Source organism: Canis lupus, chromosome 24 (assembly GCF_003254725.2).
Source record: "Canis lupus dingo isolate Sandy chromosome 24, ASM325472v2, whole genome shotgun sequence".
In the NCBI taxonomy this organism is placed as follows: Eukaryota; Metazoa; Chordata; class Mammalia; order Carnivora; family Canidae; genus Canis; species Canis lupus.
The window spans coordinates 17,001,233-17,073,321 of record NC_064266.1 but is presented as its reverse complement, the minus strand read 5'-3'; the positions used below and the strand labels follow the sequence as shown (position 1 = coordinate 17,073,321).

Sequence of the window (72,089 nt, the reverse complement as noted above, 5' to 3'; positions counted from 1 at the left end):
CTCATCAGAAACTATGGAGTCCAGAAGTGGTGGCACATCTCTCCAGTGCTGAAAGAAAGACCTGTCAACCACAAATCCTATATATGGTGAAACTATTCTTTAGAAATAAAGGGGGGATAAAGACATTCTCAGGCCAAGAGAGAGAGAATCAGTTGCTAACAGACCTACTCTTAAAGAATGGCTAATGGAAGTTCTTAAAGCAGAAAAAAAGTTGTAATAGAAAGCTAGGACTTCCCAAGAGAAGAAAGAAGAGCAGAATGGATAAAGGTAGAAGTAAACATAACAGACTATCCTCATTTCATGAATTTCTTTAATCATATTTTAAAGTTGAAGCAACAGTAAGCAAAAGTTATAACACAATCTGATGTATACACAAAGGAAACATTTCAGATGATTAAAATTTTTAAGTGTGATGGGTAAAAGGATTAAAAGGAAATAAGGTTGGGGCGCCTGAGTGGCTCAGTGGTTGAGCATCTGTCTTTGGCTTAGGTCATGATCCTGGGGTCCTAAGATCGAGTCCCTCAGAAGGCTCCCTGTGGGAGCCTATGCCTATGTCTCTGTGTCTCTGCCTTTGTCTCTGTGTCTCTCATGAATAAACAAATACAAAATCTTTAAAAAAAAAAAGGTAATAAAATTTCTACATGTCACATGAAACCATAAAACGCTGACACCGGTTGGCAGTGATGACTTACTTATGTCAGTGTCAGTAATAGTTACAGCAACGACTAAGAAAATTATATACTAAAATATATATGTAACTTATATATTATATATTATTTTTATAATTTTATATAAAAATTATATAATTTTATAACTTATAATTATTATATATAAATATATATTTATATACCAAATATATATATATAAATATATATATTGCAAAATCAAAGTGGAACTCTAAAAATGTTCAAATAATCCACAAGAAGGCAGGAGAAAGAAAATAGTGTAACAATAAATGGAAACAAGAAATAAACAAGTTAAACCCTAATGTCAATACTTAGCTTAATGTATCTGGCCTAAATACACCAACTAAAAAACAAATGGGGAGAGTGGATTAAAAAAAAAATAGAGACACAAATCTATGCTGTCTAAAAAAAAAAAAATTCCCTTCAAACCTAATGATATAAGTAAGATAAAAGTAAAAGGATAGAAAAAAGATATGTTATGTAAGAATTAATTTTTTAAAAAGAGTTATGGCTATAATCACATCAAAGAAGAGTTCAGAGCAAAGAAAATTACCAGGGAGAGAGAGAGACACTACAGTATGATAAAGGATCAATTACACAAACAAGAGATAGTAATCCTAAGTGTGTAACACACACATATAGATATTCAAAATACATGAAGCCAAATCTGATAGAGCTAAAAGGAGAAATTGACAAATCTACTAATATTGTTGGAGACATCAACTCTCATCTCTCAGTGATAGAACTACTAGAGAGAAAAGACCTGAATAACACCCTCAACCAACAAGATCAAATTGACATGTGTAGAACATTCTACTCCCAAAATAGCAGACTACATATGCTTTTCAAGTGCCTATAGTACATTCAGCAAAACAGGCCACATCCTGGGTTATAAACTAACAAGTGCAAAAGAAATAAAATCAGACAGAGTATGTCTGATAAACTTTTTTTAAAAAGATAATATGATAAAACTAGAAATCAACAGTAGAAAGCCAAAATGAAAATTTCCAAATACCTGGGTATAAGCAACACATAAGTAATCCATGAGTCAGAAAGGAAATCTTAATGAAAAGATAAAATCTTCTCAAAGACTATATCTTTGGGATGCCTGGTTGGCTCATCGGTTGGGCGTCTGCCTTTGGCTCAGGTCGTGATCCTGGGGTCCTGGGATTGAGCCTCACATCGGGCTCCCTGCATGGAGCCTGCTTTTCCCTCTGCTTATGTCTTTGCCTCTCTCCCTGTGTCTCTCATGAATAAATAAATAAAATCTTTAAAAAAAAAAAGACTATATCTTTAAAAAATCTTCAAGAAAAAAATGAGATTGTCTTTAATGAATACAAACTCACAACATACCAAAATGTGTGAGGTGCAGCTACAGTGCAGAGAGGGAAATTTACAGCACAAAATGCTTACATAAGAAAAAAGTAAAGATCTTAAATCAGTAATTGAAATATTTATCTCAAGACAATTAGAAAAAGAAGAGCAAAATAAGCAAGTGGGAGGAAGAAAAAATAAAGAACAGAAATTGATGCAACTGAAAACAAGAATAGAGAAAACAAATGGGGAAGGGAGGAGCTGACTCTTTGAAAAGATAAATCACTGATAATCATTAATGTCAGGAATGATACAAGGAATATCATAACAAAAAAAAGGAATATCATAACAGATTCTATAACCAGAATAGTATGAACAACTCTACACTCATAAATTTGACAACTTAAAAGGAATAGATCAAAATTCCCCACAAACCACACATTACCAAAGCTAGCCAAGATGAAACACTAGCCTTATAAGCTGACTAGCCTTATAACAATCAAAGAAGCTGAAACTATAATTTTTAATCTCTGAAAAAAGAAATCCCTAGGCCAAGATGGTTTCACTGGAGGGTTTTACCAAACATTCAGAGAAGAATTAATTCCATTTTTTACACAATATCTTCTGGAAAATAGAAGAAGATACTTCCCAATCCATTTGATGAGGCCATTGTTACCTTGATACCAAAACTTAACCAAACACAATAAAAAAAGAAATAAAACTAGAAAACCAATAAAAGGAAAAATTGACACACTGGCTTAGAAAATTAAAAACTTCTGTTCTGCAAAAGACCCTAGGACATAGATAAGCAGAGAGAAAAATATTTGTAAACTACATAGCTGACAAAGAACTAGTATCTGGAATATTTTTTTTTAACTCTCAAAAATCAACAGTAAAAAAAGCAAACAATCAAATTAGAAAACAGGCAAATGACATGAACAAACATTTCACTTAAGAAGATATACAGCAAGTACATGACAAGATGTTCAACAGCATAAGGCATTAGAGAAATACAAATTAAAACCACAGTATGATATCACTATATATGTCCGTACCACCATATACTACATTAGATCGGCTAAAATGAAAAATAGTGATAACACCAAGCATGTAGAAAAAATGAATCAGGGCAGCCCGGGTGGCTCAGCGGTCTAGCGCCGCCCTCAGCCCAGGGCGATCCTGGAGACCCGGGTTCGAGTCCCACTTCAGGCTCCCTGCGTGGAGGCTGCTTCTCCCTCTATCTGTGTCTCTGCCTCTCTCTCTGTCTCTGTGTCTTTCATGAATAAATACATAAAATCTTAAAAAATAAAAATTTAAAAAAAAAGAAAAAACAAATCACTGAAACATTGCTGGTAAGACTATAAAAAGGACAGTCCCTCTGGAAAATAGTTTGAAACTTCCTTTTAAAACTGAAAAAAAGATTACCATAGGACCAGCAACTGTACTCTTAGACATATGTCCCAAAGAAATTAAAAAATTTATTTTCACACAGAAACTTGCATACAAATGTCTGTAGCAGTTTTATTCATAATATCCCCAAACTGGAAACTACTCAGATATTCTTCAAAGGATGAACGGTGTAATAAACGTTGGTACATTCATACCATGGAATACTACTCAGCAAGAAAAAAGAATGAACTATTGATATACACAAGATCTTGGATGAACCTCAAGGAAATTTTGCTGAACAAAGAAAGTATTAAAAGGATATATACTATGTGGTTCCATGTATATAGTATTTAAGAAATAATTGTAAAAGTGGAGAACAGATTAGAGATTGTGGCGGGATTCGAAATGAGGATTAGGAAAATGGCTACAGAGGGGTACCACGAAGGAGTCTCGTGGTGATGACACAGTTGAGTATCTTGAGTCTACATGTGATCAAATTGCATAGACCTATACACATACACACTCAAATGAGTGCACTGGTGAAGTCTGAATAAATTCTTTGGTTTGTACCAATGCCAATTTCCTAGTTTTGATATTTTACCATAATTATGTAAGCTGCTAATATTGGGGGAGGCTGGCAAAGAGTGCATGGGATCTCCCTGTAAGTTTCTTTGAACCTTAAATCTATAATTGTTTCAAAATAAAAAGGTTTTAAAAAAAAACTATATCATCAAATAGGACTTCTAGATCTAGCTCTTGAACAAACTGAAACAATTCTTATCAAAGTAAAAAACTCAGTAATTAAGGAAAATCTCATTGCATTTGGCTTTTCAGAAACTTAGATCTTAAAGACTCAATATACTGTTTCAGTGGTCCTCAAAATGTGCCTTTTAGGTACATCAGCATCACCTAGGAACTTAATAGAAATGCAAATTCTCATTCCCTACTGGATCTGAAACTCAACATTGGGGCTCAGCCATCCTAGTTCTTTTTTTTTTCATCCCAGTTTTTAAAGCCCTCTAGGGCATGCTAATGCATACGCAGGTTTGAAAATCACCCCATATCACTGGGTACTTCACAGATGCTGGCGACAGACTTTGTATCTGAATTACCTTTCTTGGAGGAGACTCTCTGGCAGGACCACAGCCCAGGCTAACTCCTCACTATCCTCTATTCCAGGCTGCTTGTGACTCCCCCACCGCCCCATACATTCTTCATATATAAACCTTCAGGAGGGGAGAGTGACGGAAATCTGTCAAAAACCATCCTAAGTCACTCAAGTACACAAGCTTCTACTAAAGACATAATTTCCCATAAAAGCCAAGCTGCAAAAGAGATACACGTTCCCATCGGGCCCGGCTTAATGAGCACTCTAACTGGGAGAAAGGTGATGATTTCCAGAATTGCCTAAAGCCTTTCTCCTCTGCCCAGAAGTGATGCTATGAGAAAGGAAATTACATATAAATTAAACACTTTACAAAAGAGGCACCAAATGTAAGTTACCCTAAGTATAAATAATAACATAATAACATAAATAATAACATCTCACTCATCTTGTCTTTATCTCTGGGCCTGGGAGTATCAAAGGCATCTGATAAATACAGCTTCAAAAGCCTCTCCAGCCCCAGGTCTGGGAATGGGTGTGGTCCAACAGGCCTCCCATCCTCTGTTCCCACATTTCGAAGCCCTTAGAGGCTCCAAATCACCTTCTGCTGGTTGTTAAAGCCTTTCTGCCTAAGATACCTCTTTTATAAAACTAATGGTACCAATTCCAATAGTGGCTTCAGCAGGGGAAAAAGAGAAAAACCCCAGCACAGTGCAATGTGTCTCATTGTTGTGTGGTTTCCCTCTATCCCTAGAAATGCCCTAATGGAACACTTTTATAAACATAATTGACTTCCAACAAATTTTGCTTTGAGTATCTTCTACATACCAAGACAACACTAGAAATAATTGGAGGCTATGAGAGAGATCGTAAGGCAAGGATTGGGAATCAGGGAGCTGGTGGGAAAGCCGAGTTGGTAGCCCCATCTCAGGATTTGGTGGTACCTGTTATGCAATGACAGGAGTGGGGAGAGTCTGCGGTCTGAGGGCAGGGTCCTTCTCGTGGACTAGATAGGCTCTGGAGTCGCAGACCAGGACAGGGGCCAGACAACTGCAAGAGTGGTTTGGCAGGCAGGCCAGAGGTGAGATGCACCCCTGAGGGAGCATCTGGCTAAGTCGAAGTCTGGGCCACTGTGCGTCAACATCACGAGGGTTGGTCCAGCTGCTCAGGGAGAGGACTCTTGGCCCAAGAGGAAGGCAGGAAAAGTTAGATGCCCGCCCCCCCCCCCCCCGCCCCGGCTCTAAGTTTAGGCAGCAGGGAGGGAGTGAAAAGCAGAGTCCAAGAGGTACTGCAACCCAAAGAGGAAATGGTGAGGCAGGGTTCAGGGTCTCCACCCTCCAACCCTCTATCGAGATGGGACATCATGCTCAAGAAAAGCTCAAGGAAAGCTTTAGTACCTTGTCCCAGTCCAGACAGATGGAAAGAGATTCACAGATGAACCCTTCTGGAAAGAAGGAGGAGTGAAGGATGATTGAGGGATACACAAAGATGGTTTAGGAACTTCCTACTTCCACAGATAGTTCTAGAACCTGGAATGGGGCAACCAGAGGGCTCAATTTGGAACAAAGAGACAGTAGCAAAGAAATTAAGACATGGAATAATGTTCACACTGATGTGGTTTGTGGTGGGGGTGGGGTTTGCTACCGACAGGCAAGAAAGAATTCTTGAGAGGTCTTTGGTGCAAAAAGATGGTTTTGTTAAAGGACCTGTGGGCAGAAAGAGCTGCCCTGGGGTTGTGAGGACTGACTGATCCTATAGAATTTCCCATCCTATGGAGGGGAGGGTGATGTTAGGGCTCCAGAAAATTGAGTCTATAGGTTTCTGGAGAGTGCTTTCTTCTTAAAAATCATTAAGACAGTTGCAAACTGATGGAGACCCCTGTCCTGCAAGACTGTGCTATCAAGTTAACCATTTGGGTTTTTTCCTCTTTCCTTTGCTCTAGGGCAGCCAGGAGGGCCCGAGGAATGTCACATACATCCCAACTGGGAAAGGCGGAGGGTTGCTAGTGTTAGTTCTGCTTCCACCCCAAGCTGGACCTTGCCCTCTCCTCCCTCATCACACACCATTAAAAAGCACCGCATCCTACCATTTTAGATCCAGCTGCACACCAGAACCACCTTTGGAACATTTAAAATTCCCGGTGCCCAGGCCTCACACTGCACAATTACTTCAGAATCTCTAGAGCTGGGGCTGAGGCATCCGTCATTTTTAAAACTCTCCTGGTGATTCTGTTGTGGAGCTACTGGTCTGTTCTAGACCCTTGCCACTTAAAGTGTGACCCCCCAGACCCCACAGCACTCCCTCCTACCCCCAGAACTTGATAGAAATACAGAACCCCAGGCCCTACCCCGGACCTGCTTAAGAGAATCTGCATTTGGATGAGATCCCTTACACACTTTCCAGTTGGAGAAGCCCTGATCTTAGAGCAGTGGTGCGAACCCCTGGGCACTCACTGGAACTGCCTGGGGAAGCTCGCTGATCTTTTCAAAGAACCTGCTTTGGCTTCATTGATTTTTTCTCTGTGGATTGCTTGCTCCTAATGTATTGATTTCTGCCCTACTTATTTCTTTTCTCCCTTCTTCTGCTTACCTTCAATTTCATTAGCAATCCTTTTTTTTTTTGTTTCATAAGGTGAAAACTTAGGTTATTGATTTCGGATCTTTCTTTTCTCATATACACATCCAAGGCTACAAATTTCCTTCGAAGCACTGCTTTTGCTGCATTCCAAAAATTTGGTTTTGCATTTTCTTTTTCATTTCAAAATATTTTAAAATGTATTGAGATTTATTCTTTGACCCATGTGTTGTTCAGAAGTGTGTGGGTTTTTTGTTTTTGTTTTTTTCTTTTTTTAGAGAGAGAGAGAGAAAGAGCTTGAGAGAGGAGCGGAGGGAGAGAGTAGACTCTGCCCCCAGGACCAAGTGACTCGGGGCACCATCTCATGATCCTGGGATCATGACCAGAACCAAAATCAAAAGTCAGATGCCTAACCAACTGAGCCACCCAGCTGCCCCCACCCGGAAGTGTGTTGTTTAGTTTCCATGTACTTGGGGATTTTCCAGTTATCTTTCTGTTATTGATTTCTAGTTTAATTTTATTGTGGGTCTGAGAGCAGACACTGCATGATTTCTATTCTTTTTAACAATTTGTTATGGTGCATATTATGGCCCAAGATGTAGCATATCTGAAAGAAGTTTCACATGAGCTTGGGGGAAAAAGGTGTATTCTGCTGCTGTTCGATGAAGTCGTCTATAGGTGTTCATCAAATCCTGTGTGGTTGAGTTCAGCCATGTCCTTCCTGGCTTTCTGTCTGCTGAATCTGTCCATTTCTGAGAGCGGGGGGTCACAACCACATCAGGATGTGATGCCCTTCTTCGTCCCAGGTGACTTTCCTTACTTTGAAGTCAGCGCTACCTGAAATTAATATAGCTCCCCCCACTGTCTTTGTCTAGTGTTAACACGGTATGTTTTTCTCCATCCACTTACTTTTAAATCTGTATGTGTCTTTATCTTTAAAGTGGTCCTAGGGAGCTTTAAAAGACACTGATGCCTGGGTCCTGGTCTGATGCAGTTGATCTGGGGCATGGCTTTGGCACTGGGCATTGGACATTGTAAATGCCCCCCAGGTGAGACAGTGTGTAGTCAAGACCAAGAAGTATCAGTTTACGGGCAGGCTACCAACTCCAGCCCTCAGTGCAGGCAGCTGTGATGGGGGTGGGGGGAGGCTCAGGGCACTGGAGGGGGGGCACTCTGAGAGCCTCACCCTGCTAAACCGTAACCTAAGTAGGAGCAGGAAGGGGAGGAGAAGATAGTCCAGCCCTGACAGCCAGGCTGAGGTGGGGAGAGAGATCACCTGAGGACCAGGTCACCTGGGCAACCAACCTCTTGCCTTAAGTGGAGCAGGGCTGGAGGATGGCAGAGGCCTGCAGAAAGTGCATGAAGGACATAAGGAGGAGGTACATATTGATAGTCACCCTGCAAACCACCCTGCAAAGCTCACAGCTGACTTGGAAGCTGGACCTTTCCAACAAACCCTAAGGAGATGCCTCTGCTCCTCAGACTCATACAGTGAAGGAAAGACTAAGCAAATCACAGGGAGCAGCCCCACGCCCCTGAGAGGCTGCCAGTGGAGAAATAGATTTCCTAACATCTAGCACAATTTTGCTGTCTCAGTGATGGGGAAGGCATAGATTAATGATGGATTTTCCCTGAGCCCAGTGCTCCTGGGAAAGAGCAATGGTTAAGAAGTCCTCCTCCTGTTTTGTGCTCCTGAAAAGGGCTTACTGCAAAGAACCACGTTTCCCCACTAGATGCAGACAAGACTCACAGATGCCCCTGCTCCTTGATTACCTAAGGGCCAGGCACAGACCCTCCAGATCCCCATTCTTTGCTTCACCAATGATTGGTTGAACTGTTGTCTCCACTGATCAATAGGAACAAAATGCTTGTTAAGCACACTTTGGTTCAGCTTCTCTCCCTCGCCCACATCCCTGAACTTTGGGCCACCCTCAGCCTGAGCCAGCACACAGCCCAGCTTCAACAGTCCTCTCCTGAAATTGGGCTGGCCCCAGGGTACGATATTCTCTGATCTACTGTCCAATCAAGCCACACCCCTCCATCCTGTGTTCCCACACCCCGTTCTTTGTAGCATACTCTCTATAAAAGATAAACTCTTCTCCTAACTCTTGCAACACACAGACTTTATGAGCAGAGCACTTTCCTTGTTGCCAGAATCCCATCTGCCCCACCCCACTTCCCTGGTAATAGCAACTTCCTCTTCCTTTAATAACCATTGCAAGTGAAATCTTTCCTTACAGAGTGCAAATTTGTTTATTTTGATTGGAGAAAGGGAGAAGTTAGCAGGGAGCCATTTTGGAAAAATCATCCTGAGGGCAGCATGAAGAAACTGTGTCTGGGAGAGAGGGTACAGAATGGGAGGAGGCGGTCCTGAGGACCAGCTGGGATGACGACCTTTTATCAAGGTCAGCAGGAGAAAGAGGATCCAGGAGGATGTGAAAGGCAAGGTCTCTGACCCACACTCAGGCCCGGACGCTCTGTTAAATGTTCGCACCCCTTCCTCCCTGCTCTTCACACCCCTAGAGTGGGACCCTGACGCCGATGGCCCCATGCTGGCCAAATAATGGAGACTATGGCCTGCCTCCTATCTGCTCCTACCTCTGGTGACTTCCTCTAGCAGTTAACACCTCTCTTCCCCACACCCTCAACCTCTCCAGAAACCAGCTCCTTACCCACATTCAAAAACATGTCCCTCCACTCCTTGATTCCCAGTCCAGAGACTACCTTTTCTTTCCACAAGCTTAGAACCAAGGTTATTCAGATGAGTGGCCTGCATCACTGCATCCCTTCATCTCCCAGCGGGCTTCACCCCTGGAGAGCTGCCCTTGGCCCTCAGCACCCCCCCCCCCCAGTGCTCCCTGTGGCTGCATCCTCAGGCCTGTCTGATGGTCACCTGACAGCCTCCCCCCAGCCCAACCACTCTCCTCCCTTGAAGCAATTCTAGGGTTCATGGCTACCACCATTTTGTGCTACTCCTCCCTCTCTGGTTTCTCCTTCAGAATCTGCTGGTTGCTACTCCTCTACCTGGGCCTTGACCCTGGTCTCATTCTTCTCTTCCTCCCTAGCTATACCTTCTCCTTGGGTTATCAGTATCACCTGCATGCTGATCACCACAAGACTTAACTTTCCCACATAGCCCAATCCCTAGCTCTAAACACACCCTCCCAGCTGCCTGCCCCACATCTGCCCCTCAGAAAATATCACCTCAGTCCACATGGGAAGGGGAGCTTCAGACCTGTTTTCCCTTCACCAGCACCCACCCACCTACACACACACACACACACACACACACACATCCAATTGCCACCAAGACTCATGGCTAATCTGAAACCTACTGCTCTGATGCTTCTCCATGTCCACTGCCACCCTCTAGTTCAGGCCATGGGCATCTCTCCCCAGACTTCCTTACAAGCCTCCGAGCTGCCATTCCTGCCTACTTGCTCAGCAAGTAGAGCCTGAACCCAGCAGAAGAGAAAAGGGGCACCTGGGTAGCTCAGTGGTTGAGTGCCTGTCTTTGGCTCAGGTTGTGATCCCAGGGTCCTCCTTCAGACCGCTCATCAACCCTCAGCCACCATAAGGATCACAGCCCTTCCCTGTTTGATTGAGCTTTGTGGATTTCCACTGAGCTTCTGTGATAATCCTCAGTCCCAATCATGACCTAGGAGACCCAGCACCCTATGCTGTGTCCCCTTCTCCCTGTGGTTCACTGTACTCTGGCCACACTGACCTTCTTTCCATTCCCCAAACCCACAGAGCTCGTTTCTACCTCTGCTTGGAGCACCTGCCCTCCATGTTTTGCTCAATAGCGCTGAATCAGCTCTGGCCATAAATACCTGTCCTCCACCTGGCATGAATCTGGCTTTCCACTGAGATGTCACACCTGAGCTTCTCCTCACACTTCTCACATTTAGATTCCTGTTGTCCATTTATATGAGTAGTTGTTTAGTATCTATTTCCTCCCCCAAAGTGCAAACTGAGGGGAGCAATCTGGTCTGTGTTTCCATCACAACTCTACCCTCTTAGCTCTTAGAATAGCCCTAGATAGAGAGTAGAGGTTCAGTAAATGTTGTCTGAATGAGCACTGATCATTTTGCAATAGTAACTATACACACATATGGACATATCAAATACATTAGATATCAAATACATCATATCAAATACATACATACACACATATCAAATACATCAGAGTAGTGGTCTCTTGGAGCTGTTAGCATCCCATCCAGCTCTTCCACCTTCCCAGGATCCCCAGCCCCTGAACTAGTATGAGTATTAGCTGCTATGTTGCACAGCTGCCTCATTTCTTCGGAGATCTCCCCTCAGCTAAGGAGAGCCACCTCCGGGGCAACCCTCAACCCAGCAGACTGCTAGCCTGCTCCCTTGCCTCAAAGTAAGGAAAGCAGAAGGACAAGAGGAGAGCCACATTTTGTGCCGCCATTCCTACTCTAGAGCTCCCGTGGGATCCAGCTGAAGCTAGCTAGCCATCACTGGAACCCTTGTCTTTCCTTTTCCCTGCCCTGCTCATCTAGTCACTATTTCCTAAGAGCTCCCAGGTGATAAATCACTGAACAAGAATTTCTGTCTTCGGTTCTGCTTCTCGGAAACCCAATCTAATGCATCTATAATGGGAAGAGAAATGGGTGTGGAGTGAGGGATAAGAGAGAAAAATAAAACCAAAGAGAGGCCTTGAATGGACTTGTGCATGTCCCCAGGCATTGAGGTGGATGAGTCAATTCTCTGCATCTTTGGTCCCTCCCCAAAGGGTCAAATGAATGAATGGAAGGGGTGTGTAGGGGAGCAGCAGGGAGGAGAGGAGAATCCTGCTTGTTCCCCCAGTTCTGCCTTATATTCACTCATCTCAGCCTCCCTGTCTTTCCACCCTGACACCACGTATGCCCCCCACTATGCTGGAGATGCAAGTACACACTCTCCAATTCCCTTGGGTTTCTCTTTTGGTGCCCCTGGGAGGTTATAAAATGTCCTCTGAATCTGGACGGGATCTGCTGGTCCTCAATTCTTTAATGAATCTCAGTCCCTTGTAAAGGATGAGAAATGGACATTAGGTCCCTGAGCCTTCTTTGCCCTGGAAACAACCAGCCTGCCCTGTGTGTTCTACAACATAATCCTTTGTTAATCACTAGCTAGGGCACTAGGTAAAGCAGTTTTTCAAATCCTGCCCCCTAGGCTCATAGCACTTAAGAGACATAAATATGTTGCCATGGTGACACAGTGACAGATTAATTTACAAATCCTCCTGGAGCAAAGCTGCTTTAAGAGGGGGACGAGGGGGAAAGTCCATATCTCTCTCGGGACAAAATTGGAACCAGTAGATCCAAGAGGTGTTGGGGAGTTAGAGCAGCCACCACTCCTGTCTCAGGCTGACATCTTCTGGGGCTCGGGCTTCCTGAGTCATTCCTGCCTCTAGAAAAGCGATGTCTAATCCCAAGGCTGATCTGAAAGATACCTTGTATCATTTTCTTATCAGGGGCATCGCCACTTATCATGCAGCCTGCAGCTGTCTGCATAATTAATGAGCTAATCCTCACAGCCACACCTCCACCCCAAGAAGCACTACCACCAAACTGTTAGCGGGAAAGATCCTCCAAAGCCACAGGTTAGCAGCACTCTGCCCCCAAAAGATTTACGGTGATTAACATGTGATTCCTCAAAGAGAGAGAGTAGGAACATACTTAGGACAAATGCTACTGATGCAAATCCAAGCAAGGAACCTGAAATGGCATCTAGCTCTGAGTTTTAAGTAGACAAGATTGGAAGGCTATCTGGTTCTCACCAATAAGCCTGTCCCTTCTAATCCAGAGCAGACTTGTACAAATCCAAGTGGGCTCTCCCGATTAACCTTGGTGGCTGTCACTTCTCCCAGATGATTATGGCCAATCAGCTGAGATGAAGGCACATTTAAGAAATCCAGAGGGGCTGGGTGTGTTGTCCTGCAGGCAACCCCTGGTGACCTGTGTCCTCACTGCTCAAAGTATGGCCCACAGACCAGTGGCATCAGCATCACCTGTGAGCTTGTTAGAAATAGACTCTCGGGCTCCACTCAGACCTACCAGACCAGAATTTGTAAGGGAGGGAAAAAAATGTATTTTTCCCCATCCCTTTAAGTTCTCTTTGGGGCCCTGGAAATTAAGCTGACAAAAGACAGGTTAAGAGAGAGACAGTGTTTTATTAACACAGGCAGCACGCATACGCAGGAGAAACGTAGTAATGAGTGATTCAAAGGGCTGGTTAGAACATGGAGCTTATATAGCACCCTAACAAATAACACTAAGTTTCTAGAGAAGTGACAAGACAAAGGACAAGCAATATGGGCTTTCAGAGGTGGCAAAACTGTGCGAAGGTAAATATATGGAGGGAACTAGTGGAAGACAAGATTTTATTTACTTATGATAGTCACAGAGAGAGAGAGAGAGAGAGAGAGAGAGGCAGAGACACAGGCAGAGGGAGAAGCAGGCTCCATGCACCGGGAGCCTGACGTGGGATTCGATCCCGCGTCTCCAGGATCGCGCCCTGGGCCAAAGGCAGGCGCCAAACCGCTGCGCCACCCAGGGATCCCTGTTATGTAGATTTCTGTCAGTTTTTTCCCCCCCAAGGCTGGTGAGTCTAGAGTTGTCTTCCTCTTCCTGCTAGGAGCTAAGACACACCTGGACAAATGGAAATTTACATCCTGCTCCTAGGCAAATACAGAAGGAGGGCACAGAGCTTGTTTGGCATCTGCTCATTCTCCACTGTCTTCAGCTCAGGATAATCCTAGTGCCAAAGTCGTATATTTGAGGGTGACTATTCTGATTTCCTACACATTTTTACCAGATTCCCAGGCAATTCAGATGCATTGGCAAAGCCTGAAAGGTGCTTGGCCTTCAGCCTTTAGGGTTTCTGGAGTGGATGTGTTCACGTGTCCAGATGCTGGTGCACCCCAAGTGGCAAGGCAGACCAGGTTTCTGCCTCCCAGCCCACCACTGAATCCTCTCAGTGCTGTAGCAGGAATGATCTTATTTCCAATGACTATGTGGATACTAATCTCCCAATATGGCTCAAAATGAAATTGGGACCAAAAATTGGATTAGTTACTACCAATCAAAATAAAGATACACTGAGCTTTCTTGAGGCTCGTCCTTTCCTTGACACAGGCAGTGCTTTGGAGCCTATTAAATAATGTATCTATATGCTAAGATTTCTCTAGATAATATTTAAGTCATCCTGACATGGTACATAAAACGAGATGGGCTGTCAAAAGTAGGAGTCAAGAGTCTGTACTTTCTAAGTTCTTCTTTCCAGCTTATCTCCTAACTCAGGCAAAAGACCCTGAGGGCAAAGCATCCTGTAATGGGGAACCAGAAACTACTCCCTCAAGCATAAGAACTGTCCTGAGTCAGCAAGACCCCATGCGATTAACCCCAAGACAATGATTGACCTGACCTTTATTGCCCATCTGCCCATACCCACCAACCTTTGTCCCACATTCTTCTTATACAAAAACTAGAAGTGTTGGAACACCTGGGTGGCTCAGCCTTTGGCCCAGGGTGTGATCTGGGGTCATGGGATCGAGTCCTGTATCGGGCTCCCCACGGGGAGCCTGCTTCTCCCTCTGCCTATATCTCTGCCTTTCTCTGTGTCTCCCAGGAATAAATAAAATCTTAAAAAAAAAAAAAAAAAAAAAACAGAAGTGTTTTCAGCACTTTGAAGACAGTCTTTGAAATGCTAGTCCAAAAAAAAAAAAAAATGAAATGCTAGTCCACTGTCTTCCTCCTCACGTTAGCCTCACTAAAATAAATTCCTTTCTGTTCCATCAAAAAAAAAAAAAAAAAAAGGAGTCGTAAAAGAATGAAAAATGAGTGTAGGGACATAAAATAGAGCTAGGGTTGAAAAACCCTAGGTTCTTGTTATAAGTAGGCCACAAATTGAGTGCTGGGTTCTAGTAACCAAACATGAAAACAAAGCCCAGTTGGTTACAGCAACTCATCATTTTCACATGCCTAAAAGAGGCTGATTGCTAGGAAGGAACCCATTATTCTCTTCCTCTTCATGATAGAAATGCTTGGAGGTTCATTTACACACACTATCCCCACTTCTTCACTTCTCATTCTCTCTTTGACCCACTCCTTTCTGGCTTCTTCCCTCACCGGCGCAGAGAAGGCACTCTTGACAAGCACACTGTGGTCTCCATGCTACCAAGTATAATTGTTAATGGTCATTTTTCCCTGTCTCCATCTCATCTGGCTTCTCAGCACCTCTTCTCCTGGCTGACCAGGACATCACCCTCTCTGGTGTCTCCAATGCCATGCAGTTTTCCTCCTGGCTTGCTGGCTGCTCCTTGCCTCCACATGCTGTGGTTTCTTCAGGCCACCATATCCTGAGACCTGGGACCTCTTCCCTTCTGTGTCCCCACTTTTCCTAAATGATCTCATACCCCCCATGGCTTTAAATGCCATCTGTGCTTAAGCCTCTTGTGGATTCATCTTGTGGGCCACCCCCTCCTCTGGGCTCTAGAATCAGATACAACTGCCTCTGTAACACTTCCACTGAGATATCCCAAATGGCATTCAAAATGGTGTTCAAACTGGATTCTTTATTTTATCCTCAACTACCAGGTCTTTCCTTAATCGTTTCAAGAAATAGCATCACCATCTAGCCAAGTGACTAAGGCCAGAAGCTGAAGGAGGGCCTTCTGGCACCTTCTTTTCCCTAACCCCCCACATCTAACCCAACCCTAAGTCTTATCAATTCTGCCTCCAAAATCTCACAAATCCACCCCATATCAATTGCCACTACCTTCGCTGGAGGACTGCCAGAGCTCCCCCAATTTCCACTCTTGCTACTGTCCCTCACCCACCAAACCTCTCTGCACAGAGCAGTCAAAAGGAGCTTTAAAATTCATGCATCAACATGGATGGAACTGGAGGGTATTATGCTGAGTGAAATAAGTCAATCAGAGAAAGACAATCATCATATGGTTTCACTCATATACAGAATATAAGAAGTAGTGAAAGGGACTATAAGGGAAAGGAGGGAAACTGGGGAAAAATTAGAGAGGAAGACAAACTATAAGAGATTCCTAACTCTGGGAAATGAATAAAGTGCTACAGAAGGGGAGGTGGGTGGGGAGATGGGGTGACTGGGTGACAGGCATTAAGGAGGGCACTTGATGAGGTGAGCACTGGGTGTTATACCATATGTTGGTAAATTGAATTAAATTTTAAAAATAATAATAATAAAATAAAATTAATGCATCAATCCAGACAGTGGTCATCAAAAAAAAAAAAAAAAGACAAGAAAAAGAGAGACAACTAGAATTATGGTCCTCCTAATGAAAATACATACAACCACCCCTGAGACTGCTTCCAAAAAGATAAAACTTCTATTTATCAGGTCTCTATATCCAGATACCAATTCATAGGACAAACCAGAGAAGATTTCTTGGACACTTTTTGAAGACATCATTGGAGTCACATGAAGGGAGGTTTACCAACAACCCTCCCGGAGGCCTGTGACAGAATGACCTCGACACAACAGCCCTTGGTCCTAATCAGAAAGGAAGTGGAGGAACAGCCAGCCCAGCAGCCTCTGGCCAGCCCTTCCTCAACTCTCTTCCCAGCCAGGCTATTTTTGATCAGTTCTGGTGAGCACTGCCTGAGTAACATGGCTCTTACCCGAGGCAGCTAAGCCGAGCACTCAGGGTCCTCAAAGGACCATTAGGGGTAAAAGAATCAAGATACTGGTGAGAACGTGTTGGGGAAGGAAAGGCTTCTAAAGAACAAGAATCCCTGACACTGTGGCCTATGTGTGATCCTGGTGGCTTCTCTACATTCTTACTGAGTTCACTTATAAACAGATCTGATGCTGAGCTGACACCTCTTCTCTGCCCAGCATTGTCAGAAGCCATCCATCTGCTCCACTTGTTGGGGAAATTAAATGTGGTGCAATGTGGTATTTGTCACATTCGAAGGTGAAACTATCTTCTACAAAACTCAACAAAATTGGGATTTTTCTTCAGCCCATAACAATGGGGTAAACAGTACAGGATTTCTGATCAGACTAGAAAACCAGCCTCGAATGGGTAAGGTGGTGGCTAAGCCCACAGCTCCCTCTTCTCTCTAGATACACAGGACAGCTGCTCCCTGGGGGAAGACAGTGGAGTCACTGACACCAGCAATATGCCCAAGTGAATGGAAAGAAAACACTATCAGCCTGTCGCTCTCATAGGACAAGTTTCTAGAAGGTGCTCACAAATAACTGGAATTGACACCCTGGAAGGTAGCAACGCCCTACTTCCCCTGACTTAGACTGAATGACCGTAGGCAAGTAGCTAAAAGATTTTGATATTTGATTTTGCTTTCTTTCACAGGAGGATAATGGAACTGACCTCAATGCATTTGATATGAATTTAAATTTAAGAGAGTATCTGAAGTAATTATAAAAGTGTCTGCCCACAGAAGGTACCCAGTAGATATGGAGCCTCCTTCCCCTAATAAATTAGTCTAACTTGGAGTTCACACCATTAACAGTTCAGGTCCCCACCATGAACAAATAGCTTTTCTGACCCTTGCTGCTAGCAAATAAGTCACTAAAACATCAGGAATTTCTCCACAGTGACTGCCTGCTCCCAGGTTCTCTCTTTTCTTCTTCCCCAAACCTCAAATCCACTCCAGTTTTGTATCTACCTACTCTCTCCAAGAAGAGTGGTACAGCTGAGCACACAAAATTGGAAACAGGTATTCGACCTCTGAGTTCTAGGCCCAACATCTGTCTGATGACCACTCTTCCCAAGAGCTCCCACACAGAGGGGGACCCTTGACATCTTGGCACCAATAGGTCCACTTACAAATTGGGATGTGTAGTGGCAGAAGAAAAATAATGCATAGTAAGAGTGAAGAGTAAATGAATAGAAAATTTTAAATCAAGACATGAAAGAGAGGCACCTGGGTGGCTTAGTGGTGAGCATCTGCCTTTGACTCAGGTCGTGATCCCGGAGTCCCGGGATTGAGTCCCACATTGGGCTCCCTGGGGGGAACCTGCTTCTCCCCCTGCCTGTGTCTCTGCCTCTGTCTGTGTGTCTTTCATGAATAAGTTAATAAAATCTTTTTTAAAAATGACAGAGAAGAAAGAAAATATTACGTTAGAGGTATCTTAGGATTCCCATTTTATTGGAGACATCAACAATTAACCGAGAAACAAATAAATGAGCAAGATACTAATAGGACGCCTGGGTGGCTCAGTGGTTGAGCATCAGCCTTCCACTCAGGGTGTGATCCGGGTATCCAGGATCAAGTCCCACCTCGGGGTCCTTGCAGGGAGCCTGCTTCTCCCTCTGCCTGTGTCTCTGCCTCTCTCTCTCTTTCTCATAAATAAATAAAATCTTTTTTTTTAATGAGCAAGATACTTAAGGACAATATTAGCTGAGACCTTATAATATTGAAAAGCCTCACCTGCCCCTCAATTTCTCCCCTCCACCATCATGTCCACTACTCATGTACATGCACCCGCACACCTCTAGTTACAAACAACTATCCTAAGAATCTCAAGGGCATGGACATGTGGTTTGAAACACCTAGCTTAGCACCTAGCTCCAACACTTAATAGCTGTGTGTCTTAGGGCAAGCCATGAACCCCCCCAAGGGCTCAGATTTTTATCTGTAACAGATAATTTGAGACTGTAAGAATGAAATGAGATCATGAATATAAAGTGCTAAGCACAGTGCCTGACCCACACAAAGCGTTTAATAAAGAAAGTGTGGATACCATTAAAACAAGTACCAAGTTATTTATTTGATCAGTTTTCAGAAACACTTCTCTCAGTGGCCCAATTTCTCCCGACTTTGCTCATCCATAGGAAGAACAGCCTGCACAGGCAGTGGCGGAGTTCAGATATTCATAGCGGATGACAATAAACAGAAGCAACCCTAATCACACTTGAGTGAAAACAGTCCTCAGTTTCCCCCAAGAGCCATAATCTGCAGATGAACTGGACTCAAAGAGGGGAGGGAAAAAAGAAATGAAAGGAAATATTTGTGAGCCCTGGAAAGATATTCAAAAAGCTTTTGAGTCCAGCCAACAACCATCTCTGTGTTTTGTCTCCTTGCTGTAATATTTAAATATAATTTTGATGTCTGCCAGACCAAATTACCTGCTTGACCAATTTATGCCCTTCAGATTAAGTGCTATAATTATCCTTAATAAGCATAACTATCGGCTTAATGGTTATAAAGTTTTATGCCTTTTAATAATCCTCCTACGGATGGAACATAAGTTTTTTCAGAGAGCTGACATCCTGCTCTGCATAAAGTGTCAAACCAAATCAGAGTCTTGCTTTTGTTCACCAGAACAACATGAGCTTGAAAATGTGGGTTTGGAAGAAAAAACACACGCACAAAAATGTTCTTTCGAGAAAACTGACAGATCAAGGAAATCCTACAAAGATTTTGTAACAATAAAGCTCATCTCCTAGAACACTCTGTCTCTTACATATATAGTTCAAGTGTAATAGACAAAAATTATTTTTTCTAGGTTTAAGCTTCTGAGAATGGACCCTCTTCTTATTCTGTGTGCTTTATAATCTTTCCTGGGGATAATTAGAGTCTGGCTTTTGGAGACGACGCTGTGTTCTCTTTAGCTTACAACACGGCATTTTTCATACCACATTCCCACATCTCTCCACCTTGCTGTGTTCTGGTTAGTTCCATCCATGGAGGTCCCTTATTTTCAACCAAACATTGGTTCAGGAATTTCTTTATGTGGATGAGTGTTCATACTGACTCCCATCCTTTGATACCTGAGGAGGAGAATTGAAACATTTTGCTTTTGTTTTGTTTTCTTTTGTATTCATATGATGTCAAGTAAAAGATCTGTACTTAGTAAGAAGAGACTTCATTCAACAGGATTATTGCAAAGGAAGGGAAATGGGCTGTTGCCACAGGGATTACTTTTGACCACAAGATCTGCCGAGTTTCTCAAGGCTGAAGCAATGAGGAATTTCCTTTTACAGAAAGGATTGAAGATGGTAGAAAGAACCTGGTGTGGGGACGTGGGATGAAGGGGAGTGACTTGATTGGAGAGTAGATCAGAGAATACTGTACCCTGGCGCTAGCCTGTTTTCAGGAGGGGGCTGTTGAGGCTGGGCTGTGTGCTGGCTCAGGCTGAGGGTGGCCCAAAGTTAAGGGGCCTGGGCAAAGGAGAGAAGCTTAAGGGAAGCTTGGTCATTAAGTTTAGAACACAATGATCTCCCTTGGGGACTTCAACTCTCTCCTGTTAGTCACTGCTTTCAGAAATGACACTTTACCTGGCTGTAAAAAATGCCATATGTTCATCATCATTGAAAGTATGGAGAATGTGTAAACATTTTTTTAAGTCACTCAACATTCTGCAAACTGGAAGGTAACCATAGCTAATGTTTAGCAGTATTTCCTTCTAGAACTAAAAATGTAGAAATCTGTGTGTGTGCCTTTTTCCACTGTACTTTCTCTACTGGTTGTCAGTGGCTATGGGAAGTTATATTGTTGTTGCGGCTGTTACTATTGTATGCATGATTTCTAAGAGTCTCCTGTCAATGCCCCCCAGCCAAAGACCTCCAGAAATATGCTTGTAGCTAAACAGATTCAGCAATCGCTCGTAGAAGTGAGAGACAACCCCTGGGTGTCTCAGCAAGCAGGTGTTATAAAGGATGTCTTGGATTGGGCCTCTTGTGAGGTGATTTGGGGGATGGCCCAAGGAAGCAGGTTTTGCTCTAGATTATATGCCATCAGGAAAGGTAGTTCTGTGATCCGGTACATGACACCTTCCTTTCTAGAGAGTGATAGGAATGGAATGAGGTAAAGAAGCAGAGAGTCATGGCTCTCAGCCCAGACAGGGGCTGTCAGGTCATTTTTGTGTTTTAGACCATCTTCATGCTTCTGGCTGGATTCACACATGATGATGGAGAGATACAAGATTTTGTCTTTTTTTTTTTAAGATTTTATTTATTTATTTATGATAGACACACAGAGAGAGAGGCAGAGGGAGAAGCGGACTCCCTGAGGAGCAAGGAGCCTAATGCAGGACTTGATCCCAGGACCCCAGGATCATGACCTGAGCCGAAGGGAGACCATTAGTAGCTTAGCCACCCAGGCACCAGTGGGTTTTGTCTTGATCCATCAGGGTCCCAGAATATTGTCTGATGTCAGTGTTCCCTGCTCACATGTTTTTGCTCAACAGGAGAATATCACAGCCTGGCTGTGATGCGAGTCCTCAGCTGCCAGGGCTTTGGTTACCTTTCTTACACTTTACTGGTGTATTATTCAGAATTCTCCAGAGACACAGAACTAATAGGATACATAAAGAATATAGAAGAGATTTATTATAGGACTTGGCTCATGCAGCTACAGAGGCCACAAAGGCCCTGATCTACTCTCTATAAGCTAGAGAATCAGGTACTCTGATGTCCAAGAACAGGAGAGGATGGATGTCCCAGTTCAAGAACAGAGGAAGAATTTGCCCTTTCTTCTTTTTTTTGCATTTGGGCCCATCCACATTGATGAAGGTGGTCTCTTAGTCTACAGAACTTAAAACTAAATCTCTTCTGGGGGCACCTGGGTGGCTCATTCTGTTAAGGGTCTGACTTGATTTTGGCTCAGGTTGTGATCGTAGGGTCCTGCAGTCAGGCTCCATGCACAGCTTCAGAATCTCTCTCCCTCTGCCCCTCCCCTCGATCCCCTCCTTCCACCAAGAAAGAAAGAAAGAAAGAAAGAAAGAAAGAAAGAAAGAAAGAAAGAAAGAAAGAAAGAAAGAAAGAAAGAAAGAAAAGCGAGAGAGAAAGAAAGAAAAGCGAGAGAGAAAGAAAGAGAGAGAAAGAAAGAAAGAGAGAGAGAGAAAGAAAGAAAGAAAGAAAGAAAGAAAGAAAGAAAGAAAGAAAATAAAAGAAAACAACTAATCTCTTCCAGAAATACCCACACAGTCACACCCAAAAATCTTGTTTTACCAGCTATCACAAGGCATCCCTTAGCTGGGTTAGTTGACAAAATTAACCATCACACTGAACTCTCTTATTAGTTTGTAATTGATTATCTTGGACTTTTCTAGGTAAACATTCACACTGTCCTTAAAAATTATGATAAAATCCTCTTTCTTATTTATACTTCTTAATCTTACTCTTTTATTATATATTGAAATTTTCTAGAGCAATATTGCATTATAATGATAATAAGCTTGGTCTTATCTTGTTCTTCAAGTTAATTGAAATGTCTGGATTATTTTATCTTTAAATATGAGTTGGGCTGTTTGCATGAGGCTTGGGATGATGTTAATATCTAAGAAGGTTATTCTTTAGCATAGTGAATAAACTTCCATCTTGTCTCAAATTATTCAGGACTGACTTTAATTTGACCAAACACTTGTTTGGCATCTATGAAGACACCTATGTTTTTCTCCGGTGATGTGTTAAATTATATTAATGGATTTTCTATTATTAAAATATACTTGCACTTCCAGAATGCCAACACTGGATTAGTTCTGAATGAGTGTCTAGATTAGAAGTACCAGAGGTTTATTCAGAATGCTTGCATCTATTCATATACAAGATTGGTTTCTAACTTTTATGATGTCATCTTGGCTGTGTTTTAACATCAAAGTTGTTATAGTTTCACATGATAAATTGGGAGACTTATAGCATTTTTACATGCCTGGAAACAAGTTATACTAGATAAAAATTATCTACTCCTTTAGAGGAATACTGGACCATAAAACTTTTTGTAATGATGTAAATGTTCTATATCAATGTTGTCCAATATGGCAATCACTAGCCACAAATGGCTGTTGAGCACTTGAAAAGTGGCTAGTGCCACTAAGAAGCTGAGTTTTAAATTTTATTTAGTTTTAATTCACTTAAAGGTAAATGGCTACACATGAGTTGTCACTTCTCATATTGGACAACAGAACTTTAGAGTTTGAACAAAAATAGCCTATGAAACCATATGTACCCAATACCTATCTTTTTTTTTCTTTCTTTCTTCCTTGCTTTCTTTCTTTCTTTGTTTCTTTCAGTAGAGGGGAGCAAAGGGAAAGGGAGAGAGAATGTTAGGCAGGCTCCACACTGCTGCAATGCCTGATGCAGGGCTCCATCTCACAACCCCAAGATCAGGACCTGAGCCTAAACCAAGAATCAGAAGCCTAATTCACTGAGCGACTCAGGCACCTCAATCTTTCTTAATGTATTACTCTGGAAGCTGTTTCCATTTGTCCCATGGTTATAATCCTGACTTTTTTATTCTGTAAAACAGTTCTGGCAATGATAATTTTCAATTGTTTTAGAAAAGTTCCCATCTGAAATGTCAAATTCATCACTTAAGAGTTGAATATCATTTTCCTTACAGTGGTTTTAATCTCATCTGTATCTTCTGTAATACATCCATTCTTGTTATTGTTATATATTTGCATTTTCTCAATTAAACTTGTCAGAGTTTTCCTCTCTCATGGGATCTCAAACTCAGATGCCTGAGTGTTAGCCAAATAAGTGCCCTTTCTCCTACTGGTGGCTAATTCCTCCCCTGTCCCCTGCAACCCAACCCACCCCCCTTCTCAGGAATCTCATGCTATCACACATCCTCTTCTCCATCCCTAACCTTTCTTCTTTTCTACTGAATTCTTCCGCTAACATTTAAACATGTTCTAATCTCTTGGGTTTTCTCTCTTTCCAGCTATCACTTGATCTTGCTTCCATCAACCACTTAGTGGCCGTATTAGTTATCTATTGCCCCATAACAAATTACCCTCAAATTCAGCAGCTTACAACAACCATTTATTATCTATCCAGGAATCTAGAAAGAGCTTAGTTGGATGGGTCTGGTTTAGAGTTTCTCATGAGAATACAGTCCAGATGTTGGCTGGGGCTGTTGTCACTGAAGGTTTGCTGGAGAAGAACAATCCTCACATGGCCATTGGTACAAGGGCCTCAGTTTCTCCCCTCATGGGCCTCTGCATAGGGTTGGTTATGACATGGCAGCTTGACTACTCCAGAGAGAGTGACCTGAGAGAGAGAAAGAACATCCTAGACAGAGTTATAGCATCTTTATAAACTAACCTCGGAAGTGACAATCACTTCTACCATATTCCATTGGGTACACAGATCCACCCTGATACAATGTGAATACCAGCAGGCAGGGATCTTTAGGGCCATCTTGGAGGGTGGACCCATTTTTTTTCTAATTACTCTCTCTTGATGCTATGTTTTTTTCACCCAGATCAAGAAAGCTTTCTTCTATTTTGTGTTCTGATATCTCATTATTGCATCCAACCTTCTTCATGATCACCAAGCATCTGATTCGGGACTTCTTTCCTCCCTCCTCAGTATCCATTACTTTATTTTTTTTGTCATCCTTTTTATCCTACACCTTTTCCTCTACATTCTGGGAAACTTTCTCAAGTTTTCTCCCCACATCACTGACTTGATTTTATGCAGGTTAGATTCTGTTTTACTAATTTTTTGAAGATTTAAATTCTGTAACTAAACTCTTCCTTATTTTTAAATCTCTATTTATGACTGCTCATCACCCACTACCTTACTGTCTTGGCTACATTAACTCCCACAATTCATCTTTTACTTAAAGTCCATACATTAATTATATTGAAAACACACTGCAGGTGCTCTCTAGAACTTGCTCCTCCTCTCTAGAACTCTCTCCTCTGAATCTTGACTCTCCATCTCCTAGCTATAAAGTATTCTTAGCTGCCATATGATTTTTTTGGAGTTTGTTTTATTTTGCTTTACTAATGTTTGAATGAATAAAAGGTAGTCTAATTCTGGTGCTTGGACTCTAGATAAGGAAAATATTTTTCCTCCTATGAGCTCTTAGTATCTTTCTCTCAGTTCTTAAGGTAGAGAGCCAGTTGATATAAACTTGCATTTCCATTTTTACAATCCAGCCACCTGGCAAGAGAGAGAAGGAAAGCAGACCCATGTTCTCTAACCAAGGGAATTTAATCTGTGTCTTCTCAGTGGGGGCAAAACTACTATCCCATAAGCTAACTCTTTGTTTCTATTTTGCATTAAATGTGACTGTGCAGTAAAGAATTTGATCTTGCATGAAATGAGGTCTGGCCTTTGCCTCAGCTTCTTCAAATCTGTGCCATATTTAATAGAAGTATCTTTGTTTAAGGTAGGGACTGGTTGCACTGTATCTTAAAATGGGCCTTGGCACATTCAACAGTCTTAAGGTAGGGGCTGGCCATGACAGAAAAACCAACCACATAATTTAGGGTGAGTGCTTTAGGGCATGTGATATCAGTTCACCTGGAGACTGAATTCAACCACATTGGCAATCAATGCATTAATCCTGCCTATGTGATGAAGTCCCAGTAAAAACTGGACACTGATGCTCTGGTATGCTTCCCTGAGTAACAATGCTCTGTGAGCATGGTCACACATCAACACTGGGTAGGTAACTTGACTTCATGGGAAGAGGACAACAGAAGCTTCCCATTTGGAACCCTCTCAGATCTGCACTGTCTGCTTCCTCTCTTCACTGATTTTTTTAAATATTTTATTTATTTATTCATGAGAGAGAGAGAGGCAGAGACACAGGCAGAGGGAGAAGCAGGCTCCATGCAGGGACCCCGATGTGGGACTCGATCCCGGATCTCCAGGATCAGGTCCTGGGCCGAAGGCGGCGCTAAACCACTAAGCCACCTGGGCTGCCCCTCTTCACTGATTTTAATCTGTGTCCTTTCCCTGTAATAAGCCATAACCATGAGTATAATAGCTTTCAGTGAGTTCCAAAAGTCTTTCTAATTAGTTACCAAGACTGAGGGTGGTCTGGAGGAACCCTCAAACTTACAGTTGGTGTCAGAAACCATAGTGGTCTTGTGGAGAGACTGTCTTCAAACTTTGTAGTTTGGCTAATTCCAGGTAGTGGACTATGCCAGGTTCCAGCTAGGGCTGTACCCTACTCTTTCCTGAGGCCCCTGCTTTATGTTGGCTGAAGTCAACTCTACAAGTGCTGAGCAAAAGTCAGCTCAGGTGTTGAAAGCGTCTCATTTGTCCCTGACATCCTTGCTTATAAGCTTTATCATTTGAGTTAGAGGGTTCCATCTGGGTCTCATCCACGTACCAGAAGTGAGATAGTCTACTCTTGGTCTCTTCAATGTTGCCCTATATGTACCACATGTAGCACATATTCCTTGAATTCTCTGGCATGGGATTCTCTCCTCTTATTGCTGAGATTATCTATCCCCACTGCCAACTTTTCATACTCAATTGGTCACTTTAGACACACAATGGATTGTTGGGTGGTAAGAAAGGAGTCATATAGTGAAAGGAATTATACTGCAGTCTCAACAGGAACCAATTGAATAGATATAAAAAAAACTTAACCTAACTTAAAATGTAATTTTTGTTGGAGATGGAGGCCATTGGAAAGCCATACATTTATTTTTAGCCTTATTTAGTCTTATTTTAGACTGAATTTCCCCATCTATCTATCCTCCCCATTCCTGCCCTCCTCCTTCACTGAAAAATGAAGTGGGCCACATCCAATCACCTTTCTTGCCTTTGTAAGGTTCTAGCTCTAAGTGTGAGCTCACCATAGAGACCAGAGTTACCAACAATAGAAAATACTGTGTCCATGACAACCAGAAAATCCAGAGCAGTGGCTGATTTTAACCATCTGGTTCTATCCTTATTCTTTAAATTTCTCTTTTCCTCAAGGGTTATACTAACTGCTTTATGATAAAGGACAGACACACTACTACACAGACAGGCTGATAGGAAAGTATCCACGCTGTCTACTGGAAGAGGTGAGACAAGTGTCGGTGTGTGATAGATCCCATGTGAACAGTTGAGAGGAAAGGGGACAACTTCCTATTAAAGAAATCAGGAAGGCTTTGAACCTTCCTTCTATCTTCAGGATAAAGAGGGAGTTTTGTTGGAGGAGGTCACGTGGGTAGGCATTACAAGGAGATTATCACCAGAAAGCAAAGGTGCAGAGGGGAGAGAAAGGGAAAGCACAGTCATAGAATGACAATGGGCTCACACTGGATTTGTTTAGGGGAGTGGGGGAGATAAGACCAAAAAATGGCTTAGCAACTTATTATGGAGGCTTTTGAACACTCAACTGAAGAGTCTAGACTAATTTCAAAATCAATTGAGGTACTTTATCTCCTTGAGCTACATGCCTGCTTCCCCTGGATAGCACAAATGGTCTTTTTTGTGCCACATCATCTAACACAGTGCCTTGCCTAGTAATGGTCCTCAAATAGTTGTTGATTCCTATTGAAAGCATTAAATAAATAATGAGAAGGCATTAATGGATTCTGAGCAGAATAATAACTGCATAAGGGAAACCAGAACCTACAACAGATTCTATTGCCTTTCATCATTCTTCACTCCTCTACTTACCAAGCTTGGATTTTTATGATTCACCATTATAATCACTCTCTTGCATATACCGTCAACCCTCTGCTGCTCTCTCACTTGGCAAAACCCCAGCCATGGTTTAATCCAACTCTCATCTGCTGATTAACATTTCAATACTTACATGAGAGAAGGAAGAAGAGTTAGTGGCTGAACACACTGGAGTTGGGGCCTGCGTACTAACTCACCCTGCACCGGGGTTTAGCCTGAGGAGCATATCCACAAAGTTTTGCAGTCTTATAATGAACAATTAATCATCTATTCAAGCAACTTTGAGAGAAAACAAACACCAAGCTCCATCATGTAAAGAGCTCAGAAGTCATCATATCCATCTACACAAGAGAAAGCTAGACAAATAGAATATAATCGACTCTTCTTGGGACCATCCGGAAACTGAGGTCACAAGGCAAACCACTATGTTGAACTTTAGAGGGACAGATGCATCCAGAACTATAGCTCCTGAGATTCATTTACCTAGAATAGAAGTCATTGGAATCAATGAGCTGGAAGGAGCACTTAAATCATTATTTTGATAAGTGCAGGAATCTGAGTGCAGACTTGTATGAGAGTGAGACATTGGTGGATACCAGCAGTCATGGGGAAGGGGAGGAAACACTATGCCTACATGGGCTCTTATTCCAGGAACCCCATCAGGTTCCCACTGGAATAATTGGAGAAACACCCCCTCCTAGTCTGGATGGGAGAAGGGAAGAGTAAACATCTTCAACCCCCACACCCCCAACAACACTTATCTCAAAGAAGGTCCCAGTCCTAGAGGAAAGAATGCTTTGCCAATAAAAAAAACAAAGATGACAGCAGATTTCTCATCAGAAACCATATGAGCAAAAAAGAATGTAGAGTGAAACCATTAAGGTGTTGAAAGAAATTGCCAATCTAGAATTTTATATCCAGAGAAATTACAAAGGTGAAGGAGAAGTAAGTTTCCTCAGACAAACAAAAACTGGGCAATTCATTGCAACAAGAAATATTAAGTTCTTGAGGCAGAAAATAATTTAAGTCAGAAACTTGAATCTACATAAAAAAAATTAAAAACAAAAAAGAGCATCAGAGAAAGAATAAAAATAAGATAAAATATTTTATGTTTTCATTTTTAATTGCCCTAAAAGACAACTGTTTAAAACAATAACAGTAACAATGTATTCTGTGCTTATAAAGAAGTGAAATGGATGATAGTATCATAGGAATGGGAGAATGTTATGAGATGCCTGAACTATAGGGAGCCCTGGAAGGAGAAGCAGAGGTGGTTGTATTCTGGGGAAACAGCCCTTTCAGTTTTATTAGCATTTCTGTAACATGGCTGATCCCAGCAGATGTGTCCTCTGAATCACTTTTCCAGATGGCCCCTGACCCAGGAGGCAGATGGGGCCCCCAGAAAGCTCCTGGGTCCTTGCAAAAGAACATTTGTGTTGGCCTGTCCCTCCATGCTACACTGACAGGTCAGACTCATTATTTGAGCTCACACAGCAGACCCCTAAACATAACACACTACCAGAATTCTGGAGTATCTTTGAAACCCCTCATGTATGTTACATCCTGCAGTTAGGCTGTGTTCCAAGTCTGTTTCTCATTTCCCTTCTAATCAGGTGCGATGTTTTCATCATCTCATTTTCCAGATGGCAGTTGCTCTCCTTTGGGTACTGGCACAGAGGATAAATTTGCAAAGCTCTCCCAGAATAAAGAGAAAAACAACAAAGAGATGAGGGGCACCCGAGTGGCTTAGCCGGTTAAGCATCTGCCTTCTGCTCAGGTCACGATCCCAGGGTCCTGGGATCGAGCCCCACATCAGGCTCTCTGCCCCTCCCCCTACTCGTGCTCTCTCTCTCTCTGAAATAAATAAATAAAATCTTTAAAAAACAACAACAAAGAGATTTAAAAGGGAGAAAAGATGACATATAAAAATACAGTGACCTGAGATCAAAACCTAAGACTAGAAAATATTCCGCAGTGAGAAGTGAGAACAATTAGACTGGGACTAGTGATCAGAGGCATAGTTGAGGGAAACTGTCCTGAGATGGAATAAAATAAATCTGAATATTCTGATTAAAAGAACTAGTCTATTATTGCAGGAACCATCAGTGAGCTCCATACCTAGGACACCCTGGCAGAATTATATTTACCTTATAAAAAAACAACTAACTTTTCATTATGGAAAGTATAAAGAATATTCAAATATATCCTTGGAAAATGCAGATTAGCAAAGGGAAGAGAGTAAAAATCATCTATTGTACCACTACCCAGAGAAAAACTTTCTGGTACATTTCTTCACAGTTCTAATTAATGTGCATATCATTTTTTACTTAGTTGTGATTTATATGTTATACACGGATTTGTATTTTCTATTCTTTTAAGACACTTTTTTAAATTAACAAATTAATACATATTAATGACAAAGATTGAAAACTGGGGGGGAAATATGTAGAAGGAAAAAGTAACCCAGACTCTACCCAGATTTAACCACAATTAATGTTGGGATGCCTGTCCTTGCAGCCTTGCAGCCTTTTTATCTATACCTTCTTACATAGTTATATTTACACTGTGAGCTGGAAGTGTAATCTAATTCTTAAACACAGTTAACATAAAGCATTTCAGAGATTCCAGATGGTAAATGAGACGAAGGGCTTACTGATGGGATAAAAGATTTGCCACAAGATGATTTAGTCATCTTTCCTAATCAAAAAACCCCCAAATACTCAGATCATTCGGGGTGAGTTTGAAAAAGGCAAAAGCCCTTTGGGAAAAATGTAGTGACTCATATTCATCTGTGAGGCTTAAATAGTTTGGCCACTACAAGCAACTCTGGATTATAAAAGCACACTATTGTTTTGAGTTCCATAGAATAACAGAGCTTGGGTACATTTTCTGGTTCTGGGAAGCCACAGAAGTAAAAAGAAAGAAGAAGAAGAAGAGGAAGAAGAGGAAGAAGAAGAAGAAGAAGAAGAAGAAGAAGAAGAAGAAGAAGAAGAAGAAGAAGAAGAAGAAGAAGAAGAAGAAGAAAGAGGAGGAGGAGGAGGAGGAGGAGGAGGAGATTTAGAAGAAGAAGAATCAGGAAGGACTAGGCTTTATGACTAAAACAGACCCCACATCATCCAACAAGAATTCAGACTGGAGTCCAGGCTGAAGAAGTTCTTGTGTCCTGCAACATCCTTGGCAGGGGGTGAGGTACAGAATGGAGACATGCTCCAGGGCAAAGTCATAACCTTCAACACTCCCACTGTGAAAATGAGAGCAATGGAGAGATTACCTATGCACTCAGCTCAACAACATCATAAAGTGAATTGAAATGACAGGTGACTAAATATTTAAAAAGTAACTCATTGATACAATGAAAAATCTGTGAACTGATAGATCCACCCAAGAAATGGTTTCCCAACTCTGAATCATCTTTATTTCCATCAGTGAACAAACATGCTGATGAATTAATCTTCCCTAGACCCCACATCTATCCCCTTCCCCAGCTACTGCCCCCTCCTCTGCTCTCCTCTACAAGGAAACGCCTCGGAAGACATTCACCCTGCATCTCTAGCTCATCCCCTCCTCTCTAATGAGCCTGCTCCCATAGTTTGGTCCTTACCTGTCTTCCCAACAGCTGTTATCAGGGTTTATCCAGGTATCCTCGGTCAAGGCCATGTTGTCAAAGCAAACAGCCATTTCTCAGACCTCATTCACTCTACTTCTCAGTGGCATTTGGCACAGCTGACCCCTTCCTGTTTCCTGAAACACTATTTTCCCTTGGCTTTGAGAGATCTCCCTTTGGTTTTTCCTTCTCCTCATCTCCTTGAACCCAATCTTCTCCAAGACTCAATTCCCAGACACTCACTCCTTTGGTGGCCTCATCCAGTCTTATATCTATAAATATCATCTATCTACATGCTGACAACTTCTGCATTTACATATCCAGACTGGATCTCTCTTTTGAACTCCAGATGTGGACCTCCACCTGCTCACTGGACATCTCTGTCTGCTTGTCTAATGAGCATTTTTTTTAAGATTATTTATTTTAGAGAGAGAGGGAGAAAGCATGAGTGTGAGGGGAGTAGCAGAGGGAGAGAGAGAGACTCACAAGCAGACTCCGCTCTGGGCACAGAGCCCAACTTGGGGCTCGATCTCAAAACCCTGAGATCATGACGAGTCAAAATCACAAGTCAGATGTTTAACTGACTGAACCACTCAAGTGCCTCTCCAATGGGCATTTCAAGTGTAACACGTCCAAACCTGAACTCCCAAATCATCACCCTGATGGCCCCCAAGCCTGCTTCTCCCTCAGTGTCTCCATATTAGAAAATGGCAGCAATGTTCTTCCCCAAGTGTCAGGACAAAACTCCTGCGGTCATCCTTGACTCACTTTTTTCTTTAACACTAAATCTACTGCCTCTGTGACTCCTATTGGTTCTACTTTAAAGTTATACCCACAATTCTACAACTTCTGTCTTCCTCTACCACCTTCACCTCAGTTTTGGTTGCCATCTTTTCTCACCTTACCCCTCCAGCCTGTTCACCACACAGCAGTCATAAAACACAAGTCATATCATGTGTCTCCTCTGCTCAAAATCCTCAATAGTTTCCTGTCTCCTTCAGAGTGAAAGCCAAAATCCTTATAGTAGTTCTGCATGCTCTGGTTCCTGTAACCCTTCCCAACCCTCTCCCTTACCCTTTATCTTTGACCTCATCTTTGACTCCACCTTGACTCAGTGGTATCTATGTTATTCTTCAGAAATATAAGGCAGGCTGCTACCTCAGGGTCTTTGTACTTGCTGTTCTCTCTGCTGGAATACTCTTCTTTCACGTCCTTCAAATTAATTTCTCCCATGAATGCCTCCCAATCAACACCTATAAAGTAGCACCCCTCTGTGGTTCCTTTCCCCCTCTCTCCCCATCTCCTAACACTCCCTGTGGATCCTGCACTTCAGCCATATAGACATCTTGCTTCCCCTCCAGCCTAGAACCTTCCTGTTCAGGGCTCTTCCTCTTTCCTAGGCCCTGTGCAATCTTCCCCTAGATTACCACATGGCCCATCTCTCTCACATTTTTCAGGTCACCACTCAAATGTCATCCTAGAGAGAAGAATTTCCCCACCGTTTTAATTCTAGACTGCAATCCCCAAAGGATAGGAACTTTATCTGTTTTGTTCACTGTTGTATCCTTAGAATTAAGAATAGTGATCAATAAATATTGTTGAATTCGTATGATCTAATGAATACAGAAAAAATAGAATATATTTCTACTCATCAGATATACTTTAAAAAACATATGTCTCTTAGAACAAGATTTTAGTAAATAGATATTTAGTCAGCTTAGGCCACTGTAACAAAATACTATAAACTGAGTGGCTTAACAGAAATTCATTTTTTCACAGTTCTGGAAGCTGGAAGTCAGAGATCAGGGTGCCATTATGGCTGGGTTCTAGTGAGAGCTCTCTTTGTGGGTTGCAGATGGCTGCTTTCTTGCTGTATGGTCACATGGCCTTTTCTTGGTGGCTGCTCTTGAAGAGAGAGATCTTCTCTTCTCTTCTCTTCTCTTCTCTTCTCTTCTCTTCTCTTATCTCTTCTTAAAGGGCTGAGCTACCATGAGGTCCCACTCTCAAGACAGCATCTAAACTATCTCCCAAAGGCCCTGCCTCTACCATCACATTGGAGGTTAAGGCTTCAACATATATGAATTTGGCGGACATGAACATTCCATCCATAGCAGAAATGTTTTTAAAAGACTGAATTTATCATTTGATGAAATGATCCTTCAGTAAATGAACTGGCTTTCAGTAAATTCGCTGTTCCCTGTTCTTGGGGGTGGGAAACACAAAGGCAAATCTTAGGCTCTCCCACTCAAGTAAAATCATGAAAAGAAATAAATATATGAAATCAGAAATTTTTTAAAGGGATATAATGATGGCAATTGAAAAAATAGAAAAAAACTTCCAGAAAGATGGCTGTCAGAATGTACACCTATATCCTCTCTGAAATTCAAGAAAATTCACAAAGAGAATAAAAAATGGAGAAGAAAACTCCATCTAAGGAGAAACCAAGGCATAGTCATAACCCCACCCCAAAGGTCTCTCCAATGTATGCAGAGTGTTTTGCAGAGTGTGTTTGCAGAGTGAAGACCTGTAGGCCCCTCTCTCCAGTCTGCCCAATGCGTGAGCACATTCCAGAGGGGGAGAAAAGGCAGACAGTATATTCATCTGAGAGATGACCACTACATGTTCCTATAAGGCTTTTCATGGGAGAGAAGGTCACTGACATGGGGGCTCATTTAGAGAGAGTAGCTAGTGGACAGGTGGCTTTCCTGCTTGCTTCTTTTTTTCTAACATGTTATTGCATACACCATTGATAAGGAACCAGTGGGAATTGTGCTAGCCCCAGTGGCCAACTTTCTCCCTCTCCTTATCAGTGTTACTTTTGGTGCAACTTTCTGGGGGCTCTGGCCCCAAAATGATTAAGGTCCTATTTTCAGAGATTTGAAGGAGTAAGATATGACCAAGAATACCACACCCAGCTACAGATTCTGTTTGCAAGTAAAAGCAGCAGAATGGCATCCTTAATTACAGAAGAATTAAAGGTGCTATCACCCCAAAAACTTCCCAGAAAACTTAAAGATATAATAATGATGAACCAAATAACTCACCAAAGGAAAAAGTCTGGAGTTATACATAAAAGTCTCTTAAAATCTCTTCTGTGGGACACCTGGGTGTCTCAGTGGTTGAGCATCTGCCTTTGGCTCAGGTCGTGATCCCAGGGACCTGGGATCAAGCCCCTCATCGGACTCCCCGTGGGAATCTGCTTCTCCCTCTGCCTACGTCTCTGCCTCTCTCTCTCTCTCTCTCTCTCTCTCTGTGTCTCTCATGAATAAATGAAATCTTTAAAAAATATCTCTTCTGTGTTTCTCCTCTGGAAACAATTTAACTGCTACAATTCCCCAAAATGTCAAAATAAGTAATCAATAATAATAGTTCAGTGCCAAAGTTAAGTTCAATAATATGGCAGCAAGGAAAGTCATATTGGGGTGCCTAGGTGGTTCAGTCGGTTGAGTGTCCAACTCTTGATTTAGGCTCAGGTCATGATCTCAGCATCCTGGGAATCGAGCCCTTCGAGCCTTTGTCATCTCTGCACTCAACAGGAGTCTCCTAAATAATAATAATAAAAATAAAATAAAATAAAATAAAAAATAAAAAAAGCAAGGAGTCTCCTTAAGGATTATCTCTCCTCCTCTCCTTCTGCCCCTTGCGTGTTCTCTCTCTCTCAAAATAAATAAATAATAAATAAATAAATAAATCTCAAAAAAAAAGTAAAATTGAAGGGTCAAGGGGAATGTGGATGATAAGATTGCTCATGTCATTGTCACAGAGGGCAACAACACATTCTTCTGTTGTTTTTTTTAAGATTTTATTTATTTATTCATGAGAGACACAGAAAGGCAGAGACACAGGCAGAGGGAGAAGCAAGCTCCATGCAGGAAGCCCGATGTGGGACTCGATCCCGGGTCTCCAGGATCACGCCCCGGCCCGAAGGTGGAGCAAACCACTGGGACACCCAGGCTGCCCCTGTTTTAAAATATCTTAAATCTCTCTCTTTCTGTGTGTGTCTCTCAAAGTAAATGAATAAAATCTTTAAAAAAAAAAAATTTAAAACAAAGATATTTAAAAGTATATAAACAACCACCAGTGGAAGTAAAATCAGACTTTCGTTTTTCAAAATAATGAAGAGGGAGAGGACAAAAGGTAAAACAAAGAAAGTACAACAACAGAGTAAAGTGTAGGGAAAAAATTTAGTGTGCTGTTGTCCAGGAACTACCTGTCTTCCCCCCAATACCCACTTCAAAGCTAGACTCAGTACTTTGTTGATTCACCAAGAACCAAATGCTCTCTGCAGAGCTTTGGCAAGTAATAGATCATAGTGAAGACTTTGGGGGAAGACGGAAGGGAGCTTGCACCACACCCTACACAGCAAAGAACCTAATGCAATTTTTGTTAAGTAAGACACTTCTTTTCACAGCCAAAATCTCTCTTGGGAGAGATGCCTGGGTGGCTCAGTGGTGGAGCATCTGCCTTCAGCTCATGTGTGTAGCTCAGGGCATGATCCCAGGGTCCTGGGACTGAGTCCTGCCCCGGGGTCCCCTCCAGGGAGCCTGCTTCTCCCTCTGCCTATGTCTCTGCCTCTCTTTGTGTATCTCTCATGAATAAATAAAATCTTTTAAAAAACAAAAACAGAAACCTCTTGGGCTCCCAACTCCCAGATTTTATACATTCTCAGCACTGTGTAGCATAAAGGAATGAAATATCAACATAGCTACATGGATAAATCTCAGAAACAGTGTGGTAAGTGAAAGAAGTAAAAAAAAAAAAAAAAAAAAAAAAGTAGCTGCTACATGATTTCAACCATGTAGGAAAATCAAAACTGTAGTGATAGATCAGTGGTCACCTGGGGTTCAGAAAAGGAAGAGAATCCAGTGCAAAGTGCCCAGGAAAATTTCTTAGAGTTATGGTCTCCTCTAAATCTTGGTGGTGGCATTTACAGGATCACATACAAAGTTCACTGAAACTACACAAAATCAGTGAATTATAAAGTATGTGAGTAATACCTCAGGAAAGAAAAGAACTTTTCTTTCTCAGATTACCTAGAAAATAAAACTGTTACATACCAAAATTTGCAGACTATACATAATGCTTTCATTTCTAACAGAAAGCATAAAAATAAGTTAGGCATCAATGTAAGAGTCTGACAAAAAAAAAAAATCAAGAGAAAGTAATTAAAATGGTAAAAGCTTGAAATTCATTTGAAAAAAGAACCAAAAGTAAGTCCAGTTAGTTACCAAACACACACACACACACAAATCTCCTAGTTAACAGAATCATCCAAAACGAGAGAGAGGAAGCACAAAAATACAAAATAAGAACTAAGATTGAAGAAGAACCAATGATTGAAAGCAGACCAAGAACCAAGAAAGTGTGGAAAGTTGTCCAAGATTTACCAACAAAGAAATGCCAACCCTGTCACCTCCAAGAGTGAATTCATTCCTTTCTCTTGCTAATTAGTTTCTTGCAGCAAAATCCCTACTCTGAAACTTGCCAAGACCAGAACAAAAAAAGAAATCTGCACCCCAGGCACTCATAGGAATATTGAAACACACTTCCAACAGTTAAATATTAGCAAATGAAATCCAGCAGTCATTCAAACAATAGCATGTTATTTGTTCAATGGTTTTGTGTTTGGAAATTTATTTTAAGTCATATGTTGATAAATAAAACAAACAACAAAATAGTATTTGATGAAATCCAATATTCATTCATGTTTTTTTAATCTTTAGTAAAATGGTAGAAGATGGGTATTTTCCACCAAATGACCCATAGCACCAAGCTTAATGATACCATCCTGGAAGCTGCCCCAGTTAGATGTGGGAAAAAGCAAGGATAGCTATTGTTCTTTATTCACCATGGTTCTAAAAGCCTGACTCAATCCAATTAAAGAAGAGAATGAAAAGCACAGTCCACAGAGAAGGAGCCCCTAGTGTCATAATTTGTGGATGCTAAGATTGTATTCTTGAAATTTGAAAGCATCAACTGAAACATTTTTTAGAAACAATCGGAAAACTTAGTAAAGTGACAGTTTATGAAATTAACATACAAAAAACAAAGGCTTAGTGCACCTGGGTGGCTCAGTCAGTTAAGCTTCTGCCTTCCGCTGAGGTCATGACCTCAGGGTTCTGGGATGGAGCTCCACATCGGGCTCCCTGCTCAGCGAGGAGTCTGCTTCTCTCTCGCCCACTGCTCCTCCTCCCTCTCTGCCCATGCCCCCTCCCGAATAAATAAATAAAATCTTAAAAAAAAACCCAAGGCTTTTCTATAATTAAACAGAAACCAGTTAAAAAGAAAATGAAGAAATATTGCAATCATGATAGTTATAAAAACAAATATAATTTATAAGAACATACTTTTTTTTTGAAGTATAGTTGACATACAATGTTATATTACTTTTAAATGTACAGCATAGTGACTTGACAATTCTATACATTACATACACAATAACTCCATGATAGGTGTAAATACCATAAGCCTGTGGTTATATAGTCAAACTAAGACAAAGGACACAAGCATATACAATGGGGAAAAGACAGTCTGTTCAATAAGTGGTGTTGGGAAAACTGGACAGCTACATGCAAAAGAATAAAACTGGACCACTTTCTTCTACCATACACAAGAATAGACTCAAAAGGGAGTAAGGACTTAAATATGAGACCTGAAACCATAAAACTCCTAAAAGAAAACCTAGGCACTCATCTCTTGGACATGGGCCTTGGCAATATTTTTTGGATTTGTCTCCTGAGGCAAGAGAAACAAAAGCAAGAAGGAACTCTTGGGACTACATCAAACTAAAAACCTTTTGCACAGTGAAAGAAACCAACAAAACAAAAAAGCAACCTATTGAATGAGAGAAGGTATTTGCAAATGATATATATGGACATATTCTTGATTAGAAATGTACATGATCAGGGAATCTGGATGGCTCAGTTGGTTAAGCAACTGCCTTCCACTTAGGTCATGATCCTAGGGTTCTGGGATCAAGCTCCACAGTGGGGCTCCCTGCTCAGCAGGGGGTCTACTTCTACTTCTCCCTCTGCCCCTCTCCCTTGCTCATGCTCTCATTCTCTCAAATAAATAAAAAAAATATTTTTAAAAAAGAAATGTACATGATCCATATAAAAGTAACTATAAAAAAATCAAAGAAGCATAAATGATTTGAATAAATAATAGCATCAAAAATAATAATAATAACCAACATTTTGTAATTATAGTGTAGGTCCCTATAAGGCTCTACTGGGAGTTGTCGCTGGTAATCCTCCCAGTAACCTGATAAAGCAGGTGTTATAGTTACAAAACTTGGTAACCCCTTAGTGCCCAGGTTCTTGGTCACACCACTTCAAAGAATTAAGAGGTAGATCAGATGAAGAGTGGCAGGCAGCAAAGCAAAGTTTATTGAGCAAGAGTATGAAGTTCCCGGAGAGGAAGTCCTGAGTGAGTTGCCCCCAGAGTGTCTTAGAGGTTTTTATTAGGTCTTTGCAGAACCTTCTTAAGCAATTGGGGTGTTGAGTCCTGCAATCAGGACTTTAGTCACATATCTGTCTACGTGCTGATGTTCTTTTTTTGCTAACATCTGGGGGCTTATGTCTTAACTGCTTCTTGCCCATGATATTGACAAATGCTTTTGTAGTTAATTTGCCTTATTTTAGGACATTTTGCAGAAGTCACTTCTGCAAAGGCTGCAAAGCAGAATGTCAGTGTAGTCCTTTCTAAACTGAAAAACAGGATGTCAGTGCTGTTTTTACTTTAGCTGTCCTGACTCCATATTTCCTTGTTGGGGACCCTAGCCCAAACTACCTAACTGTCCAGCTAACTCCTAACATTATTATTATCTCTGCTTATTGCGGGAAAATGTAACATGGTGAAAAAAAAAGTTGATCCTTCCAATACAAACTGTCTAAAATGCAATCCCAATCAAAACAGCAAGATAATGATTCTGAGTTCCACTGTGAAAATGTAGGCAAGTTACTCATTAGCTCTATGCCTGTTTCTTCACATGCAAAATGGAAAAGTTCTTATAATAAAACATTAAATTAATTAACACATACAAAGTATAACAGCACCTGGCACAGAGTAGGTATGTAACTGTCAGCTCTATTATTATTATTGCCTAGAAGAATATACATGAGAAGAGCCAAGGAAATCCTTGGGGAAGAAATGAGAAGAAGGGCCATATAGGTGGGCCAGCCCTCCTGATATTAAAATATGCTGCAAAGCTACAATATTAATTGTTTAGAAGAAAACAGCATGGAATTGGCAGACTGATGAATACAAAGTACAGAAATAAACTCAAGTTTATTGAGTTAATGAGGATTCAGTACATTATTTAAAGGTGGCACTTCAAAGCAATGAGGAAAATCTGTTATATGAGAAAACCTGTAAGGATGATCTGTTAACCATTTGGAGAAAACAGAGTGAATTCTTAACTCTTTTTCTTTTAATCCAAATTTATTTTACATGAAGCAAAGATTTCAATTTTTAAAGTGTGGACAAAAGCACTATTTTCATCGGTGTACATTTTCTACAAACAAGGAACAGAGAAAGCTTTCCTAAACACCCACATGAATCCTAGAAGTCACAAAGGACATGATAAATAAGTATGACTACATAACAATTTTACATTTCTAAACACTCTACAGATATGTCTGTATTTCCTTAAATGAAATCTTAACAAGATATCTGCAATACAGAGAAGAGGCCAAAAATAACTTGTTAATATACAAAATGTAGGAACAAATCAATTATGAGGAAAATAACTCATTAAAAAATTAGGAAAGTATATGAACAGATTAATTATGGGGGAAAAATACAAATGACCACTAAACATGAAAAGAAGTTCAACCCTCCAAGAATGTAAATTTAAATTACTAATTATACTTTTTGTGTGTTTCCAGATGCCAGAATTTAAGATTGATAAGTAATATTGGCAAGAAGGTAGAAAACCTGTATTCTCCACACCGTTAGTAAGAACACAAATGGATAAATGGATGAACTTTTTTGTTGCGAAATTTGACAATATCTTAAATGTGCCCACTTAGAAGAATTTGTCCAAGAGAAACACTAGCACAAATAGACATGAACAAGGAGGGTTATAGTATAGAAGCATAAGATCAGTTACTATAGTAATTATTTATTACGCTGGAGCAGAAACTGAGGAGTGTCTGGTCCAAACTCTGAGGTCTGTCCCAATACAGGTTGCCAGCACCACATCCTGAACTCTCTGCTCGAGTGTCCCTTAGATCTCCATGGTCAGCTATTGTTTAATGTAGTAACATACAGACTCCTCCAAATTAAGTCCTTCGGGAACTTATGGAGATTGGCCCGGGCTCCCTTCTGAGTACTCCACAACACTTCATTTGGAACACTTAAGACACTTGAGAAACTTCAATGTGCAGACAAGCCATCTGGGGATCTGGCTAAAATGCACATGTTGATATGGCCTGAATGGGCCTGTGATTCCACATTTCTAACCAGCAACGGGGTGATGCTGATTTTGCTGGTCTACGGTCCACAGTTTGAGTAGCAAGGCCATAAAATACACTCCTTTAGTCCGGTTCTTTGCAGACTGAACCTGGTAGGCATCACTCTCTTGACTCCCATTTCCTCTAGCCTGGCTTTGTCATGCCCATTGCATTGAGTTCATAGATCCTTCCCTGGCACCAGATTTCATTGTTTTCACCATCTGTGCTCCTGTAGCACGGGCCAGTAGGAGGTGGCTGCTACTGCTGCAGGTTCCCCTCGAACTTCTCAGCCCAAACTCTGGAAACTTGGAGCTTTGGTGGTGAAAAGAGTTTCCGATTCCAATTTAAGTTTGACTAATTCGTCATTTTTCATCTAGAGAACTGATTCTCTGACCCTGCCTAATCGTGCTCTGTAAAAAAATCCCAAAGCATTTCCTCTTTCATTTTCTTCTCCCTCCCACTTCTTTTTTTTTTTTAAGATTTATTTATTTATTTATTCATAATAGACGGAGAGAGAGAGAGAGAGAGAGGGAGAGAGAGAGAGAGGAGAGAGAGACAGACAGGCAGAGACACAGGCAGAGGGAGAAGCAGGCTCCATGCCGGGAGCCCAAGGCGGGACTCGATCCCAGGACTCCAGGATGGTGCCCTGGGCCAAAGGCAGGCACCAAACTGCTGAGCCACCCAGGGATCCCTCTCTCCCACTTCTTGACTTCACTCACCATCACCCCCTGGGCCACTCACAAGAAATCTGTGCCTTAAAGGCTTCTCTGCTGGGTTTGAATTTCAAATATGAAACCCAAGTTCTTAATGATTTCCTTTCTGGCAGATGGTGTTGCTCCAAGACTACTAAGGGACCAAGCAGAAAAGATGGGAGGGATTGTGTGAGAGAGCTGGGGAGCCCCCATATGAAGAGGAAAATCCCACACCTCCTCAGAATTCACAGGTGGGAGCCAGAATGCAGGGGACCTCCTGGAACTCAGAAGAAGCCAGGGTCCAGAGTTGTTCTTTGGGCAGTTTACCTCAAAACTGGGCATTATTTATGTGACAGGAAACCAGGGCCAGAGATTCTATAGCACCCCAGCTGGGGCTTCCCCAGCAATGGCAGTCCAAAGATCTTGTCTACAGCTTGAGTTATAAACCACGTGGAAGATGGAGAAAGGAGCCTCAGGCAATGAGGAGCTTCTCAAAGCCTCTCTTCCTGCACAATAATTTTATGAGAACTTACACGTCAGGGAGAAAGATATCACTTTCAGGCCACCTCCTGTGCCCCATCTGTGCCTCCTTGGAAAATGGCCACAGGTGAAGGCTCCCCTCTGCAGCAAGGCTGCGAACAGATCTGCAGCATCTAGAGAGGAAAAGTATCCCTGTATAAAGGAGCAGCTCTTTGAAGAAAGGAGAAAGAGCCACAGCTGCTCTTCCCCCTCCACAGAGCCCCTACGCTGCTCATCCCAGCCCCTCATCCCTGCCAGAAGGATCACTTCATTATATCAAAAGACATCTCCCATCACCATAGAAGTGAAACTTTCCAGACACATACTTCAGATCTACACCCAATTTTATGACATAACTTCATCTCTCCAACAGTTTTTTTTTTAAGATTTTATATATTTATTCATTAGAGACACAGAGAGAGGCTGAGACATAGAGGGAGAAGCAGGGTCCCCGCATGGGGCTCCATCCCAAGATGGGATCACACCCTGAGCTGAAAGCAGACCCTCAACCACTGAGCTACTCAGGTGCCCCAACTATGGGTTGTATAAATGTCTCTCTTATCACAAAGGATTTCAAAGAAATTCTGCCTTACAAGCTGTATTGTAGTGTCACTGTGTCAGATATATGGCATATTCTCTGCAATTGGGAAATTTAGGAGGTTCAAGGCTCATGTAATCCCATAGTTTATGGGATTTTAGTTTATACTTTCTGACTATAAACATCTGGACTTATGTTTGCTTCTTCTTTTTTTTTTTTTAAAGATTTTACTTATTTATTCATGAGAGACACAGAGAGAGAGAGAGAGAGAGAGGCAGAAACACAGACAAAGGGAGAAGCAGGCTCTATGCATGTAGCCCCATGTGGGACTCGATCCCAGGACTCCAGAATCACACACTGAGCCGAAAGCAGATACCCAACCGCTGAGCCACCCAGGCGTCCCTTATGTTTGCTTCCTTAATGCATTCTCCACTCAGCAGCTATGGTGTCACCCAGAGGCATACACCACACTATACGTCCTCCCTGCCAAAGGCCGCTCTGGCTGCTGCTCAGTACATGAAACAAACCTCACCTCCAGCACCGGCACCTGCTGCTCCTGTGCCGGCAACACAGATTTCCCAGGTGCCTGGGGGGCTTGCCTCTCGTTTCCTTCTAGTATCTACTCAGACAGGAAGAAGCCATCACTAGAGATGTGAATTTGGGTGTCACCAGCAAAGGGATATTGTTTAAAACCATGGGTCTAGATGAGATGACTGGAAGCAAACAGAGACTTCAGCTGTAGTCCTGGGGCACTCGTCCCCATACCCCAACAGTAGGGAAGCAGAGGCAGCAAGAGAGGGAGAGGAGAGACTAGGAATGTGGGACTCCAGAATCCAAGGGAAGAGCTTTTCTTGAGGAGGACAGAGTGATCATTGTGTCCAGGTAACAACAGCAGCTTGGAAGCACAGATGGGCAAACACAGGCAGAATGAGAGAGAAGACCCCAAAATGACATTTTTGCTAGTTTCCAAAGCAGGTGGGTGAGAAATAAATAATACAAATAACAACCCAAGGAAGCCAAGTCCCAAGCTTGCAATGGGGTAAGTGGTAAGCCTACCCAAATGGCACCTATGAATGCTCAAAAGTCTGAGAAATTGGTGACACCTGGTCTCTCTGGAAGCGGTGATGCAGAAAAAGCCTAAGGCAAAAAAGATTGGTCGAAATTCTAACAAGTGATCAGATCCTCAGATCACCCCAATTCTGTTCAGCCAGGTCACTAGACTTCTACCCTCCCCTACAGATGACCGGACCCTTAATTCCTGAAGAGACTGACTAGAGGTCGGGTGAGGAGATTCCAAACCCCATAGAAAGCAGGGTTGCCACACTGAAAACAAAGGAATCATATGAAGGTGGGCATTCTGGATGCTGACACAGCCTTCACTCAGCCTTGCTGCCCATGCAGTTCTCAGGATGCCAGCTCCCATCCGAACAGGAAGCAGAAAGGTGTCCAGAGCAAAGACTCAGACATCTGAAGCCAACAAGCCCCACTTTCCCATTCAGAGCTTCCAGTCAGCTGCTAAGTGTTCACTCTTAAATGTGTGCAGACAGCAAGATGTCTTAGGAAGGCATCTACCATGAAAGACAAATCCAACACAGACACAAAACAATCAGTGGGGGAGAAACTATGTTAAACTAATATTATCATTCATATCCTTAGGGGATAAGAGAAGAAATATTACCTGTGAAATGATAACAGGATACCATGAACAACATTGGTCCAGAGAACAAAAAGAATACTTAGGAAGTAAAATCATGGCAACAAGACCTCATGAGTCACGAAATTGAAGCAGTGAAAGATAAAAGTTGAGGAAGCCTCCAGAAAGAAGAGTGAAAAACACAAAGAAATGGAAAGCATAGGAGAAAAATAAGAAAAAACCAGCTTAGCAGACCCAGTGTCTGATGAATAGTACTCTATAAAAAAGGACAGAGAAACGAGGGGAAGAAATCATCAAATAAACAATTTAAGCAGATTTTCCAGAACTAAATAATGTGAATTTCCAGACCATGAATACTCAGCACAAAAAAAAAAAAAAACTGACTCACCCCAAAGCACATCATTGTGGAATTTAAGAACACTGGAGACAAAGAGAATGAATATCCTACAAGTGTCCGGAGAGGAGAACAGGGCACCCACAGGAGGCCAGGAATCAGAATGGATTCAGACTTCTCAAAAGCAACACTGGAAGCCAGAAACAAGGAAGTAATGCCTACCAAAAGTCTAAAGGAAAAATATAGTCAACCTAAAATTCTATATCCAATGAAACTAAGAATCAAATTTGAGGTTGGAATACAGACATTTTCAGAAATACAATAACTCAAAACATTTACCTCCAAGATCCTCTATGTTAGGAAACCACTAGTGAATGCAGTTGGGGAAATATAATTAAAAACAGAATCTTGGGCAGCCCCGGTGGCGCAGCAGTTTGGCGCTGCCTGCAGCCCAGGGCATGATCCTGGAGTCCTGGGATGGAGTCCCACAGTCAGGCTCTCTGCATGGAGCTTGCTTCTCCCTCTGCCTGTGTCTCTGCCTCTCTCTCTCTCTCTCTCTGCATCTCTATGAATAAATAAATAAATAAAATCTTTAAAAAAATTTTTTAATCTTAAAAAATAATAATAAAAATAAAAAACAAAAATCTTCTAAAAAAAACAAAAACAAAAACAAAAATCTTCTAGGAAACCCTCTCCACAAAAGTAATACTGAATAAACTTTAAACAGAATGTGATGCACATCACAGTCAATCTGCTGAGAGACTACAAAAACAGAAAAAAAACTTGCCCTTTTATTTAGCCAAAGAGATGGGAGCCATTATATGCATGGTTTCAAGATAAACAATAATTAGTCCTCAAGGAAGAGGACTAATTTGTCACACATAGTTTTTCCTAAATTCACCCGGTAATTGGACTGGTTGTTTATGTTTGCTAATTATAATTAGCTTTATCCAAAGGAAAAACAAACTTGTTCTATCTTTGTGACAGGAAGTCTTTTTACAACTTGGAATGAGGGTCGTCCCCTCCCACAGAAACTGGGAGATAGGAATGTTCTCTCCCTTGATAGTTTCATTTCAAAGAGATGGCTCCTAGATCCTTGATAAGAGACATTCCTGGGTCAGAAAGCTGGCAAGAGGTTTTTTTCCTTCTGATAAGGTTTACATACATATCCTAGAAAGAACTAAAGTTTTCTAAGGTAAATGCTCCAAGAAAAGTGAAAGGAGGAATTCTTTTACTTTCAACAAGGAGAATTAAGCCTTTATTTTTAATTTATTTTTTATTCAAGTATAGTTAACATACAGTGCTATGTCAGTTTCAGGTGTATAATACTCAACAATTGTATACATTTCTCAGTGCTCTTCAAGATAAGTGTATTCTTGGGGCACCTGGGTGACTCAGTCATTTAAGGGTCCAACTGTTGATTTCCATTCTGGTCATGATTTCAAGGTCATGAGATCAAGTCCCACATCTTCAGGGCAGGAGCCCACTTAAGGTAAGATTTTCTCTCTCCCTCTCCCTCTGGCCCTCCCTTCACTGCTCACAGGCTCTCATTCTCTCTCAAAAAAAAAAAAAAAAAATGTATTCTTAATCCTCTTTATCTATTTCACCTTTTAAGTCTTTATCTTTTTTTTTTTAGATTTTATTTATTTATTTATTTATTATTTATTTATTTATTCATGACAGAGAGAGAGAGGCAGAGACACAGACAGAGGGAGAAGCAGGCTCCATGCAGGGAGCCTGATATGGAACTTGATCCCAGGATCACACCCTGGGCTGAAGGCAGCACTAAACCACTGAGCCACCAGGGCTGTTCTAAGCCTTTATCTTCTAAATAAAGCTTTTAAACCTCTATTTTTAATTTTTATTTGTCTTTATAGTGTATTCCACCACAATGAGAAAGTAAATCAAGGAAGAGAAAGACAAGGGTCACCCAAAAGAGGAGATCAACCATGGGAGAGGCTAAGGTAATCCTCAGGATGGTGGAAGAGGAAGATTCAGGATGACGGCTGTGCAGACAGAAGCCATGAGAAAACTTTGGGAGAGTCTTTTTCAGGAAAAAGGAAATTATGCGTTCCAGATGCATCTGAATGCACTGAGAGATTTAAAGAACTGGAGAAGAGTTTGGGGCTGGATTCATGGTAATACAAGAAATATTTAGCAAATAATACATAATTATTAACTCTAGGAAGACAAATAGTTGGATAGGAAAGGAAAAATAATCATAGTTTAGTACATGGCTCCTTTGTGAGTAAAATTTTCAGATCACGGCACTTCAAAAAATTGATCTATGTAAAATTACAATATATCTCTCCTGGAATGATGGGGTGAGGACAGGAAGAGTAAGGCTGAATGTGGGAGATTGGAAAGGCAAGGAGACATAAATTTTCATTTTCTATAATAGGATGTCAGAGGTAATATTTACAATTGAAAAATCAAGGAGTGGCAATGGAAGCATGTTATTGGGAATACAGAGATAATACCAAACATAATATCTAAAGGAGATGAAAGTATTTGCTTCTAAAAAAAAAAAGAAGCTGGAGATCTGCTCATCTCCTCAAAAATACTGCGCAATTATTTGATTGCATAAACTAGTATGCATATTTTGGTCAAAATGGGAAGTCAAATTATAAGCAAAATAATTCAGAATTTATTAAGTTGGCCACTGCATTCCCAAGGATTGGAGAGGAATAAATATGATCCTTATCTTTGTGGAGTACAGAATGAAAAAGAAAAAACTTATAACACGGTATGATAAAAATGCTGTACTAAAAGTATTTTTTTTTTTTAAGTTTACTAGGTATTTGAAGACACTGGCGACATTTTGTTTGCATCTCCATTATCCTGTGTAGTGCCTGGCAGGCGGGGGTATGTTGGGGACAGGTGAACAAATGAAGATATATACACATGCATGTTGCACTAGAAACAGAAAACAGAATATTTTCCTATATTTATATGGAGGAGGAAAACAAATCCAGGAAGACTTTATGGCAGATGTGATATTTGAATATGGAACTGGAAGTATACTAAGAATTTCTCCAGGTGGGCAAAGATGGGGAGAATATGCAAAGCAGGGAGAACGATTTATATAAAAAAGATGAGCGAGTAGCATGATATCAGTTAGTGTATCAACAATAATGCTGCATAACAAACCACCCAAAGCTCAGTGGCACCCAACACTATATATATTTTTACTCATAGAGTTGCACATCAGCTGAGATTGGACTGGCAGGCTGAGTTTTTAACAGGTTCAGATCTTACCTGCAGTAAAGTCCAAAAGTGTTTCATCCCCTTTGGACCAAGAACTGTGATATATGAGGCAGGCTCTTCTTGCGACAGAGACGGGAGAGCAAGAAGACAAGCACATTTCAAGTCTCTAGACATACCGTATCCACTAATAGAAACATTGGCTAGAATAATTTACATGAACAAGCCCAGCATCAATGGGTTGGAGAATTATATTCCTCCTCCACTGGAGGTTGCTGAAAGTGATTCCTGAATAAAAGTCTAGATTTACAAGTGTTGGGCAATAGCCATAAATGCATATAACTTTTGGAGACTTTCTATTTGCATTTCCCTCAAGAGTAAAAGTTACTCAACCAGAATGAGCCACATGGAGCTACTGAACATTTACAATGTGTGGCAGGTGTGATGGAGGAACTGAATTTTAGTTTTATTTAATTTGTACTCATTTAAATGTCATGTGGCTTATAGCTACCAGATGGAACATGCAGCTGTAAACACCACAGTTAAAGCTGATATTTTGATCTGAGGATTTGTTTTACGAAGTCATGTCCGAAATTGTCATCTTCTGCACATATATTTTTTGTTCTGTCATGAATTTTAGGATTCACTTTTACTATGTACTTGTTCTTTGTGAAGATTGGAAAAGACCTTGAGGGCTACGTGGGCCAAATTAATTCAATTCCTGAGCAAAAACTGCCTCCCTGACCACCTCCAGACCTTCTTGCCAATGTGTGTCTCTGGGAGAAGAAAAGCTAGGAGAGGATGTGGACCAATCAAAATAAATCCAGCAACATCATTAGAAAAATAACACAAAAAATATAAGAATAAAAGAAAAAATTCCAAGTGGATCCCTCTTATGATGGTCATCAGAGGGTCACACAGGAAAATTATTTCTCATCTGAATAATCTTGTGTTTTTGCCACATACAATTTACATTTACAAATTCCACAAATATTATCATTTCTGGGAAGGAATAGAACAATGCTGGCCAATAAACGGAAAGGCAGCATGCGTAAGAATCCTTCCATACCACTGTTTCAGGACCAAAGTCTAAGAAAGGAGAAAAATACTAATAAGAATGTAGATTTCCTTCTCTTTCTAATTTCTTAGTCTCTATTCTTTAAAGGAAAAAGAGATGGAGCAGAAATTGAGAAGATTGTGCAACAGAATTTCCATACCGGATACACACCGAGTTTCTTACAAATAAAGACCACATTGAAGAAGGAAACATTACACGGGCAAAGTGTATTTCACAAAAAGGAAAAGGAATTTCAAAGAGAAAGAAGACAGTCTCTAACAGAGTTCTGATCAGAAAAATAACTCTGGAATTTCTATAGTTTCCATTCTGCTTTCTATCATAATTCCATATAACTCTCCGGCTCATTTAGAAGGGAAAATATCTAGACTATTCCAGGCTGAATACAATATTCACAAGGATTACCAGAAACACAGGATGTAAAATCAGTAATAGCAGTAGCTGGGTTCCTCATACAAATAAGAAAAAGAGACCAAGAAACCAATAGGCAATAATTTAGAAGTTTGTTAGGAAATGTGTCCTCTTTACTTTGTCCCTTGAGGCTCTTTGCAAAAGCCAAGATTCCACATCTTAATGTTGCAGCAATCAACAAGCTTTCATCCTTAATTAAAACAATTAAATGCCATTTTCACTTATCAAATTGGCAATCATTGGGGGAAAAATGTAATACCATGCTGGGGAATTTAGAACCCCCTTTTCTACGAGTGTAAAGTGGTACAACTACTCTGGCTGCATGCTTCAGAAGCTTAAAAATGTGCTTATCCTTTCCGCAGGATCTATCCCTGGCAACTTACTTAGCTGCAAGGATGTTCTTCCCAGCAATATAATAGAGTGCTATGCAAAAATGGTACTGCATCCTATATTGGGTTTCTTTGTTTTTCAGGATTGTATTTATTTATTGGAGATAGAAAGAACACATGAGCTGGAGGGAGGGGGAGAGAGAATCTGAAGCAGACATCATGCTGAGTTACAGAGCCCAATGCAAGGCTTTATCTCACCACCTGGAGATCATGAGGTCATGATGGGAAACCAAGAGCTGGTTGCTTAACTGATTGAGTCACCCAGGCGCCCCGCATAATGGGGTGAGAAGGGAAAGGTGGGTTACCAGTAAAAATTATGATTGTATTTGTGTAAGTAAAAATTATATGTACACTAAAAGTAATATGAAAGGGGTAGAATTATTAACAGTTTTATTTTCTGTATACCTACATTTTCTATACAAAATTCTAGTTTTTGTACATATGATATTTTGAGAACATTGCTTTCGCAAGAAAATTTTAATACATATTTATGATCATAAAAAAGGAAAAGGGGGGAACTGATTGATTTAGAAGATCTAATTATCTTTACTAAAGGATCCAGGAACGGAACAGCATCCCACCTAGTAAGCAGAGGGGAGCTCCCGGGGCTTGCTAGATGTTTTAAATGCTGCTGCCTGAGGCCCAGGTACCTCCTGTGTGGCTGTTCTCATCTACTGTTTCATTATAACAAACCACCTTTGCTGGAGCCATGCTGAGTGGGCTGCTTTCCTTGTTCTCTAAGACTGTATCACCCAGAGGTACTGGCCACAGAGTAAACCATGTGTCGTAGTATTCCAGCATCATCACCTCCATCCACAAAGTCTTTAAGACTTGTGGAAATAAACATAAATTCTCAACATCTGGAATGGTCGCGAGCATCTTATATTCTTTGCACGAGAGGGTTAAGCGAGGCCTCCTGTCATCTCAGACAGACCATTGCCAAGAAGACGGATGTTTAGAATTGGATTTGAGCCACAGGGATGACAACATTCCCCTGCACTCATTTCTACCTCCCCAAGATATAATTTAAGTAGGTCTGGAGACCTGACTGCCTTTAATGCACATGAGGGTTGCTGACTCCCCCTTTAACTTTGGACCTCTGAGCCCTCCCGGGCTCACTCCACATTTTTCCACTCAAGATTCTTCTCCCCTAGCAGAAAACTCAGAAACAAAAAAGGAACAAGTATAAATCAGACTGGTCAGAGTAGTTCTTCAGATCGCTTCAAATGGCAGCATTTCCAATCCTGGTTGGTCCTTTTTACTTTATTCAATGGAAAAAAAGAACAAACCCTCTTGAGTATGAGTTTTGACAAAACCTCCAAGCATTTTTACAATCAGATTATTTATTTTGCACTTCAATTTTGCTTCCACATCATGCCATGATCTGTTTACGTGTGTGTGTGTGTTTCAAATGTCACTGCTTAAGAATTTTCTGGCATTTTCCAGGGTTGCCCCAAGCAAGCAATTGTGTTAGCAAGAGTGAGATGGAAAAGGAAAGAATTACAGGACAGCAAAACAGAAGTGAAGTGAGCCAAGTTTTCCCGAAGTACACTCCAAAAGAGAAGTGGGCCAGTCAAGAGATACAAAGGCCACAAAAACTCCAGGGCGAGGGCTTATATCAATTTTTTCTTTTAGGTGGGTCCTAGGGTTGCAATATCTGAGTGTGTTTGGCCTGGATTATGGAATAATTAGCCAACTACCCATATCCTTTCCCAAGATGCCTTCAAGATATCTCAAGATTATTTCTATTCTAGAGACACAGTTCAGATGAGGACAAGGGACTGCTTTCTGCAAAAGTGCAGCAAACACAAGAAATTTAACTCTTCCTCTGCCTGGATGTTGTGACCACAGACTGACTGCTAAATGGGTGGGGTTGGGTGGTCCCTCAGTTGAGGCTCCTTGTCAGGACGTCTAAGGTCCATCCGCCTATCACTCATGCCTAGCTCCCTGCCTGAAAATTACAACTGACATAAAGCCAACCCTGGTCTCAGTTCTGTCTTAGCATAAAGCACCATTCAAAGAAATAACAGTCCATCAGAAAACTAAAACAGTTAAAATCTGTATATGCCTCTCAAAAAAATAGCACAGGACAAGTACACGAAGTTTCTGAAACCAAGAGAGAGAATATAATCTGGGCTAGGGTCTGATGGTGCAGACTTAGAATATTAATGAACAAGGCACCACTGGAAATCATGCCATGGGCTTTCAGGAAAAGCACATGTGGTCAGTGCAGCAGGCCTGGAAGCTGAATCTGGCTGGAAATACTCAAAGGAAAAAGAGAAGATTCCAGCTAAGGGAGAAGGCACAAAGGCAGGGCTGCTGAAGACTGGTCTAGCTGCGGGGACCACTATGACGTGAATGGTGCTTGCAGATGTGCTGTGCAAACCAACATCTGAGAATATGGATCTCCAAATGCATGAGGGAGTGACTTGCCTTACAAAATGAGTGTTTGAAAAGTTCATATCTTTTTGACGTGTTTTTACACTTTTGTTCCCCAAATCAAATTACAGGCAAATTTTCAGGAACCTATCAAAAGCAAGGTCCATTCACAATGTACTTGAGAATAACCTCAAGGGTAATTATAGCATAAACAAATCATGTTTGTGTTAGCAGAGATAGGAGAAGAGAACTCAAGGGGAAATTTGCTTTCTTTATAAATGCTGCTGGGTTTTTTTGTTTTTTTTTTTCATCTTTTCACCCATCTTCCCACCCACCTCCCCTCTGGGGACTATCAATCTGTTCTCTGAAGTTAAGAGTCTGTTTCTTGGTTTGTCTCTATTTCCCCCTTTGCTCATTTGTTTCTTAAATTCCACATATGAGCGAAATCATATGATACTTGTCTTTCTCTGACTTATTTTACTTGACATTCTACTCTCTAGCACCATCCATGTTGTTGCAAATGGCAAGATACATTCTTTTTTTTACAGCTGAACAATATTTTATTGTATAAAAAATGTTTTATATATTTAATTATATATATTATATATATATATATATAAATACACATACATACCACATCTTCCTTATCCATTCATCAATCAATGGACACTTAGTCTGCTTCCCTATCTTAGCTATTGTAAACAATGCTGCTATAAACACAGGGGTGCGTGTGTCCCCTTCAGTTTCTGTTTTTGTATCTTTTGGGTAAATAAATACCCAGTGGTGTGACTAGTGGATCTTATGACAGTTTTATTTTTAACTTTTTGAGGAACCTCCAGACTGTTTCCACATTGGTTGCACTAGTTTGCATTCCCACCAACAGTGCAGGAGGGTCCCTTTTTCTCCACATTCTCACCAACATATGATCATATAGTTCCTATTCTTTCTCTTACTGATGTGATGTATCATGTTGGCTGATTTGTGAATATTGAACCACACTTGCAACTCAGGAATAAATCCCATTTGATCACGTGAATGATTTTTTTTTAATGTGTTGTTGGATTCTGTTTGCTAGTGCTTGGTAGAGGATTTTTGCATCTATGTTCATCAGAGATATTGGCCTGTAGTTCTGGGGTTTTTTTGTTGTTGTTGTTGTTGTTTTTCTGTTTTTATGTTTTTTTGTTTTTGTTTTTGTTTTTTGTAGTTCTGGTTTTTACTGTGTCTTTATCTGGTTTTGGTGTCAGGGTAATTCTGGCCTCATAAAATGAATTTGGAGGTTTTCTTTCCTTTTCTATTTTTTTGGAATAGTTTAAGAATAGGTATTAACTCTTCCCTAAATGTTTGGTAAAACTCACCTGTGAAGTCATATTGCCCCAGATTTTTGTTTGTTGGCATTTTTTTTTTATTATAGATTCAATTTCTTTGCTGATAGTCAGTCTGTTTAAATTTCTTATTTATTCCTGTTTCAGTTTTGGTAGCTTATATGTTTCTAGAAATTTATCCATTTCTTCTAGGCTGTCCAATTTGTTGGCATATAGTTTTTCATAATATTCTCTTCTAATTGTTTGTATATTTGTGGTGTTGGCTGTTATTCCTCTTCTCTCATTTGTGATTTTATTTATTTGGGTCCTTTCTCTTTTTTTCTTGATAAGTCTGGCTAAGGTTTGTCAAAATGATTGATTTTCTTCAAAGAACCAGATCCTGGTTTCATTGATCTATTCTACTGTTGTTTTTTTTTTTGTTGTTGTTTTTTTTTAGTTTCTTTATTATTTATTTCTGCTCTAATATTTATTATTTCCTTCCTTCTGCTGGTTTTAGGTTTTGTTTGTTGTTCTTTTTCTAGATCCTTCAGGTGTAAGGTCAGGTTTATTTGAGATTTTTCTTGCTTCTTGAAGTAGCTCTGTCTTGCTTGCTATAAACTTCCCTCTTTAGAACAGTTGTTGCTGTATCCCAAAGACTTTGTACCGTTGTGTTTTCATTTTCATTTGTTTTCATGTATTTTTTAATTTCCTCTTTGATTTCTTAGTTAACCCATTCATTGTTTCACAGCATATTACTTAACCTCCAGGTATGTGTAGTCTTTCCAGATTTTTTTCTTGTGATTGACTTCAAGTTTCATAGCGTTGTGGTCAGAAAAGATGCATGGTATGATTTTGATCTTTCCGAATTTGTTGAGGCCAGTTTTGTGGTTTAACAGGTGATCTATTCTGGAGAATGTCCTATGTGCATTTGAAAAGAATGTATTCTGCTGTTTTAGGATGGGATATTCTGAATATATCTGTTAAATCCATCTTGTCCAGTATGTCATTCAAAGCCATTATTTCCTTGTTGGTTATCTGTATGGACTATATGTTCATTGATGTAGGTGGGCATTAAAGTCCCCTACTATTATTGCATTATTATTAGTTCCTTTATATTTGTTATTAACTATTTTATGTATTTGGGTGGTCCCATGTTGGGTGCATAAATATTTACAATTGTTATATCTTATTATCGGTTTGTCCCCTTTATTATTATACAGTCTCTTGTGACAGTCTTTGTTTGTTTTTTAAGATTTTATTTATTTATGAGAGACACATTGAGAGAGAGAAAGAGAGAGAGCCAGAGGGAGAAGCAGGCTCCATGCAGGGAGCCTGATGTGGGACTCGATCCCAGGTCTCCAGGATCACGCCCTGACTGAAGGCAGCGCCAAACCGCTGAGCCACCCGGGCTGCCCAACAGTCTTTGTTTTAAAGTCTATTTTGGGGATCCCTGGGTGGCGCAGCGGTTTGGCGCCTGCCTTTGGCCCGGGGCGCGATCCTGGAGACCCGGGATCGAATCCCACGTCCGGCTCCCTGCATGGAGCCTGCTCCTCCCTCTACCTGTGTTTCTGCCTCTCTGTCTCTCTCTGTGTGACTATCATGAATAAATAAATAAAATCTTTTAAAAAAAATAAATAAATAAATAAATAAAATAAAGTCTATTTTGTCTGGTGTAAGTATTGCCACTCCGGCTTTCTTTTGACATCCATTTGCACGATAAATGTTTCTCTATCCTCTCCCTTTCAGTCTGCCAGTGTCTTTAGGTCTTGAAATGAGTCTCTTGTGGACAGCAGATTGATGAGTCGTGTTCTTTAACCACTTTGCCACCCTATGTCTTTTGATTGTGGCATTTAGTCCATTTGCCCTCAAATAATTATTGATAGATATGTATTTTTTTGCCATTTTGTTGCTTGTTTTGTGATTGTTTTAGTAGCTTTTCTCTGATCCTTTCTTCTCTTTTTCTTTATCATCATTTGCTGGTTTTCTTTATTGATATACTTGGATTCCTTTCTCTTTATTCCTTGCATATCTATTAGTGGTTTTTTTATTTGTGGCTACCATTAGGCTTGTATATAACATCTTCTGCACATAGCAATCTATAGTAAGTGGATGGTCACTTAACTTTGGACCCATTCTTTACTCCTCCCCCACTCCATGTATTAGGTATATGGTGTCATATTCTATGTCCTTTTGTTTTGTGAGTCCCTTAATTAATTTATTACAGAAATACTTTTACTGCTTCTGTGTCTCCTACTTTTCATATTCTCACTTATGGTCTTTCCTTTCCACTCAAAGAGTCCCCTTTAATATTTCTTGTTGAGCTATTTTAGTGCTCATGAGATCCTTTAGTTTCTGTTTATCTGAAAAATTCTTGATCTCTCTATTTTCAATGATAGCCTCATTAGGAGGTGTATTTGTGGCTGCAGATTTTTCCCTTTTAGCACTTTGAATATATTATGCTATTCTCTTCTGGCCTGCAAAGTTTCTGCTGAAAGATCAGCTGATAGCCTTATGGGGTTTCCCTTGTATGTAACTGTCTTCTTTTCTCTTGCAACCTTTAAAAGTCTTTCTTTATCACTATTTTTGTTTTTGGGGTTTTGTTTTTGTTTTGTTTTGCTATTTACTTACTATGTGTCTTGGTATGGTCCTCTTTGAGTTGAACTTGTTAGGGGATCTCCTGACTCTGGATCTCTGCCCCCACCCCACCACCACCACCACTTCAGTTTTGGGAAGTATTCAGCTATTATTTCTTCAAACACAATTTCTGCTTCCCTTTCTCTCTCTTCTCCTTCTTGGATCCCTGTAATGCAAATGTTATTATGCTTGCTGGAGTCACTGAATTCCCTAAGTCTATTCTTATTCTACAATATTTGTTTGTCATTCTATTGCTTTCTATTACTCTATCCTCCAGGTCACGAATACAATCCTCAGCTTCCTGTAATCTACCATTTATTCCACCTAGTGTATTTTTAATTTCATTTATTGAGTTCTTCATTTCTGATATGTTATTTTTTATCTCTTTGTTAAGGGTCTTACTGATGTCCTCCACTCTTTTCTCAAGTCCAGTGAGTATCCTTATGATCATTACATTAAATTCTCTATCAGCCATATTACTCATATCCATTTTATCTCAATCTCTTGCTGTGATTTTATCTTGTTCTTTCACCTGGGACATATTTTTCTGTCTCCTCATTTTGTTTGCCTCTCTGTGTCTGTTTCTGTATTTCAGGAAAGTCAGGTATGCCTTATGTGACTCTATAAAGAAGAGGTCTTATGGTGCCCTGCAATACTGTGTTCCCTGTTTACCAGAACCTGGCACTTCAGGAGAGTATCCTATGAGTGTTGTGTCTCAGTCACTTTTTCTTTCAGTGCCATTGTCTACACTGACTTTGCACGTTATGGGCTGTAGCTGCTCTCTGATGTTAGTGGGATCCAAGCAGGCCAGCTTTGAGAAGGTGTACTGGCAGGGAAATTTGGGGGTGGGGTGGCGGTGTTAGCAAAATTTGTGCTGGACCACTAGTCCTAGGCAGGATTCCCTGAAGGGTGGCACAGCTGGGGGCTGGTCGCTGAGGTGTCTGGGGACCACACCTAAACATAACATGCACAGCATGGCGGTGGCTATGCACTTAGTAGTGGGGCAGGGTGCATGTGGCTTTAACATAGTTTGCCCTGAGCCCAGAGCCAGCAACTAGCACACTTGGAGTGAGCAAATCCTCAGGAGAATCTTTGGGCAATGCACATTGCTAGCAGGTTAGGTAACAAGTATCTGTAGAGCCCCACCTCCTACAGGTGTGTCTGTGCTTATGCTGGGAGAGGTGGGAAGAAAAATGGTGCCTGCTGGCTCCCTTGTTTTCAGAGAAGGGATTTTGAAACTAAACTGGGAAATCCGTATGAACAGATCTGTCTCATGTTTGCCCCTGGCATTGTGTTAACTGCTATTTGTAAGTTGCCTTTCTATGCAGGCTGCTGTCTCTTTAAGGGTAGCAACCAAGTTATCCCTTGCCCTCCCTGGTCGCCCAGTGCTGAGTCAGATGACCTTTAAAGCTCCAGGTTTGAAGTCCCACTGGTTATACAAACTCACAGAATTCAGCCCCTCTGGTTTTCAGAACCAAATATTATGGAGATTAGTCTTCCTTACATGGGCTTCCCAGCGTGAGGGCCCATTCCTTTGGCCTCTACAGAGAGCTCCCTCTATCCCTCTGCCTTTCTGCCCCCCTCACCTTTCAGATGCAGCTTCCTCTCTATATTTGGTTGTGGAGTTTGTTCTGCCAGTGTTCAGACCACTCTCCAGTTTATTGACTTGGATGTGGATGATATCTAGTTATAAGGGTGGGATGGATGAGCTTAGGGCCCTCCTACTCTGCCATCTTCCCAAACTTCTACCACACTGTCTTTATCCATTCATCTCTCAGTGGGCACTTGGCCTGCTTCCAAAGTTTAACTTTTGTAAATAATGCCGCAATACACATAGGGCTGCATGTATCCCTTTGCATTAGTGTTTTTGTGTCTTAGGGGTAAATATCCTGCAATGCATGTAAATGCTTCTTTATTCTCAGTGCTCCCACTTAGACAAGTAAAGAGCTGAAGGTCTTGAATATAAGTAAAAATGTAGAGCGCTCAGCATATGTTTGGAAACCACCTGGTTCCTTGCCTAATGTAAGACCTCATTCCCTGCTGTCACCTTCTGTCAGCCCAAGGATTTCAGGAATGCTAGAGGTGTACTCATGCATACTTGTGATGATCAGGTTCCTTTCTCAGGCTTGGGGATTGCAGAGGCCAGGCCCTCCTCTATGGATGGCCAGTCACCACTGCTGAAGTTCTGGAAGTCTCGTGATGCCAGAGGGCCTTCTTAGCCCACAGCCACACAGTGCCCCAAGCATAATGGAGAACACTCCCTCTTCCTCCTCCTCTGTTTCACTGGAATCCCAGAGATGTCCAAGTTTCATGTGGTAAAACTCTTTCCTTTTTTACCATCCATGCCACCCTTGGCATGAAACTCAGAACTTTATCCACCGGGGCTAAACCAGGACAGACGAAAATAAAGGATAATTTTCTTTGCACTGGGCCAAAGTCTTCCAGTCAAGTTTCTCACCTCTCAGACAAACGTCTCCATAAGGGGCTCCTGACAGGCATGGCCCACCAGAGAATCAGACGGCTGACTTGACTGTGCTCCAGGGATGAATGCAGCTCAGACATAAGCTGAGACCCCTCTACCCAGTGCTTACCTCCCACACTTGCCCATCCCCCAGCATGATAGCCACACAGAAATTAAAGCTACAGTAATGAGGACCCATTGAGCCCCAAAAGAAGCAGGCATTGCTCAAAGGTCTAGCTCCCAGAGCAGCACCTTACCTTAAGAAGACAATGTTGCTCTCAGACTAAAAGAGTGATGTCAGCATGAGAATATGTTTTAAAAACAAGGCAAAGAGAGTACCCAAAGAAGCAGATTTGAAACAGAAAATGCCAGACTCCGTGCTTTGTACCATTTCCCAGAATAGCCTCAGGAAAGGAGAAAGACATTTAAACCCTCTTCCCCTTGTAATAGGGCCACCAGCCTCATTTGGATCTACAGGCACTTTCCACTGGAGTGATTTGAGCCACCAGCACCAGAAGCCCTCCCAAAACCCACAGGGCCTCTTCAGGAACCCCTGACACCCACCTCACTGACCTACTAGAGACCCTCACCCTAGGGCAGGCCCTGAACCATGCCATTGATCCAAGCACCACTCCACTCCCTTCCTTAAAAACATTTAGCACAGATTATCTTGCAGCTCCAAAGCCCATTTTGAGGACTATGCAAATGCATCGAAAAGCCTTTCAGAGGCTCTTGTAGTCTTAGAAATAGATCCTTCCGTCCTGCATCCAGATCGCAGTTCTGGGGGCCAGACACTCCTATTTATCACGGCCTTCCACTTACACACTGTATCATGGACATACACAATATCATTTCTTTCTACGACTACATGCTACAGTTAACTTTCTCCTTTAATTACTATTGGAGTATTTCCTGGAAAATGCTCAAATGACTTTCTCCCTTAATAGTGCTCACTTTCATATTATTCAAAGTTAAAACCATTCTTCCTTTTCTCTACAAGTGTCAAGACACTTGTGAGGCAGACATAAAGACAAATATATATATATATATATATATGAAGAAAAAAGCAGTTCAATGTTTTCTCATGCTTCTCATTTTAGTTGTGCAATGTTTGGGGGGTTTTGCAGTGTTTTATTTCTATAAGTAAACTATTACTCAAATTTTAACTGCATCCTTTCCAGAAATACAACAGAATCCAGTTAGAGACTCTGGGTAGTCTAACTTCCCATTGTATATACCCTGTGGAAGCAAGACAGGCATTCAAAATAGCAGCTCTTAATAAGGGATGTGGGAAAACTACAAAGCTTTTATCTTAGTTTGAGGTCCACCAAAACTCAACGCTGAGACTCAGGTGGGTTTTTTGGGGAAGTGACTCCAGGAAAAAAAATAAAGTAGTGGGCAACATGAGACAGACAAGGCACAAAAGCCAGGAAAAGAAGGTAATTACCACTGTGGGCCGTGGGGCTTCATCCCATGGGGGGCCATTTGGATGATGATGGGAACACATGCCTCAGTTCATCCACCTGCAGGTTGGGGAAGCTGGAGCATTAATCTACCAAATCGTGTCTGCCATTTGTGAGGATTGCTCGAAGCCCTGAATGCACACACTGGAGGGTGCCCTATGGCGGGCAGAGAAGGCAGCCAGATGACCACAATTTGGTTTATGTTAATGAGGTGACTTTTGGAAAGTACCCAAGGATAGGAGGGGAAGCAACCAGGAAACCAGCCTGATTTCTGAAAAGAGGAGAAGGCTGGGAGGTTGAATCAGAGGTTGTGCCAGAGAAGACCTTCGGCAGAGAAGAGTGAGGCAGGCCTTATGGTGGGAAAGTAGTTGCATTCTGGAAGCCTGGTCTAGATGAACTCAGGTGGGCCAGAGGGACATAGGATGATGCCTAAAGAGCACTACCACGACTCTTTAGGGAGGTACAAAAAGCCACCTGAGAATCACATTCATATTATTTTCCTGGATATGGGAGTAAGTATTTTACATAATATCCTAGTCAGCTTGAGCTGCTGTATGCCATAAACTGAGTGGCTTAAACAACAGAGAATTTATTTCTCACAGTTCTGGAGGCCAGGCAGTCCCAGATCAGAGTGCCAGCCAATCTAGTTCCTGGTGAGGACTCTCTTCCTGATTTGTAGATGACTGCTGCTGACTGTGTCCTCACTTGGCTGAGAGAGTGATCCTCTCCCTCATTTCTTTTAAGAGCACTAAATCCATTCACAAGGGCTCCATTCTCATGACCTGATCACCTCCTAATACTAGCACACTGGGGATTAGGGTTTCCATATATTAATTCTGCAGGGACCCAAACATTCAGTATATAGCACATTAAGATGTCAATCCTTCATACATTTATTCATAAATGCAATGTCATTCCAATAAAAAAAAACCCTAAGCACAAGTTTCTTGGAATTCAACAAAATTATAAAATTAATCTGAAAGGAGAAGTGAGTAATATCAGAGACATTCTGAAGCAAAGAGGACTGTGGGTGATATTAGTCCTACCAGGTGTTGAGGCATAGTATAAAGCTTTTTTACTTGCCTCAAGTATTAGTATCCTCTAGTTTTGATCCTGAGAGGAAAAGCCTCTCCCCAGGTAGCTCCCCCTCCTCTAGTTGTTATCAATTTGCTATGATAATGCTCTGTGCAGATTCTAGGTAAAAAACAAGGTAGCTACACACACGGAGTGGAGTCTGGGGGTGGCAGCTGACTCTCCACCAGTGCAACTTTGTAATTTACAAGAAATATATATTTGGTCTTCATTCACAGTTCTAGGCTCACAGCTCCCCCAAACCCTTAAAATTTTCTGAGAGATAAGAGCAATGGGAACATCTTTTGTTATAATATTTGATGTCCTCAGTTCCTTGTCCTCAGTTCCTGAGATCACTTTAGAGTCATAAAAGTGAAGTGGGTGTCTCATTATTCAGAACCAGCCAGCTGACTACAATTTGGTTTATGTTAATGAGGTGACTTTTGGAAAGTACTTGAGGATGGGAGGGGAAGCAACCATGAAACCAACCTGATTTCTGGGAAGAGAAGAAGACTGGGAGGTTGAATCAATTACCAACAGCCAATGATTTAATCAGTCATTCTTACATAATGAAGCCTCCATAAAAACCCAGGAGGACTGGGTTAAAGAGTTGAATGAATTGGTGAGTTGGTGAATTTATGGAGATTTGGAGAGAGTGGGGCATAAGAAGCATGGAATCTCTACAACTTTAATGTGGAGATTAATTAATTATTAATTTTTAATTACGTAAATGAAGACCATATATATATTTCTTGTAAATCATAAAGTTGCACTGGTGGAGAGTCAGCTGCCACCCCAGACCTCACTCTGTGTGTGTAGTTACCTTCTTTTTACGTAGAATCTGCACAAAGCATTATCACAGCTTTAATTAATCTATGCATCTGTTCATTTTTTAAAGATTTTGTTTATTTATTTGAGAGAGAGAGAGAGATAGAGGCATGCATAAGCCTGTGATGAGGTAGAGGGAGAGGGAGAAGCAGATTCCCCTCTGAGCAGGGAACCCGTTGAGGGGACTCCATCCCAGGACCCCAGGGTCTCGACCTGAGCCAAAGGCAGATGCTTGACCCACTGAGCCATCCAGGTTCCGCCTATGCATCTCATCCACTCAGCAGTTTCTGAGTTATATCCTTTTATAATAAACTGCAATTTCATAAGTAAAATGTTACTCCTGTAAGTTCCATGAACCACTCTAGCAAATTAACAGAACCCAAGGAAGGGTTATTGGGACCTGTGGTCTATAGTGGTCAGTCGGAACCTCAGGGAACAACTAGACTTGCACCTGGCATCTGAAAGGGGAGGGGGTCGTTCCTGCAGAACTGAGCCATTAACCTGTGGGGTCCAATGTGATCTCCAGGAAGACTGTGCCAAAATGAAGTTGAACTATAGGATACTCCAGTGGTGTTGGACAATTGCTTGGGGGTGGAAGGAAACCTGCCTCCCCTGCCACACACACACACACACACACACACACACACACACACCCCACACTGGAATTAATATTAGAATCATTTTAACCAGTGACGAGAAAGATTACCAATGGGGAAGGAACTGCCAGTAGAAACACAGGAAGGCTCCAGTTTCCAGAACAATAGAACCAGTCAAAAGCCAGGCCTGGGGTGGAAGACAAAGAAAGGCTGACAAAATCAGGCAGTTAGTTCTGTCAAATCAGTGATGCAGAAAAAAGCAAGTGAAGGACCCAAGTGTGGCACAGATTCTAGGTGACACTAAACATTCATTTGGGGAGCTGGGATGGCTAGAGAAGAAGAAGCTAAAATTTTGTTGGAGCCAAAGGGAAATGGAAACCAGAGCGATCAGAGCAAATGGGAGAGGATAACACTCAGGATAATGTTTAACTGATTTTCCTTCTGCGAGGTCCTGGGCTTCTCCTCCCAAGAAATTTACAATCTTGCTAAAAACCAACAGATGAATACAAGGACAGATCAAAACGGGGCTGGATGGTACAAGCTAGTCACTGCTGGATCAGGAGGCAGGCAGTTGAGTTTGGTGGGGAAGATGTAGGAAGGTGTCACAGGGGAGGACCTATCTGAGCTAGAACACCACAGCAGAGGGTGGTGGAGGAATTTGGAGCTGAGTGAACTGCCTGAGCAGAGTTACAGCAGGGCAGTTAAAGATGGGGCAGTGTCCCTGTAAGACCACAGCCCTGGAGGATGCATGTGCCATCAGATTGCAGGCAAGGCCTTTCACAAAGCCTTAACCTCTAGACTCTAGCCTTCAAGGAAACATTAAATGTGTTGAAAGAGGAGCACCTGGTGGTTCAGTGGTTGAACATCTGCCTTTAGCTCAGGTCATTGATCCTGGGGTCCTAGGATCAAGTCCCTCGTCAGGTTCCCTGCAGGCGGCCTGCTTCTCCCTCTGCCTATGTCCTCTGCCTCTCTCTGTGTGTCTCTTATAAATACATAAATAACATATTTAAAAAAAAGTGTTGAAAGAGTGGAGAAACATGAGCCACCCTGTACCATGGCAGAAGCATGATGTTGCTTCTTCAAATTCAGGATCAATCATCTTTAGAGAAAATGCTCCTAGCTCCTAAGAGAAGAAAAGACCCCAGAGGCAGCCTGTCTTCTTCCTCTGCCTTTGGTGACTTCTCATGCAATGCCTCAGATTCTGCAGCTGCCTACCTTATTGGCCATCACTTCCCATTCTATCTTGCCTGCTGCTCTTTTTCCAGTTCAAAGTGTGGCTCAGCAGCAGCATCTGGGAACCCATGAGATATGCAGATCTTTGGCCCCACCCTGTCACAGACCTACTGACCAGAATCTCTAGGGTGGGGCTCAGGGATCCGTATTTTATCCAGTCCTCCAGGTAACTCTTGCTAGCCACTGAGAATGGCTGATGGAAAGCCATAGGCATTCTTCACCATTCAGAGCAGATCCCTCTTCTTTTCTCTGGCTACGCTTTCTCCCTGGATGTTATCATCCAACCCCCTGACTTTGAAAATAGCCTATATACTGATAACTTTTAAATGCACATCATCAGCATCATCCTATCCAAGCCCCAGAATCCTCAAGTTTACCCATCTGGGAGCAACAGAGGCATCTCAGATTCAACACGTCCAAAATGGAAGGAACTTCTCTAAAATCTGTCCCCTCTAACACTTGCTCTTCCTCCATTTTTTTTTTTAACCATTTCAGATAGAAGTACCTCCTCTGCTACCACATTAGACCACCTACCAGGCTGTGTTTCCACTTTTGCCCCCTCAAGCCCCATGCAACATCCAGAGTGATCTTCTCAGAACTTAAATCAAGCCATGTCATTTCTCTCCAAGGGCTTCCTATCACATTTAATTAAAATCTAAACACCTTGCCATAGGCTCTTAGGCCCTATGTGATTTGATCACTTTCTATGTGGCTTCCTATATTCCCTTTGATGTCTGAGGCCAGAGACTGTAACTATATAATTCACACTAAGTGCTCTATAAATTATTTGTTGAATGAAATACTTCTTTTGCATATAAATAAACTTTGACTTCCTTAACTTCTCTATATTTGCTAAGAAGGATCTATGTGACATTGACAAATACCTTCTAGCCAGGACACAGGAGATGGGTGCAAAGGGAGATTCTCAAAGAGTAACTTGACAGTGCTGTGAACTTCAGAATAGCAGGTGCCTAGGAGGCCACAAGAGGACGAACCTTAAACTCCACTCTCCACCATTCCCCACCCTTGTTCACAATGGGGTATGGTAGTTGTCATGATGGTGGAGGCAGTTGTGAATGAGATTGGAATAAGGAATGATGTAGGGCCATTTGCAAATATTCTTCCTGTGGGCTGCCTACCCCTGGTGCCGTTCAGGAGGTCAGTGAAGGCCTCCAAGAATCTATAGGCCAGACCACCAACCCCATGATGGCAGTTTAAAAAAAATGGCCACAAATTCTTTGATACTCCTCTCATTGAGAAGTGGGGTATCCCCTACTCTTGAATCTGGATGGACATATGACTACTTTGGTCAATAGCATACAGTGGAAGTGATGTTATGTGATTTCCAAGATTAGGTGGGAAGCAGCTAGGCAGCTTCCATGTTGTTGCTAGAACTCTCATGTCCTAAGAAGCCATGTAAGAAGTCCTTCTAACTTGAGTCCAGCATGCTGGGAGGAAGCCAGGCCACATGGAGAAGCCACCTGTAGGCATTCCAATAAGCACACCTGATCTTCAAGTCTTCCTTACTCAAGTGCCAGTCATGCAAGTGAAAGAGCCTTCCAGGGATTCCAACCTCCCTCAGACTTAGAGTCTTCCCATCTGAGGCCCCAGACATCATGAGAGAAGTCAAGTCCCCACTGTGCCTGTCTATGTCCCTGGCCTACACATCTATGGGCAAGAAAATGGTGGTGGTTATAAACCACTAAGTTTTATGGGTAGTTGCTACATAGCAATAATAGCCAGATTACACATAAAGCAATCACTTTTGGCTCCCTAATCCCCCCAAGAAATCCTCTGCCTTTGAGCCCTCTTCCTCCAGAGAGAACATTTGGCCAATAGACACGGGATCTTTTTGAGAAAGAAAGAAAAAAAAAAAAAAAAAAAAGCTAAGTTTTAGGATCTTCTAACCAAGCTTTATAGAGTCCCTCCTCAGGAGGAAGCCAGCCCTTTCCCCCATCTGATCTGGTCAACTACTCTTGGCTCCAGCCCAGCTTAAGACTCAGAGATGCCTCACTACCCCCTCCCCCCACCCAGTTCACCTGGCAATAAGCCATCTCCAAGGAAAGAAATTAAGGCTCTCAAAGTACTGTCAACCTAATCATTATGTAAGATTGAATGGATAGAAAACAGCCACAGTACTGTTGCCTAACGTTCCTTCCTAACTGGCCAAAATCCAGTTGTCTGTTACTGAATCACCCCATGGGATAGCGTTTTCCAGACCTATCATTTCCCCTTCCCAGCTGACCTTTCAAGGGCCCACCCACATTCACATAAACATCACCCTGTACTGTTTCACATCCCTCTTCTCCCCTTCCTGCCCACTGGTCCCCTCCCACTTGAGTGATCCAGCCTGGAATACAGGTATGTCATCCAGATCCCGTTTCCAATGGGTCTCTTGGTATTTATAAACCTCTTTTCTGGGGCACCTGACTGGTTCAGTGGTTACGCCTAGGCCTTTGGCCCAGGTCGATCCCCAGGGTGCTGGGATCCAGTTCCCCAAAGCGCTCCCCACAGGAGCTTCTCCTGCTTCTATCTCTATCTATGTCTTTGCCTCTCTCTTTCTGTGTCGCTCATGAATAAATAAAATCTTTTTAAAAAAATTTTAATAAATAAATAAAAGTGCCCCAATTGAAGGTAATAATTTATTTTTTTTTTTTTTTAAATTTTTATTTATTTATGATAGTCACAGAGAGAGAAAGAGAGAGAGGCAGAGACATAGGCAGAGGGAGAAGCAGGCTCCATGCACCGGGAGCCTGATGTGGGATTCGATCCCGGGTCTCCAGGATCGCGCCCTGGGCCAAAGGCAGGCGCCAAACCGCTGCGCCACCCAGGGATCCCCCTGAAGGTAATAATTTAGATAGTTCCCCAAACCCTAATTCTCATCCTTCTAACACTTCATCTTTGGCTATCCTTCACATAAGACAAAACTCTACCTAATTCTTAGCAAGAATAATGAGTAAGAATACAGCATTCTGTTTTATACAAGGTACCTCAAGTAACAGGAGTGGACTTGTTAAATGTAGAACATTTCCCCAATCTGTATCAAAATCTAAATCATCTCTCTTGCATAAAATAAGAAATAGAAACTGAATCAGTGAAAGAACAGGTAATGGCCAATGTCCCTCCTAGGCCTCAAATGCTAAGAATTTACGTGAAAATTCATTAATTATGGGCTCAATCCAACATAGCAAGTCTTTTCCTCCTTAGAAATTTCTGGTTACCAAAGTTCCAGAAATTGCCTTCTCATTCCCTAACGTCTCATTTTCTCCATTATGTAACGAGGGAGTTGGGGCTCCGGGCCGAATTTCTTTTTTAAAGATGATTCTACAATCCATGAGCAACGTCAGGGAGTGATGACTCGCAGAGGCGGTCTCGGCCGGCGCTAGGTTTAAGCGACTGGGACGCCGGGGCGCGCTCCGCAGGTCCGCACCTTTTCCCGGAACCGCCCGAGCCCGGGAGCGCGCGCCAGGCCGCGTGGTCTCGGGTCCCCGCGCCGACCTCGGCCGGCGAGCGCCGCCGCCTCCCTTCCCCGCCCCCGGCCCTCCTCCTGGGCGGCGCTTGTCGCCAGCCTCCGCGCCAGTCGCTGACAGCTCCAGCCCTGCGAGCTTCTCCTCTCCCAGGAAGGCAGGTAAACAGCCTGGGGGCCTTTCCTGCGCCCGGCGCGGGGCGGGGGGCGGGAGCACCGCGGAGCCCGAGGGCGCGAAGCGGGGGCCTTGGGGCCGGGGCGGACCTTGGCCGCGGGGAGGGGAGGGGGCTTCCCCGAGGGCGCGTGGCGCAGCCGGCCCGCCCCAGGGTGCGCGTTGGTTTCGGGTGACGCGGCGTGGTTTTGCTTTTCTGGTTGGGATCGGGGGCGAGGGGCGCGGCCCTCCCGGGGAGGGATGGCGTGTGTCGCGCTGTCTGGGCCTCCCCCACGCGGGTCCGCGGCCGGAGGAGCCAGAGGTGCGCGGACGTGGGGGCGATCGCCCCCCTGGGAAGCCCGGGAGGGCCGCGAACGGCTCCAGGGGGAGGCGCCGGGGGGCCGCCCTCCCGCCGGCGGGCCGAGGTCCGGGCTGCCCCGAGGGTGCGCGGAGGACACCGAGGCCTCGGCGAGAGGGGAGTCCCGGGCGCCCGGGGCCTCCTCCGCGGGCGAGGTCCTCCCGACAGGCGGCCCCGCGGGTCTAGCCGTCTGCGGGGCGGCCCTGGAGCGGGCGGGCGGCCGTGGGCGGCGCCTCGGGCCTCTGCCGGGTGGGGCCGCTCCGGCCCGGAGTGCCGGCCGCGGGGGACTCGTCGCCTGCCCCAACATTATTATCTTCATGGCTGCGTATTTTTCTTTCACGTGGAGCATCACGGTTTAATAAGCAGTTCCCCACGTGCTGAGCATTTTGAGATGCTTCTCTTTTTCTTGGTAAAACTCCAGGTGGAATAGGATTAGATTTTTACGAATCAAATTAGCAGAAAAAAATAGGAACAGAAAATTGAGGGACACTTGGATGGTTCAGTGGTTGAGCATCTGCCTTTGGCTCAGGTCGTGATCCGGGTCCTGGGATGGAACCCCGCGTGGGGCCCCCTGCAGGGAGCCTGCCTCTCCCTCTGCCTATGTCTCCGCTTCTCTCTCTCTCTCTCTCTCTCTCTCTCGGATAAATAAATAAAATATTTTTTAAAAGAAAATGAATAAAAAAGATCAGACCTCTGGAAAAATGAACATCCCTCTCAGATGTTAAAAAGAAAGAGAAAAATCACCGGTGGAATGAACAATTTAACATACACAACCACCGAGGAGCTCTTAAAATGAAAAAGAATTAGCTGGAAAGGGAAAGAGAGCAGAGAGCTAGGATGTGATTTTTATCTTAGTTGTATCTGACACATTTTTTTCATACTTGTGAAAGGAAAATGTCAAGATTTTAATAGATAAGTGGTGAAATGATGGACCATTCACAGAACAAAATGTAGATGAAAGGAAGCCTGAGTTACTTCGCATCTACTAAATGAACAAAAACAGTCACAGTAATAGTAACAGCAACCCCTATGAGAAGTCTGCAATGAAACTTACATATTCAGTTATTTGAGGATGTGGCTAGGTGTTGGGGCTAGAAAGATGGCTCTGCTACTGATTTTGTGACTTTGGACAGGTCACCTTAATTTCCTAATCCTGCTCTTGTACATTTATAAAATAGAGGAAGTGAAATCTGCTTCCAAGTTCGTTGCCAATATTAATTTTACATGAAACTGACCCTTGGTATGTCTACCTTTATTCTTTTCCTATTTACACCCCAACTGGGGATGTCATGAATTATTACACATTTTTTTTGTAAAACAATCTGGCAATGTATTAAGTTAAAAGTGGTGACCCAGAAAACCCTACTCCTGGGGATTTACCTGCAATGGAAGAAACAAGCAAACAAAGAAAATAAAAGCCATATGCCAGCACATATTGGTGCAGAATGATCTAAAATTAGAACCAATTGGGAAACAACCAAAATGTATAACAGGGCAGTAGCTCAGAAAATCGTGGCATAATAACTGGAAGGAGCATTATGTAACCATCAAAAGTCATGATTTTGGAGTCTCTGGTATATGTGAAAAACTGACAAATCAAAGTTCAGGTTTCTAAACTATTTACTCAAGCGTGAATGCATATGTGAAAAATCTGAAAGAAAAAGCATTAAAAAATGGACATTTTAACAGAAGTTAGAGGTGATTTTAATCTCCCTTTTTTTGGTATACTACTTTTACCAAATAATGCAATTTTTAAAATAGGTCACATATCTCAATTTTTAAAACGATACGGAACCAGTTTCCTCTGTGTCCTGTTTGCTGGTTGGTTTTTTTTCACATGACCTCGTTTTTTTTTTTTCAAATATTGTCTCTTTTTTTTTTGGAATAGACTTATTAATGGTTTAGTAATTTATATATTAGGTTTTTCTTTTAAGGAATCAGTTCTAAGATTTATTTACCAATTCTAGTTTTTTCTTTGTTGTTGTTTTTAAGGATTCCTGAATATATTTGAAAACTGAATAATTTCAGCCACGCCGAAGCAGTCTGTCTTCTCAGAGACAGAAATCCAGCTCAGCTGAGCCACGACAGATGTATGTACCCTGTGGAATCTCTTTGGTCTTCTGATGGCTGAAAGTCTCCAACTGTCATAGAAAATAAGGGTCTGGAAAGGCTGTGATCACAGGCCCCTGCTCGGGAGGCCACTCAGGTCTATATATGTAACTCCTAGCCATTGCATCATCCTTGGAAAATCAGCTTGATTTTGTAGAGAAAGGGTCACAGCTTTCTCTACAATTATGCTGAATTATGGAAGGAAGCAGCCATTTAAAAAAAATACAGTAAAACAACAATCACATAACAAACATTTCTGCACCAAATTAACACCAAAGGTGACTATCAACCAGCTGACAAAAGGATTTATGAGGTGAAAGGTTTTCCAAGCTGTAGTTTTATCTTACCTATTCTATTCTGCCTTTGGGATCTTATTTCTTCTCCTAAGCCAACTGTATCAGCTGTGAACTACTTGTATTAAACATTCACGTTGTCCAGGCATCTAACCCAGTGATGGTGCTGCATTGTAAAATAATCCTTGAATGAATACCGTGCTTGGCAGTACTTACTTAGAGCATTATTTTTTTCTTCAATTTGTTAATCCCTTATTTGGGCTGCATTCTACTTATTACTGCTAACCTATCATGTGATCACTGTGCTGTTTCTTGAAAAGCATTATAAATGTGGTTAAGTGTTGTGTTCCTGAGGACCTAGTTCTGAAGCCTGTTTAGGATTTAGGACTGCAATCCCCTGGGAAGCTTTTAATCGATCCCCAAGTCCCATCACTAGATACTCGCAGGCTGTCGGCCTGCAATAGGCTCCAGCAACGTTGTTTTTTAAAGGCTCTTCAGGGATCCCTGGGTGGCTCAGCAGTTTGGCGCCTGCCTTTGGTCCAGGGCATGATCCTGAAGTCCTGGGATCGAGTCCCATGTCAGGTACCCTGCATGGACCCTGCTTCTCCCTCTGCCTGGGTCTCTGCCTCTCTCTCTCTCTCTCTCTCTCTCTCTGTGTGTGTGTGTGTGTGTGTGTGTGTGTGTATCTCTGATGAATAAATAAAATCTTAAAAATAAAATAAAATAAAATAAAATAAAATAAAATAAAATAAAATAAAAATAAAATAAAGGCTCTTCAGATAATTCTGATGACAGACCAGGCTGGGGTTCCTTTGCCTTATTCAATCCAGGCCTGGATCTCAGGGTACCAATGCAGCCCTACATCTCAAAATGTTTTTGCAAAATTTTGTATCGCTTGCATCAGATTCTTTAAGGAGCAGTGTCCCAAAAAGATTTAAATAAATAAATGAAGGTTCTACTTAGCCCTAGAAAGAGAAAGGATTTTCCTGGGGACTATGGAGAGTGGGAGAAGCCATTTGGTGCCACTTCCCAATTTAACCAATTAGGTTTCAAGTTTTAACATGTTCTAAGTACTAGAAGTTTGGCCCATGGCACATGACCATTAGGCTAGTTCCTACCAGCTCTGACTCTCTTATCTCCATCCATAAATGAGAATAGGATGAATTGGGGTACTCTATGGATCTTCTTTCAGGTTACATTTCTCTGTCATTTGTTCATGCACCAGTGCCACATGATCTTTACAATGCCACATGGAGCTTTACAGTATATCCTAATACCTGGCAGGCCAGGCATGCCCTAGGATTTCTTCCTGTTAAGTGATTTTTTTTTTTCTGACTTCTTAATTTTGAGTATCACATTATCATGTTCTTTAAAATCCCCTTTGAATTCTGACTGAAATTGTGTTGACTTGATGGATTATTTGAAGATAAATTGGCATCTTTCAATATTGGTTTTCCCAACCAAAAACATTGTATGGCTTGGGTTTTCTGGGATTTGTTTTTCCCCCTAGTCTTCCTTTACATCTCCAGTAAATTTTTTTAGCTTTCCTCATACAAGTCTTATTTAACCTAAAGTTAAATCTTACATACTGTAAAAATGTGTTACTGTCATTATGGATGGAATGGCAATATAGAACATTATAGATGGAATGTTTCATCTGTGCTAAATCTTCTCACTAATTACAATTAATTTGGGTACTCGCTGGTTTTTTGCATATTGATTTCAAAAACTGCCACCCAAATGAGCTCACTTCTTTATTTTAAGACATTTTGGGCTGATTTTCCAAATACAAGACTGTACCTGGCTAGCACTTCCATAACAATGTAAAATAACAGTGCCTACTTGCATTTTTGTCTTGTTCACTACACTAATGAGATGTCTTTCGTTTTTCCTTTAAGGTGAGGTATAGGCTGAGTATTTGTGGTGGGTGGCAATTCTTGATGGAAAGGGACTGTCTTCTAGTTCTATAGAAACTTTAACAGCTTAAGCTTAAGAAATCAAGAATGAAGGTTGATGTTAATTGAAAACTTTTCAGTATCTGCAGAGAATCCTATGGCTTTGTCTTCTTCACCTATTAATAGATTTCCTAATTTTGAGCCATCCTCACATTCCTAAAATAACCCTTACTGGTCACAGTGTATTCTTCTTTTGATAAATTGTTAAAATCAGTTTGGCAGTATTTTCTTTTGGGTTTTGGCATCCATAGTGGCAGAGGCTGGGTGAACTAGGGGCGCGAACCCTGCACTTGAACTGCTGAGGTTTCAATCTCGTCCCTTTGCCCCTTGGCTGTAGACAGTGCTTCTCAGCTCAAGATGCCCTAACACTTATCTCTGCAGAGTTCCAGATTCTTCAAACAATTGCTTAAATTGATACTTCTATTTGAACATCTCATAGATGTAGCCAAGTTACTGTGTCTATAC

The 72,089-nt window shown here is 41.8% G+C and overlaps 1 protein-coding gene and 2 long non-coding RNA genes across 6 annotated transcripts in view; 2 read left to right on the top strand and 1 right to left on the bottom strand.

Annotated features, from left to right (window-relative positions):
• Nucleotides 1–23,829: 23,829 nt before the first annotated feature.
• Nucleotides 23,830–26,905, bottom strand: LOC112673370 (uncharacterized). The gene is made up of 2 exons (XR_003144758.3): nt 25,887–26,905; nt 23,830–24,079 (listed from the first exon to the last, which is right to left on the bottom strand). It is a non-coding gene; the product is annotated as an uncharacterized LOC112673370 (long non-coding RNA).
• Nucleotides 26,656–54,301, top strand: LOC112673644 (uncharacterized). 3 transcript variants are annotated; one of them, XR_007405574.1, is made up of 4 exons: nt 26,656–26,844; nt 46,125–46,385; nt 49,410–49,622; nt 50,773–54,301. It is a non-coding gene; the product is annotated as an uncharacterized LOC112673644 (long non-coding RNA). The 3 variants fall into 3 exon arrangements; XR_003144958.3 differs by lacking the exons at nt 49,410–49,622; nt 50,773–54,301 and adding an exon at nt 47,045–48,718; XR_004809215.2 differs by lacking the exons at nt 49,410–49,622; nt 50,773–54,301 and adding an exon at nt 47,037–48,718.
• A 12,458-nt stretch (nt 54,302–66,759) lies between these two features.
• LOC112673643 (prion protein) overlaps nt 66,760–72,089 on the top strand; it is a 17,103-nt gene continuing 11,773 nt past the window's right edge. The window contains exons 1-2 of one of the 2 annotated variants that reach the window (XM_025469393.3): nt 66,773–66,920; nt 69,260–69,357. The gene's annotated coding sequence lies outside the window, so the exon portion shown is untranslated. Of the gene's footprint in view, nt 66,921–69,259; nt 69,358–72,089 lie in introns of both variants that reach the window. The other variant, XM_025469394.3, reaches the window with a different exon arrangement.